Below are 70421 nucleotides of genomic sequence, written 5' to 3'. Positions count from 1 at the left end.
GTCTTTGTCGTTTGGTTTTAAGCAACTTCTGCCTTCTCTTCCTCAGCTTTCTTCCTTCACAAGTAATCCATGGAAGTGCCGCAGGCAATAGAGTTGAGAGTGGCTGGTCCTTATTCTTGATTTGAGCGAGCAATGTTTCCAGCTGCAGCAACCTAAACCATTGCTTATACGCAAAAAGTTGCGATGCCTGCTTAAAAATGAGTCTGACAACTTGCTCTTTCTCAGCATATGCTTGTTTTGCCGCGCCTTCTGCTTCTCTCGCTCGTGTTTGAGAATGGCACAATGCTTCCATTAGTTGAGCTTTGCCCGGATCCCCCTCAAAAGCTTGTTGCTCCTCTGTGGTATCCTTATGCACGGTCGTGTAACTGTTACGAAGTTGCAAGTCCAAACATGGTAATATTAGCATCCATGAAAACCTGGAAAATGCCTAAGTTGGACCCTACTAACAGAAAGACTTGTACTAGAAAATAATAATGCATTTGTTTTTTTACAGATTTTGGCAAGTGAATTCAGACTACTTAAAACTCAAAAGGCAAGGCAAAATTCCAGTATTTACAGCCAGATAATATTCTTTTACCTGGAAGGATTTTCAGATGCACAACGTGAGAACTTCTCATCAGCTGACGCGCCTTGTTTTCCATGCACCAGTCGTGAATCCAAACTCTCTTGAGCATGAGTAGTCAAGTTGGACAGGCCACAGGACTTTGTCTCCCAGTTAACACATGATGTCCTTGTTTTTTCATCACCAATGCTATCACATGGATGTCTTCTTACATACTTCCTCCGAGGTGGAGGAAGATCACAATTTTCTATATTGTCGAGTGATCTCATCAAAACAAAGGAAGCTAACTCATCTCTATCTGTAGTTTGCCACCATGGCTCAGCCTTATCACCTTCAGTCCAAGAGCTATCCAAATTGAACTCATCCATTTGCTTGGAAACTGAGCAACCAACACTATCAATCTCCATTGCCTCATGTTTTCCTGTCATATCCATAAGTTGCACAAATGGCTGAGATTTTTCACCAGATCCCTCTAGCATTTCATCCTTGGTAGCTTTCTTCATCATATCAACCCGTGAATCATAGTCCACATGATAAAATGAATCATACTCCTCATCACCAAAGCAACTAAAATCTTCGCATATTTCATCTTCATCACTGGTTTTCAACATCTCTGGTTCATCATCTAGTGCACTTGATTGCTGATGCAATGTGCTCTTTTGATGCCCATAGTTAGTTTGCATCTGCAACCACCATCTCGAATCAGGAGATTGATGAGAAAATGAAGATTTCCGGTTAAAAGGCATGACATTAACAGCAGCATTGGCTGAGTCATCTGCTACATTAGCTGGTTCTGCATCAGCCAATTTAGATGATGCACATGAAGGTTGGCAACATGCTAATTTGGGAGCTCTTTTTGCGTCTTCTTGGACAAAACAACGATTAGCAGTTCTCTGCCACACAGCCCTGACCTCTGCTGCTGCCATCACTTGCCTAAGATTTCTTCATAATGACTACCTTGAATGGGAAAAGATGTTAAGAGTTAAACAACTTCAGAACTCAGGAGAGATATTTACTCCACACAGCAACACATAAACCATGAAATGATGAAATCACTTAAAATGGATGAAACTGGTTCACAATTAGATGGTCTTGTACCAACATAGTCAAAACAGATCAATAACACAAGGATGATTGTGTTCCAGCAGCAGCAAGAACGATCCCCCTCTCTTCAAAGAAAGATAAGGTGAATGCTTGCACCACAACTACTAGAAACAACCATTCCAACGTGCTTCAGCAAATAATACTGTATTCTGCCTCGAGTTTATCATCAAAGGGAGGATAACAATTAGATTCCATGGTAGTAATTTAGTAACAGTGAGGTCTCAAAACAATCTTCAGCTGCAAGATTGTGGAGGAGCAGTTGCCAATTATAATCTAAAAAGTTAAAAATAAGGGAGTATTAGATGCAAATAATTGTTTTGGTACCTAACTATTATTAAATTGGATTTTAGGATCTAACTGTGATCCCTCCAGTCCCCACCAAAAAAAAAAAAAAACAAAGGAAAATGGAGGAGGAGATCATCTGAAACTGCAATGGTCGAGTCCACTGCAAAACAAGGCCTCAATTTTCATGATAGTTATTATGGAGTCAAATTTTAAATTCCTCATGTACTCCACTGATAATGGCACTGAGAACGTATGACCAAGAAATTGGGTATATCTGGTCGAAGTGAGCAACAGAACCATGGACAAGAAAATGCACAAACCAGATAAAATAGCACACAGTTGCATTAAAGATAACATATTATTCATTCGACATATATATTTGCAATCAGTTAAAGAAGCCCAAAACGTCCAACATACACTGAATAGTATGACAAGGATGAAACATGCCTATACTGCAAGGAAAAGACAGAAAACAGAGGACCACAGAGAAGGATCGAGAGGACGTACCCAGAGCGCAATATGCAGACAGTGGAAGAAAACTAAAGGAAGGCAGCGAACTGGGGAAGACTAATATAGATGCGAAAGATGAGAATCGAATAGGGATCCAAATGAATCATCACAGTGAAAGAAAGAAGATGAAGATGACGAAGATGACGCTCATCAGAAGAGGCCAAGAATTGTGTGCTTTTTTCTGTGTTCTCGTTATCATTCTTTGGCGTCGGTTTTCAGAGGCTTTTTTTCTGCTTTTGCGTCGTCGAAGGGACAAGACCGCTCAAGTTGATGAACGACACGACGTCGTTTATATGCCGTCCTCATCATCTCTCCGTCAAAAAAGTTAGGCACTTCACAGGGACCCACAAGTTTGATGAGATCTCCAAAGTGTGACGCGTGGCAATTGCATGGAAATCTGACGGCTGTCCACTGATTCTCTAAAGATAAGAACTTTATCACTACAGTATGAAAAAAAATCCAATATCCCCAACGACACGCCATCGCCCTAGGACAATACGAGAGAGGATCGATCAGCCACTGATTTTATAATTCTAGTCATGTCTTTTTTTTGGCCGGAGTCATATTTTTATATTAATAAAATAAAATTTACTTCTATAATAATACCTCCGGTCTTTAATATAAAATACTGTTTGACTTTTATTTTGGTGCTAAATATAAGACCATAATCTATTTTGTCTCTTATATTTATATATATTTTTTTCAAAATAGTCCTTCTAACAATGATAATTCTGGTTATTATATTTGATTAGCGAGGATATTTTAAAAAAGACAACACCTATTTAGAACAAATAATTAATTCAATTTATTTTTTTAATTTTTTCAAATTAGTCAACTGGCTCTTATAATTAAAATTAGAAGTAATAGTATTTCAGAAACGATTCATTCTCTAACAGCTAACTTAATAAGTTGGAATTCGTACATGGGATGGGATAGGTTGACAAGCAATAAAAGTGGAATAAAATCTTCTATAATCATATAGTCAAAAACTCTGGGGAGTGGAAATAATGCGAGGTATAAAAAACTATTTGATTTTGTCTATTTTTCCTATTTTTTAAGTGTGTCGATAATATACAATAAAACATGAGATGAAAAATAAAATAATAAAATTAAGAAGAGGCTAAAGTGAGTGAAAACGTGAGCTCGAGAGTTTGATAACCAGGGTGTGCCCATGGTTTTTATGTTGGTGGGTCACAAATCATAATGACTCGACTTGGCAAAAAGAGTAGGGAAAGGGGCACGTTTCATGGTTTTGGTTGGTAAGTAGACTTGAATTTGCAATTAAAAGCTTTAATTTCTTGGGGAAGCAAGTAAAATTATAGAGTAAAAGAGAGACTTCTACAACTTTAGGTGTAATAGTATAATAATAATAATGGTTGTTACTTGCTCCCCATGATTTCCCGTTAATCTGTGGGGCTCCTAAATCCACATGGGAATCATTTTAGATTTTCCTTTGAAGCAGCTATAACTCATCAACGGGTTATTAGCCTTGTTTTAATTATTTTTATTTATGTCTTGGTTTCTAAAATTTACCCACGTATTTTGGGCTCTAAACGAAAAATTTTGAGACCCCAATAATTAAAACCAGCCTTGTTTGATTTCATAATTACTTTTTTTTAAAAAAAAATCTTTTATGTTGTATAAGACAAAATTTTTTTATATCCTCATGTGAAATTACTTAAAATAAATTAATTCAACACGCTGAGAGAAAAATTAGAGCAAATGTTAAGGAACTAGTTTCAGTACTCATTACTTTTATAAGCACTTTAAGTTCATCAGATCTGAATCATCTAGATCTCATTTAAACAGTTTATATTTTAAAATTTTAAATTAATTATTTTTAAATAAAAAATTATTTTTTGAAAAAATGATAATTAACATATTATCTTTATTTTATATTTTATACACATTAAAATAATTATTTTAAATAAGTAAAAAATAAAATCTGGTCCATCTAAATAAAATCTAAATGATTTAAATATAATGAATTTAGGACACGCTTCGGCGATATTAAGTTCCGGATCTCTCTCATTCATTCCCACGTATTAGCTGGGCTTGGGCTTAAACTACTTGGCCCAATAATAATTCGACAAATAACAACTTCACGAACACTACATATCAATAGATATTCGCCGCAGACTGTTATAATGACCAATAAAAAATGTTAAAAAAAATTAATTTTATAATTTATTAGTCTCTCCCCTCCTAATATGAGATTCACTTTATTTTACAGAACAAATTTTATATTTAGAACATGCCGAGTATTATATATATTCTTCTGATTCTTAATATATGATCTAATTATTAAATTAATTTTGATTCTAAATATAATATTTATTTTTTATATAAGACCTATTAATACTTTCTCAACTATAATTAAATAAGTGAGTGAGAAAAAATATTAAAAAAAGATGATTATGTTATTTTAAGAAAAATATGTTATATTTATTATAATTAACTAACTTATCTAATTTTTTTTAATCTAATCAAATTTATTAAATAAGTTTTATATTAAGAAAAAAAAGTATATCTATGTGTGTATGTATGTATATGGTGATTGATAGTAACAGTCGGTGATGGGGTCGGAGGTTCTTTCTTTGCTGTGTGATTCCCACACAATCTGTCTTGAATTAATTAATTAATTAATTGCCACCGACTTCACGTGGCTTCATGCTTCTGGTGAAGGAAAAAACAACGTGGCTTCACGCTGGCTGACCCCCCTGATATTGCTGACTCAGCTCCAACGGTCATTTAGAGAACGGAGATTTTTTCCTTTTGACGCGCAAGGAAGAGGCTCAGTTCCGCCTCCAACGGTCACTTTGATTGGAGAATGAAGGTAATGAAAAATGGTTTTATACAGCTAAGTCGGTTTTACTCCTTCCCATATTTCTCCATCAATATTAGCCTACTCCTTTCATCTTTTCCCGTTCCCAAATAACGCCGATCCGGTGCTGTTTCCTTTTCGATCGCTTCTTCTTTGATTCCTTCGTTCCAAATCCAAATTCATTCAATCAATACTTTTCCGAACCCATCACCTTTCTCTCGATCCCCACATGGACAACAACGGTGGCTCTACCATAGCTTGCGACAAACTGGATCGAGTGGCTTCCTGGTTCGGCAGCAACGTGGCTTCCGCCTTCTTCGCCTCCTTGGAGCGATGCTCCTGCATCAACCTCAGCACCACCGACAACGATGAAGACGAGGATGCCCACGACCGCCCTCTTACCTTCTCCAAGTCGGTTCTCCATATTGGATCAGAGATCGATGCCAAACCTTTCATAGATTCCTCCAAGCTTCCTTGATTATAATGCACGGACTTCTTCTACATGTTTATAATCTTCTGGGGGTTTGTCAAAGTTTTCTGCCCCCCCCCTCAACAAACAACTCGATAATTTTTTTTTGTATAGCTTGTGTTTTTTTTTTTTTAACGCTGTTTATGATTTTCACCATGTTAACTTGTTGAATATGTGATGAAATATAAATGATTTTGTTGTTTGCATCGACATTGTACAATAGACTAGTTTTGCCATTCTTTCTCTTGTGTCTGGCAGTAGGGGGAGATAGAGGCTGATTACCTATTGTGCTACGTTTCAGATTTTGTGAAATCATGCTGGTTGTACACTGTTTGGAATTTAAATGATTCTGCCTTGTCTTCTTATGCATAATTTTTACTGCTAGTTTTATCTCGCTGCTCCCCATGGGCGTTTCTCTCATCTTCCTTCTATGGAGAATAGAGATATATTAATCCGCAGCTGAGGAAGGGGAGGATTGTGGCATTAGAGTTTTTAAACATTTTGCTAGAGAACGCTGGGGCAGTATTCAGGACTATTGAAAGGTCTCATTTATTTTTTGACAAGTCGGAACAACAGTGAAGGGTTTCAATGTTTCATTACTTTCTAGTCTTGTTACTTTCTTTTGTTTTGCTTGACGAGAATTTTCCTGGGAAAGCTTTTAATGTGACTGTTTTTATTATGTGGGAAAAGAATGTACCTTGGTCTAATTTTGTTGATACGCTCCATGTAGTTCTGCATTTAACTTAATTTTGAATGTGTTAAACATCACTTCGTTGTCTGGAAGTTCTGCTGAATAGATGTTACTTCCATAGGTGTATTAAACAATTTGAAATGGTATCATGATCGAATTGTGGATGGTCATTGGAAAAGAGTATGATTCTACATTTGTACTAGGCGTCTTCTTTATTAAACTCCAACTTTCTATGCATAATTAAGTAAATGTCATATGCTGGTAGCAATAGTTTGTTAATCTAAAGAGAAGCGCGGGAATTTAAATCTAAAACCTTGTAGTTCAGTTTTCTTTGATTAGACTTTATTTGGTCTGAGGGTATTCTGCTCTGCAGATTCTCTGTGGCCTAAGGATTTTCATTTGAGCATTCAAATAGAAATAATCTCCGTCCAGAGTTGTTTTTAAACTACAACCATACATTTGAAGCCACTCAACTATGGTGGAGTGGTGGTCGCCAATGTCTAATATAATATTTGAAGCCTTAAAGTAGCTTGGTGCAAGTATTTCCATTGTGTTTTTGTTGACATGTGGATCCTAGTCTCACATTCTCTCCTTTTTATAGAGCTTGCGATAGAGATCTAAATGCGAGCGACATATTATCTTTGACATCCTGAATTTTTTAATAGATATTTATGCAGTTTTCCACTGCCAATATGGGTAATCACCCGCGACACTCTGATCAGAAAATTGGGGATTTTGTTTGGCTCTTCTATAATTCCAAATTTATGGACTTCCAGAGTTCAGGTGTCAGCAACACTGTTCATGATCCTGCTTCTTTCCCTTTCTGGAATAAGCAATCTTGACTTGTTAGAGGCTGTTGGAATGCTGTGACAAGACGGTAAATTTACGTCTGCTTTCCTTAAAAATTTAATAATCTTTATTTCATTTACAAGGTGCAACTTGAAAGCTGCCTTTGTCCTCCTTATGTCGTTTCTTCAGCGTCTAGTTGATCATAAAAGTTTGAGCCTGCCCGGGCCTGTTTTAGGCAGGCCTAAAACAGGCAAATTTCCAGCAGTCTTGGGCTGGCCCACTGGGTTGCGGCTCACTTGCTTACCCTACTTATCACTGTTCTTTGAATAGCATAGAGCTTCCGTGTGGAAATAACTTTTTCTGGGCATCTCCGTTGCTCCCTTCCAGCCAGTTTCCCGACATTCAAAGGGATCGCTTGCCTTTTCTTTCTCAATATTCAATGTATATCTTTTGGGATCAGTGTGCTTTGACCCATGATTTCCTACTGATTTGTCTTTATTATTTATTAGGAGAGTGATGAATGTGTTTGCATCATTTATATCGGTTCAGGGCTTCAAATAATTTATGCCCTTGATCGCCTTCTCACACGATCCAAGTTGGTTCCCCATGTTAGATCAGAGAACGATGGTAAACTTAGATTCGCTAGGCTTCCCTGATGTTGATGATGCATAAACATTTTCATGATTATCATCATCTGGGGGTTTGTCAAGTTTTTTCTTGTTTCTTTATTCGATAAATTTCTTTTGTACAGTGTCCATTTTATATTATGTTTTTCCCTCCTGTTTATGATTTTCACTCTATTTATGGTTGTTATTGACAATCACAAATGCATCATGTTTTATTTTTTGATTCGTCAGAGTAGTTGCATTAGTGAGAGAAAAGAACTTGCACATTCTTTTCCCGCCTCTGCCCTTATGAACATCATGGAGGTAGATATATTGCAAGAAAAAGATCATTCTTTTCTTGGATTGTCTTGAGTGAATAGTAGTATAAGTGGAGGAAGAGAACTTGCACATTCTCTGCTGCCTTTGCCCTTGTGAAAATTATTGAACTTAAATAAATTCAATTAGGTTTTCTCTTTCTTGCAAGAAAAAGGTTATTCTTTCTCTGGATTGTGTTGAGTGAAATTGTTTGGGATTTCTAGTTCCAATTAATCCTTTTATTGTTGGTTACTTTTCCCAACAGTCTATAGATCCATAATTGTTATTACGTTATGAAACAGATTATTGACCGATGAAACATTCTTAAAGGTTTAAAGAAATAGAGTTACGCTTGAACTAATAATTATAATTTTTGACCTAGTGGTTGCTTACTCTATCCCAAAAACTAGTATGGGATTTTGCATCCCATACTACCCAAGTCCTCATCCTACTGGTCAAAACCCTCTATGGGAGTCCATCTCAAAGCTGCCAACAACCTGACTCTAATACCCAATTGATAGATACCTAAATGAGATGGGAAGCCTTATCCCAAAAGTTAGCCGTTGGGATGGGAGAATCAATCTATTTAAATATCTTATTGAGCATCCCATTCTACTCAATGTGGAACTTAGCCCATAGTACCAAGTCCCTGTCAAAATCCTATAAAATGTCCTAAAAATTTGTTTACGCTTACATTCTATCAATCTCTCCTGAGTCAATGGGTTTAACATCCCATCTTATGGTACCAGTAATTGGGGGAGATTGCTGAAAAAAGTTTGGTTAATGACTGTGATCAATATTGAATGTATTAATTAAATCTCATAAATATAATCAAATAAGTTTAGATAAAAGTGGGTGTATGACTGTATGATGACTGGATGAGAGACCTATTTGGTGTTTGTGGTATGTTTAATACGGGGGCTAGTTTATGTAATTAATAATGAACTCAAACTTTTTGTAGATAGAATTTGTTAGGATGTGAAGTGTAAGCATGTAATGAGAGAACTGGGAGCCTAGGACTTTAAGTCAATAGGTGCGAGATGACTTGATCTAAAAAGTAATATTTTTTTAAAAAAATAAGCCAGTAATTAAACATAATTATACTAGGCCTAAAAGGATAATAACACAAGAAGAATGAACGCCTTTTTAATTTTGGAAAATTATGTACGCAAATTGTAAAGATAAATAAGAATTCAAAGGATCTAAACCTATGTTGGCAAAAAGAAAATCAAAACTTATTTTTATACTTCAAAGTTTAAACCTAGTACTTTAATATCATTAAAAAATATCAAATATTGCATGCACACTGAAACAACACGATAGCAATGTATTTATTTTATTGTGAACGTGGTAAGAATTCTTCTTCTTTTTTCCCCAACCGCAGTAAGAATTCTTTTACGTGATCATTTCATAAGAATCAGTCAACAACGAACTAATCTGATGGTCTATCCCATGAGACAATCCTATACATTAGAATGACCAAGTCATCAGAATCCTAAAGCCCTGTTCCCATTTTAATTAATTTCTTGGCCCCTGGTTTGGCTTTTATGTACATTCAAATTCAAGTTTTCTTTTCTGGGGAATATATAATTACGATGGAGAATGGGTTTGATAAAATAATTGTGATTTCTGACTTAGTAGGATTCTTTTTTCTTTTTTCTGCCACTGACTTGGTGGGATTCACATGGCACACCGCACGGTGGCTATAATTACATTGTTGTTTTCTGCAGCGGGGAAGTATACTTTGAAATTTGAATCAAAGTTTATTCGTACATTGGAATTTTTTTTTTTTACCAGCTTCGTACCTTGGCATTGGATCCAAGAAACGAAGGCAATGGTTATGTTTTGCGGGTCATCTGTCTTTTGCATGTGATTACCATCTCTCACCATTAGCATCTTTTAAGAAATGGCAAGAATAGTTAAAATTCACAAGGGAAAAAAACTTAAAATATATAATGATTAATGCTCCAAATAATAAACTGTATTGAAAAATGTTCCAAATAATATAGTATATCCTACTTATAAACTTAATAAACGTGCAATTTTTTTTTTTGGGAAAAAAGGATAATATGCAAAATTTATATAAGAAAATGTGCCACCATTTCATTTGTCCATTTACACACAATACGCACACTCTTATAATTTATCATCAGCAAAAATAAATGTTAATGAAGTAACTTTCTCCCCTCTATAAATTTATTCCTCGGGAAATCTTGTCTCGTTTGCCTATCTGTCTTAGACATTCCTTATTGATTTTAATTTCAATTAAATAATATACGTAAATTATAAGTTAACGATTTCACCTTCAAATTAACAAAGTAGGATATAATTAAGTCAAACATTTGAGTCATCGATCTGGACTAGCAAGCTGGTCAAGTACACCTCTTAGTCAAGAGTAATTAACGAGTAAGGAAAAAAAACTAGAAAATCTTCTTGGCTATTATATGTTTTCATACTTTCGTATTTATACTTGAATATGGATTTGAAAATATCAATAAAAAATAATCGTAAAGTATTACTCTAATATTTTATTTATGTAAGTTATTAAAATAATTTAACATTTTATAATATGATAATATGTAACACATATAGCACAACTGATCTCACACATTTCATGGTTCAATTTTCCATAGTATGTTCTTATATGTATATCCAAATATTGTACTCCTCCAGTCCTAATTATAAGACCCAATTGACTTATTTGAGGAGATTAAAGAAGTAAGTTAAGTTGGTTATTTATAATAAATAAGTGTTGTTATTCCTAAAATATCCTTGCTAATTAAGTATATTGGCTAAAACTATCATTATTAGAAGGATTATCTTGGAAAAAAATGTAAATATAAGAGAGAAAATGGATTGGGTCTTATAATTAGGACCAAATAAAAAGTCAAATTGGGTCTTATAATAAGGACCGGAGGAGTATTCAATATGAGACTCAATAACGCAATTAATTCATTTGCTTAGGCGACAAATAACATATATAGAGTTATTAATTCTTGGACATATATAGTTTGTGCTTAAATAATTTATAAATATAAATAGAACTAAGTGCTTGTAATCACAACCTTATAAAGATCTGAAGAGTCATGTATAAACAACGGGAGAGCGACACTCAGGTATAACAATGATATTTACATTAATTATGTTGTAATTAAAGATAATTATTTGTTGATGAGGGATAAAAATATTGACTAATGTACATGATGGCACGAAACTCATAAGTCATATCATATATATACGCATATTTGGGTCGGTGAGGAAGAAATATCCAACTCATTTTGACTCTCTTGTTTCTTCCTTTAGTTGCTTTCAATTTTGGATCTTTCTCTCATCTTAGATAATATAATTCATTAATAAAGTAAATCATGATTCACTATTATAGTAAATACTTTTTATACCAATTAACAAAGGCTTTTCAATTTAGTTTTAAAATCGGGGTATAGTACTTTCTACACGGTTCAGCAGATGTAGAAAGTTAAAAAATATATATATAAAAAAAAGAAAGTTAAATAAAAATTTCATAAAAAAAGAAAGTTGAAAAAAAAAGATGCAATTTTACTTCTAATCTTATTTCTTATATTTACTAAAAGAACAAGATTAAAATTGCACCCAAAAAAATCAGCAGAAAAATTACACCTGAAAAATAAAATCATAAATAAAATTGCACATTTATCTTTAAAAGAATTGAAAAAAAGCTAATTGTTAATTTAGTCGGTTTAGAAAATAATATTATAGTGGCCATAATTCGTTATCATATTTTCATGACAATATAGGTTTGGGGGTTTGGTATGAATATATTATTAATATAAATGTAATTAATTAATTATAGACAATGTGTGATTGATTATTTAATTTATACCACACAAAGTTGTTTACGTAATTAAGACAACCACAAAAGGAAGTTACAGTTGGCATAATATGATATGCTAATTGCTTCATTTTTTGCTGGATTATTCAATTGCTTCCAAACAAAACCAAGGTGTGTGAAATTTGCCGAACTTAATTATAAACAAGAATCTGAAAAAAATTAGGAACCCAAAGTTGTTGAGGGAAAAGGAAAACTCTCTAGCAGTCAACCAAAATTTAGTACTTAGAATTAATTTTATCATAAAAATAAACTTGTTTTTGAATTTAAAGTAATCATCATTCAAATGAAAAAAAAAAACAATCTATCAGACGTCGCAAGCATGACGATATAATTATGAAATGGAACACAATATTATTTAACTATATATATTCATTGTAATGATGTTTTTGAATTTTGACTATATTTAGTGCGTAGAAGTTTCTGACACGTGAGCCACATTTACCATCTATACTTTTTTGGTTAGAAAACTTAGCTTTTGAAAATTTGAACTCTCCGTTGTTATATAGTACACCTCCGGTTCTTATTATAAGATTCTATTTGACTTTTTATTTGGTCCTAATTATAAAACCCCAATCCATTTTGTCTCTTATATTTATGTATTTTTTTTCCAAGATAATCTTTCTAATAATGATAGTTTTAGCCAATATACTTAATTAGCAAGGATATTTTAGGAATGACAACACTTATTTATTATAAATAACCAACTTAACTTACTTCCTTAATCTCCTCAAATAAGTCAACTGGGTCTTATAATTAGGACCGAAGGAGTACCTCTTATCTTAATTATAAGAACTAGTTGGCTAATTTATAATATTGTATAATATTATAAAACACTACTACCTCTGGTCCTTAATATAAGACCTTGTTTGACTTCTATTTTGGTCCTAAATATAAGATCCCAATCCACTTTGTTTCTCATATTTATACATTTTTTTCAAAGTAGCCCTTCTAATAATGATAGTTCTAGTCAATACACTTAATTAGTAAGGATATTTTAAGAAAGACAACACCTATTTAGGACAAATAACTAACTCAACTTACTTTTTTAATCTCCTTAAATTAGTCAACTGGCTCTTATAATAAGGACCGGAGGTAGTATATAAATTATGAAAATATTTATAACAATAAAATTCAACTTCTTGCCAGACAAGTTATTATACGTTTCTAACGTTTTTTTGTGTGTGTATAACATCAGTAGTTAATCGTCTTGTCCTTCTTATTTGAAATTATCTACTATAATCAATCAGCAAATTTACGTGAATTAATTTTTTGGGTTATACAAGTTAGAAGATCAATACGTACGGAACAAAAATTGGACAACCATATGTCTAGCAAAGGTGGTAAATTCTCACAATGTGACGATTTAGTATTCAAATTCCTACTATAAGAGGTATCTATGTTTAATACCTAGCTGTATTTTAAATATTATCATCTCAAACAGAACGATACCCATGCTTAGGAAAGAAAATCGATTATGTACTATCATCAAATTAAAGTCACAATTTTAGTTATTTTTAACGTAAAATAAAGATATTTTTAATGGATAATTAATTACTTTCCTATGTCACTAGTCGAGTGTAATTGTTTTTATATACCATTTTGTTCCTTAATTTGAGATATCTTCCGAAAGGAGTTCTTAATTTTAGTTGTTAGTCACCTTACATATTTGTGGGACATTAACTATTTTTCTTTCACATAATATGCACTTTGTGTGCAAATTATAAAGAAATGTCCGCCTATTAAATTTCATGATGGAGTTAATAAGAGTAATTTCAAAATTTAATTATTTTTTTTGGAAGCTTTAATAACTTGACTGATTTTAAAATTTGTTTTATACATGCGAGATAATTATAAATAGGTTATATTAAGGAATAAAGTATTTTGCAGATTGAGACAAGTAGCATTGGCGTAAGTTAAAAGCTCATCACTGTCAGAGAGTACGGGAACTTAATTTCTTAACTATTTAAAATAATCAAGTGATAATATAATTAATTAAGTAATTAATTAATTAACTAACCAATAATTAGATGAAATGACAAAGAAATGAAAAGTGATTTAAAACTTATCATTCATTGCGGATTTTTAATATCGCACATATTGTTTATTGCTAATCACACATGCCCCCCAGTCATTATCATTTGTGTAAATGACAAGAATTTTGATGGTATTGTTGAAATTATGTATGATTTAAATTTATATGAACTTAATTTTATATAAACAAAAATATTATATAGTTTGGCATAAATATTACTAAATTTATGCAGTCATATCTTTTTTCAAAGCCCATCACACAATTTTTCAAACAAATAAGAGTAAATTATATAGGCTTTCCCTAATTTTTTAAAATTTTGTTATCTTCTTTTTAGGAATTTGTATAATTCAAAATAATACAAATTATAGAAATTTATCAAATTTTATCTTAATTGCCTTTTTCCCATTTGCCTTTCTCCTTCACCTTCATTTATTCTTGTTTTGTCCCTTCAATCGAATAAAGGGAAATAATTCCAAAAATGTAAGTTAACTCTTAAAAAAAGTAAGTTGCAACTATTGTTATTATCTTTTTGCATCACGTAAACAATTAATTATTAATTTCTTTACTAATTAATTTATACGAAAACAGGCTGCCATGCCAAATTATTAATTTCTTTACAATTGTTCAGTGTTTGAGGTATTGATTAATTGGATTGATTTAATTCCATAGAAACAAATGTAAATTTTTTTAAAAAAATTATGGTATACATGTTTTTAAAATTCTGGTTTTATTTACTTGAAATGTCAAGTTGCATAAATATATTAAAGAGTGGTTGGGAAATTATGACAATCGCTTTTCCAACGCTTGTTTTTTTGTGTATAAGAAAGGTAGGTAGGTAATAGCTCACTAGCGTTGACATCAAACTTCCTATTAACAATATACTTAATTTAAAAATATACCAAACTATTAATAAATACACAAGTAATTGTGTCGATAAACTAATAAATGAGAATTAAGTATCCTATTCGCTTATGATTAACCAAATAATTGGAGAATGTTTATTAAATCGAAAGATAAACTTATCCAAAATATATAGCAACTAATTAAAGTCAAGAAGAGTGTGTATTGCTACGAAGAAGGAGATAAGTTTAACGCTTAGTAGTTGATAAGCATCGATTAGTTTGAAATGAAGTAGAGCACATTTTCTCCCTTAATTAAGAGGGAAGTTAGGAGTTGTTTGTACCTGTCAATGAGATTTTATTTTTATTATTTGTGAACTCCAAACATCCACCATATTTTTTCCCCAACAAAATAATATCTTCCCTTCTTTTTGTATGTAAAATACCTGAAATGGGAGTGTAGAAGTCAATGGTCTTGTTACTGTAGTAACTTAGCAGAGACTATGCAGGTTCGATTGTACTTATAATTCCCAGTTGATGTTATATATGAAAGTAAAAATCTCTCTCATACTACTAAGACTTAGCTTTATTGTTGAGAAGACGAGTAAAATCTTTGAAAATTTTTTGAAGTTAATTGCCATTTCGTATTACATGGAATTGATGGTCCCGTGTGCTTCCTAAAAGGAACTAATGATCTCATATTATATAGATCACTTGGTAAGTTATTGACTTTTTTTTTGATATTACCCCTACTACAATTTACTGAGAGGAGATTTAAAACAATCTGATGTAACATTTCTCTCTCTTTATATGTTTTTTTTTAGTGGGCAAAGTTGAATTTTTTAACAAAACTGTGGTGAGATGTTTCTCCAGTCTTTAATATAAAACCTAATTATTGAGTTAATCTTGATACTAAATATAAAACTTATTTTTATATTTATCAATTTTTTTAATTTATCTCATTGATACTCCCTAAATCAAAATCAAATAGAAGGAGGAAGAATATTAAGAAAAATGATTATGATATTTTAGAAAAAACGTGTCATATGTCTTATAATTAACTAACTTACCTAATTTTTTTAATTTAATAAAATTAATTAAATAGATCTTATATTTAGGATTGAAGGAGTAATAAAGAAGACAGGAGAGGCAATGTATAGTTAGAGAAATAGGGGGAAAGCTAGAGAGAGTAAACAAAACTATATATGACCAAAACACGCGTCGTTTTCAGTTAAGCCCACAAAAGATGTGTTAATCAATAGATGGCAAAAGAGAGATGTGATCAATATTTACACGCAAATTAAAGAGCTAGGTCAAAAATTCTTATTCCTAATAATATAATCTTGTATTCTAAACACGTATATTAACAAAATAATCTTCATTATTATTATCAGACAAACAAAGATTGAGCAAAAGAATCCAATTCCCCTTGCTTTTCGTCACTAATATCATCCTTTAAGAGCTGCAAATACTCCTCGTACAGCCTCTCCAGTGACTCGCATTCCATTTCATTATTATTAATATTTTCTTCTGATATTGAGCCGTTGACTCTCTCAATATTTTGACCTTCCTCCGCAAAGAAACCAAACACGTCATTTTCACCCCATGGCTCATAACTCATCACATCCATCATATCTTGCTTCTGCACTAGTTCTTGGCTTGAAGATCCACTTCCTGAAGTACAAGAACCGTTCTTGGAATCTTCGTCGTTCCTGCTTATACGCAGAGCCCTAACCCTAATTGGTTTCGGAAGATATATCTTTGTCTTCTTCTCTTCCTCCTCCTCATTATTGTCACTGTTGGATTTGTCCTTACTGTTATTTTTCGCGGGCTTCTTCTTTTTCTTCTTTTTCGTCTTGTCGGCGTTGTCTCTGGGTTGATGATCAGGTCCTAACTGCTGCGCTTTGACTCTTTTGCTGAGATGAGTGTTCCAGTAGTTCTTGATTTCGTTATCTGTTCGTCCTGGTAACCGGCCGGCGATGAGAGACCACCGGTTTCCGATCAGAGAATGCATTCTGATGATGAGGTCATCTTCCTCCGGACTTATGTTTCCTCTCTTTATGTCTGGTCTCAGATAGTTCATCCATCTCAGCCTGCAACTTTTCCCGCATCTCAAAAGCCCTGTAACATAAGAAACATTCCCAGAAAATTTCAAAATTACAGGAAATTGATCGAGGAGAGAGAAGATTATTCAAGCAGACACATGATGGATCCATAAAGTGGCTAATTGAGTCAAACATGTACTACACATAAATATAATACTAATTCTTTTAGCGAGATCTTTAAAATATTAATGCGTTCACTTTCATTATTGATTTGGCCGCTTGTAAATAAGATATGTTAGAATCAATCCTGGCAACAATGATCCCGTAAACTAAAGTCCGAAGTCATCATACATGTCTATAAAATAGAAGCACGTTCAAGCGTTTTTAACGGAAACCAAAATGAAGGAAACTTTCAAGCGAAGAAAATAAAGAAACTGAGAGAGATTCTCCTGGACAGAAAATGCAGAATTGATAACGAGAGAGAGAATGAAAGAAACATTGAAAACAAGTGAATTGAAACCTAACATGGATGGATGATGGATCATCTACAAACTGGAAATCCAAAATCTGCAGGGAAAATTATTAAAGCAGAAGATGAATATACCAGCTTTTTTAGGAAGAGATTTCCATTGACCCTCGCCATGAGCTTGAATATACTTAGTGAGCAATGCATCTTCTTTAGGAGTCCATGGACCTTTGTGTAACCCTACTTTTGCACAACATGGAGCTCTTCCCATCTTTCCTTTCTCTCTTATTTTCTATCACTCTTCAGTCTGATCTGCTGCCGATCTCTTTCACCGCTTTGTTCTGATAATTAATTTAGACTTTTGAGTTTGAGAGAGAGAGAGAGAGAGAGATTACTGGTTCTTAAGAAGAAGAGAGCACTAGGAATGATACATCCCCTCAACGCCTCTCGCCCTTTTAAATCCCTCAATTGGCATGACTTTTTTTTTTGGTCATGAAATTGGACAAAAACTGTTGGTTGTTGAACTTGACGACCCCTCTGGCTGGCATTCTTTATTCATTCTAACTTATTTTTTTTATATTTATTCTCTCTCAATTTGTCTCTACCTGTATTTCTAATATTATATATACTTTCTCTGGTATTCCATATGTAGTTTATACTGTTTTTATTATCATTGTTATTATTATTAGTTTAATCAAATGTTAATATTATTGTCAACATATATTAATTATTGTATCTCACGCATCATCTATCTTAATAAGCATAATTTCAAATGAAGTATGCCGCAAGCTAATTTATACTGAGTCTTTTACATATTGATATATTGATTTTGGGTGTAAATATGTTATGGTGCTCCTTATAAATATCGTAGTTTTCTTGTTGTTTTTATATTATATACTAATATTTAAAAATAATTAATTTAATTTGCTGTAAATACTAATATTTTGGCGATATGTCATCATACATAGCTTTTTGCTTTAACTAATAACTAGACATATGCGAAGGAAAGGTGTAGGCATCTGTGAGGAGAAATTAAGTATGATATAATTAGTTTTATGTATCTTTAATTTTTATGTCGCCTAGTTGCTTAGTTTTATTTAATTTTATGCTTTAATTTAAATATTTAATAATTTAATTTGTTTTAATGTGAACATCGATTAATATTATACCTAAAAGTTTGGGAGGATATTTTTTTTTCGTACGCGAAAACTCAACAACCTTTCTTATACATATCTGTTCTTCAGTATATGGCTTGTTGGTTGTTTTGTGCATATTTGTGAACGTGTACAATGTACACACACACAAGTTCTAAGTAAATGGGTCCCTTTTCATTTATTGTTGTGAGTTAACTAACTTGAAAAACATGGTCATATTATTTATAATTTATAAACTACAAGTTTATATATGTTATATATATTAATGTTAATATTAATTATAATTAATATAATCTCCATATTTGAAGAATTTAAAGACCGGGGAGGGCATAGCAAAGTAGAAATTTTCAATCAATATAATATCTATAAACATCCAAAAGTAAAAATAGTTATATAAACGGAAGAGTTATTGAATTTGAAATAAATTAAATCTCTCACCATGATGCCAAACTTTTTTTTTTACATTAATTAAACACACTTACTCAGTCACATTAATATATATATATATATATATATATATATATATTATATAGTCAGTGGGGATGCCAATGGGCATATTAAAAAAGTTTGATCTTATCATAATTTCTGCATTTGCCTATTGACACATCAAATAAAATAAAACGAGAAAAAGAAAGTTGGTGGTTCTGGTCTAACTTCTAATTAGTCAAAGGTTATTTTTTTTATTATTAATGTTTAAGATTATGCCCCACATCTATATGTAATAAACAATTAATTAATTTAATTATATACCTGATTTGCAGATTCGGGCCATAACTTTGAGATAACAATCCAACAACTAAGGACAGATAAGAAACTTTGCCTTGAACGTTGAACCAGTTATTCCCAGTCATTTAATTACATACTTGGACATGGTCTGTTTTGTTTTAGTTAAATCATATGTGATATGTCTTGTCTAATTAATTAATTAATTACCAATATTTCAGGAAAGTAATTATAAATATATTTTTTATTTTTAATTATTTTCTGGCTGCTTGGAAGGATTCACTTTGCAAATCTTTACGGAGTTCAGTTTTGAAAGGGTCTTTATATAAAACCGTGTTCGTGTAAGCACATTCTCTTTTCGGAGGAATTAAAATGGTATTATATATTAATCATGAACAAAAAGAAATCAAAGATAGTACAAAGAAAAAAATAATAATTTACATCTGTTCCTAATCAAAATTTTCCACTAAGACAAAATCAATTATAGTAAGATTATGCATTGAACACAAAGTTATTTAATATTTTTGCAGTTTAGTGGAAAGCTTTATTGTTGATATATATATATATATATATAATATGTACTCCCCTTAATATAGGATTTAAGTAATTAATTTAAAAATATTTAAAAAATTAATTAAATTAGTTACTTGTAACAATTATATATTAATTTTTTAAAATTATTCTGTTTAATTATGTGCATTTAAATTGCCTTAGTATGAAGCCTTTACAATTATAATAGGGATATTTTTTAGAAAAAATTATAAATTTAGAAAAAAATTGAATTGAGATCTTATATTTAAAAATAAATTTAACCCTCGTCTAATTTTTGTATTAATGAGCCGATCTAGTACTTTATGAACTGATGCAGTGATTTAATTTCAATCCATTTTATGGATGGGCATATAACAATAGAAAATTTTAGTAAATAAATTGTTTTGTGTGATTCTTCCTCTCTTACAAACAGCCAAATAAATAATTTGATAATTCTGTTCTGTGGAAAAAAAATAAATTAAGTGGCTTTTTTTGGGACTGAAAATTAAGCGGCTTTAAATTTGACTGCACACCTACCTGCTTGCCAAAAAATTCGGTTTTCCTGTGGGCATGCATGCCCCACCACTGTCCGGAATTTTTAAGGAAATATTACGTAAAATTACATTTCTGGACCCAAACAATATCAGTATTATCAATATCAGTTAAGTGATAATATTATCAACATTAACAGTATAAAATTTATAACAAATCACAATATAAAAATTTTAAAAAATGAACAGTATAATATTTTTGGTGAAATGAATACCATGATTTATTATAAAACTGCCTGTAGTGTAAAAAAGGCCCTACTAATTTTAAAAATTTAAACTTGTAGATATTAAACTTGAAATAAATCTCATTATTCATAGATAATTTTTACGGTCATTTTTCGTAAATCATTAACAGTGCTGCTCCTTTTTTATATTTCGGGTAATACATGGAACTTAGTATCGACTCTATATATTTAAGAAAGAAGTTATTAATTAAATTAAAAATATGCACGTACGTTTTAATTATATTATTACTAAAACGATCTTCGAATGTCATTATAAAAAATTTCTTAAGCTTAGTAGCTTACAACTTTTTTACTTTGGTAATAGTATCTTCCCTAAACTCGTAATAAACCTCATAAAACTTAGCAAAGAGTTCGATCTTTTTAAAAATAATTGTAATTAATGCACTGTTTTACCTTAATTATAATTATAAAATCTTCAAATGTATAGTAACATTAAAAAATTAGAAAAATTTTACGCAACTGGTAAACAACAATAGATAAGTAAATTTCGCGGAAGGTGTGTGAGTAAACACGATCAAGTCAAACACACTATTGAGGTCCGAGCTTTGAAGGGCCTGCAATATAATGTTAATTAGTTGCTAATTATTTCTAAATTTAGACAAAAAAAATCATTTTTTAATATTCTTCTGGTCCTTAATATAAGATCTATTTAACTAATTTGATTAGATTAAGAAAGTTAGGTAAGTTAGTTAATTTTAAGAAATATGATATGTTTTTCTTAAAATACCATAATTATTTTTCTTAATATCCTCTTTCCCTCTTCTATTTGATTATGGTTAAGGGAGTATCTATAAAGGTAATTTAGAAAAAAATTGATAAATATAAAAAATATGTCCTATATTTAGGATCAAAATCAACTCAATAATTAGGTCTTATATTAAGAATTGGAGTAGTATTAATTAATAATTAGTTCATCCCTTCTCATTAGTTGACTGAGTAAACCACCTCATACTCAACGATACTCGACAATTGAACTGAGTCAGGCACCAAGGGTTTTCTCTTTAATTAATCATATAACTAATATAATTAATAGGCAAAAAATGATCAACTTTATTGACTCAGTAGTTAGTATATAATCTATTTTTATTTATTTTATATTTAATTAACTGGACAAAAGGGAACACAAACGAGCAAAATCAAAAAATGACACTAAACATTCCGTGGTGGCCAGGGAATGTTTCAACTTTCCACAAATTAAGATTAATTGCAAGTTGTCATTAGTGAAAACGAAAAAGAAAAATATGGTCATTACTTGTACTGTACGGATATTACTCTTTCTCGACATGATATCAACTTGTAACAATTTTGAAAGTATCATGTCGAGAATTAACATCTAGCGTACAATTTTTTTTCTTTATAAGCTAGTATAAAGAGATAGTTTTGTTTGAGACATTTAAAATATTAAATGTGGATACCCTGGATTTTAAAAATTATTTTAATTTGAAATAAATTTAATAAGTTAAATGCTCTTTCTTAATTCTAGCGAAGTGATTAAAAATAATATGATTTTAGAATGAGTTCTATTTTTGGTCAGATGTCTAGGGAGGCTAAAAAGTCACTAGCTTACCCATTTTATTAGGCGTTTAATACCGTTCATCGCCAACTTTGACTATTTGCATTGCATGTAATTCCTTAGTTGGGATATTTTTGTAAGTCAAATAAGGCAGATCTTATAGATTTAAAAAAGTGTAATGTAAAATAATATTATCACAGGCAAAATTACACTTTTGTCCTTTTAACTTTATAAAAAATTTCAATTTAAGCTTTTAAATTTAGAAAGTATTTTTTTCAATCCTATAATCCTAACATCACTAGTCTAAAGTGATATTTTTCTAATTTGCATTATTCATTGTTATTTTTAAAAAGAATTTTTTGTTAGTATTTAAAATTTTAATATTTTTGTTAACTTTTTTAAGATTAGATGTAGGGCTGCACATGGGCAGGACCTTTACCCGATGCCCAGCCTGAAGAATGAACGGACAGGAAAATGCAACCCGTTGCTCAGCCTGCCCATGAAAAGTCCTAATAAGTTTGGGTTGGGCAAATACAGACTGGGCAAAGCGGGCTTCTATACCCAACAAGTCAATATACTATATTAATTAACTAATTATCTATATCCCTCTAAATAATCTAATGTAACTCTATATTAAAATTTAAACTCGGCCTTGATTTTGTTATTACTAATTAATATACTATGAAACTACTTTTTGTGGTAGCTAAGAGGAGTGGACTATGACAAAAAATATTGTTAGTATATTTTATTAAATTTAATTGTTTTTCTAGTTTCTAACTCTCAAAATCATTCAAAAATAAATAAGTATAATGAATATTGAATATTAATACAACAATGTGTTTGATTTAGAAAATAAATATGAAGTAAATAAAATATATATACATAAGATTATATATATTTTTGCGGGCAGGGCAGCATACCGTGTCCGATGCCTAGCCCTGCCCAACAGTTTGCCCAGCCCGAATATACTCAATAGTTCTTTCGGGCCATTTTTTTTAAGGACGGGTTGGGTATTTTTTTATGGGCTTGGGCGGACATAGCGGGCAACTGGACTTCATGAACACCCCTAATTAGATGACTAAAAATATACTTCATAAAATTAGGAGATCAAAATGACATGTTGTGTAAAATTAAAGAATTTAAAGCTGCATTTTTTCTTATTATTGTGGGCAAGACATAGATTTTACTTTTATATTATTATTAATTTTCTTTGTATCATTCTTTAAGTAAAAATCCTATACATATATTTATGGGAAAATAACAAAAAAGACCACGAACATTACAAGATCTCAAATTAAATATTTTTATAAAAATGTGTTATTATTTGTAACTTAATAAAATATAATAACGAATGCTGATTTAAGATTTAGTAGTTTTTAAGGTTTTTATTTGTTATTCTCTTTATATTTATTTTTGTGAAGAAAGAATCCAGACATTATACGAAAGACCGACATTAAGACGATGTTTTTGGTTTTAGCCAAACACATGCGGACGCAAAGCTTGAACTTGAAACGAAGTACAGTGTTTTGGTGTCAGATACAAAGCATTTCAAAGGCGTAGAAAAAGTTACTATTTGGTTGGTAGCAACCAATATGGATTATTTGAACTGATATTGATATTTCTTATAATAAATTACGCAAGCTTTACTTGAATTTTGGTTTAAATTATGTATATAATATTCTTTACATTTTAAACGCTATATCTGACTCCCATGATATTTTGGTATGTATTTTCAAGAGGATATTATAGCTTGAGTTAAACTTGGATTTATAAAAAAATGACTTATCGGAATTTATTTTGGTAACTATCTCAAATTTTGTGTCATATATATGAAAAATATCTAAATTTTGAAAGTGAAAACGTCTATCTAGTTTTGACTGGCAAGTCTAGGATGAACTTTTGACTCTGACCTTTATAAAGCTGTCTCGTGAATTGTGATATTGACTGCCCCAATAAAACAATAATTCATTTTGAAAAGCTGAATTTTGGGCGTCATAAATAAAATCAAATTCTATGTAATATTTTAGATATTTTCTTGTCGAAAATTATATAGCCTTGTTCTCACTAATTCACTAATTGGCTCGGTTACAAGGGAGAGAAGAACTTCCACCCACCCAAAACATGCCATTTTCAGTAACATGTACTCCTCAATTTTTAATCAAATACGTATTTAACTAATTAATTTGAATAAATTAAGGAGGTCAATTTTAACAAATTTGACATGATTTTTCTAAAATACCTCTTTATATATATAAGGTTAGATTAGATATCGATTTTTAAGTTAAATAAATAAATTAATTTTTTTAGCCAAAAAATAAATTAATGAGTTGAGAAAAATTATAAATATGATAAATAAAATAAATTAAAATTTAATATTTTTTCCGTAGAATACAGGGCAAAACGCCCCCATCAAATCATCTCATTACAGCAGTGGCCTCAGCTCAATAGGTGGCTCACCAAAAAACGGTGGCCAACCTTTCAAGCCTAAAACTGAAATTGGCTAAAAAATCTACAAAAGTATTAGCCTCTCTATAAACATGATAAACTAAAACACTATCAAAGAACAAAACATCTCTATAAATCAGTTTCAGATACTAGATTTTGCTTCTTTACTGTCAATTACTTCCTTAAGCATACAAACAGTAGCAGTAGAGTCACTTTTAACAGCAAGTTTCCTGACGTTAAGAGCCTCTGCCAACTGCAACCTTGTAAGAATGTCCCGTAGTTCTACCTTAATGGCAAGTGGCAACGCACACTCCAAGTCACCTTGCAAATCCCTTTACCCAACTACCTGTACAGTCTCTAGGAAGCCTTCCACAGCCCGCCAAGGCCCTATTCCCTTTAGAGGCTCCATCCACATTAAGTTTAACCCGCCTTACCTCTGGGGCCTTCCATCCCACGTTTTCCACCTTCTTCCTTGAACCAATGCTTGTAAACAGCCCATCACACATGCATATATCACACACATATTTATTTATTAACAGAATAGGATATGTGGGAAAGGAAAAATCAGCTTCGAAGGTATTTTTATTTCTCCCCATCCACAAATACCAACAGGTGATACCAAAAATTAGACTCTAGTCTTCCTTACAGTCCATCAGATTCCATTTAAACCACTTAAGGTTATTTCGCAACACAAAATTCGCCTCCTGCGCCTTCCCACCCAGCATCTCGGAACCACTTTAGCTCTGTCACGATTGCTTAACACATGCATCAAGTCTTCAGTAACTTGACTGCATGTGTGACAATTACCATCAGCTCTTAAAATGCGATTTCTTCTTTCCCCTGTGAGCAATCTGTTATGAGAAGCAAGCCAAAGGAAGACCTGTATTCTTCTTGGCCCTTTCCACTTCCATAAACTCCTCCAATAACTATTAACAAGACTAGATTCATTCTCAAGTTGTTTATACATATCAGACACCACATAGTCTCCTGGCCAAGAATCCCCCCATCTTATCACATCTGGCCCATTCTGAGCATCAGGGGGCATAGCAGCAACAATTTTCTTAAGATCTTCTTCAGGCAGCAGCCTCTCTAAATGTTGAGGGTCCCGTTCGCCATCTGGGTAATAAAATCTCTTACTGGTTTCTCAGCTTCAAATTCATTAACAGCATTAACACTAATGTCAATCAATTTCCTTCCTTTATCCAGCCAAACATCTCTCCAAAATCTCACAATACTTCCATATTCCCTACTTCCAGCTGACATTCCATCCCCTTCTTTATCTATACTTAGGATTAAGTTTTTATGTTTAAAACTAAAACCAACTTCTTAACTAGTTTTTATATTTAGAACCAAAATAGTACTCCTCTGATTCTTAATATAAAACCTATTTAACTAATTTGATTAGATTAAGGAAGTTAGGTGTGTTAGTTAATTATAAGAAATATGAAATTTTTTTTCTAAAACACTATAATCATCTTCCTTAATATCCTTATTCCCTTTTTTATTTGATTATAGTTGAAAGAGTATCTATAGAGATAATTTAGAAAAAATTGATAAATATGAGAAAGAGGTCTTATATTTAGAACTAAAATTAAATCAATAATTAAGTCTTATATTAAAGACTGGAGGAGTATAATATTTGCATCCCACAATTTTTAAATCAAATCACTATTTAAATCATCAAAAAAAGATTAATAGACTAAAAATCTAGACGACAATAATGAATATAATATGTTTGTGAATATAATGTGTTAGTATTTTTTTTATATAACTCATGCACTCATTATTTTCTTTATTGATAATTCAAACTCACAATCTCATATTTAATAAAGCCTTAAGAGAGATATTTAGTGTCATTTGAACTACAAGGTCCTGATTCTATATATTTTATACTTTCGTATTTAGAGATATATTTACACGAAATAATATTCTGATTGGCCGTGAGGTCTACATCTTATTTTACTAATTTTTTTCATCCCTCTAAATGGAATATCATTGTTGGATTTTGAATTTGGAATATAATCAATTGCTATTAAGGTGTACTAAACAAAACTAATTTGAAATTTTGAACTCAAACGACAATTTCTTCTTCTTCAGATTTTGATTCTGGTTTTACTGATGTAAATATGGTGCTAGTTTTCCATAACGCAGGCCCTGAGACTGCTTGGAAAGCAGTTCTCTTGCATTTAAAAAAAAAAAAACACTTTAAATTTAAGTAAATAAATTTTTATAACGGTTTTCATTAAAAAAATCATCAAGTGAAGGCATGATTATTTATTACGAAAATTAGAATCTCATTATTTGACCTTTTTTTCACTATAATCGTGAAATAAATCATTCCCTATTTAATGGTTAAAATCATCAAAACATAATTACGTATAATTATTAATCATTAAATAAGATAAGAAAATAATCGGGGATATAGTATTTGTCCCCAACTAAGTCTCCTTTATTATACACAGCATCCCCCATGCTATGAATGATCTGCTTCCATTTATATGCCGACTGTTCATGGTGGCTACTTATAGGCTGCTCATATTCGGAATAATTAGGAATGCCTGTTTATAGAATTAATTAAATAGGCTGTTTATAGAATTAATTAAATAGGCATATATAACATAATGTACCGTACTTATTCTTTAGTCAATATGCTTAGCTTAATTAGTAAGTATGGAGAATAATATGATTTATCGTTTTTTATACTCCATATTATATATATGTATATTTGAAATTGAAACTAGACTATTAGTTGACCACAAAACAAATTTGAAGCTTATTAAGAAAGTATTTTGATGTGTGGGATGAAACATGAACATAGTTAGGTTTTATTTCCAAGATTTTGTAGATGTGAATGGGATTTTCAAAATCATAAAGATTTGGACATAAAACCTAACAAAAAAAAACAATAATTACCTGACCCTACCTTACATTAACTTATCATCGCTTCATTTAATTTGATTTTGAGCACGTTTCGTTACCCGTATATTGACATATTGTAGTGGGTTTGTCCTCCATCACAATAATTTTATTGCTTCAAAATAAAAAATTGCTCCATCATTAATTTTATTTCAAGGTCTCTCTCTCTCCTAATCGTTTCCTTCAATATTACATTTGAAAAAAACAAGTGAAAAGATGCTGGCCACAGTTTCCTTAACACAAGAAAAACATTAAGATTATGTTTGGTACAGAGTATTAAAAATGAGAGATAATGATTATGATTGGAGTTGAAAATATAACATATGGTGGTTGGCATTATTCAAATATTCTCTCTCTTTCTCTCTCCCTATATAAAGAGAGATAACGAGATTTAAATCATTTTAGTTTTATCAGTTTCATTAGATTTTAATTTCTTTTATCGGACATTTAAGAGTTTGTCTTATTTCTGCATTATTGTTTACTTAAAATAAAAATGATCATAATAATTAAAAATTTACTAGAATTTCCATTGTTTAAAACCAAATCAAACGAATTAAATGTATTTTTTTCAGAACATAACAGGCTATGATTATATGTATTTGGAGGTGCCACGTGTCTTTAATACTCAAGTATTTTTAACTGATCATGTGACTAAATTGATTATTTTATTTTTTAATTTTTTGGGCTGGATTAGTCATGAAATGTCTCAAGTTTTTTGGCCCAACTTCGTGCTCGAAATCTTCCTCCATTGAAGTTAAAGTCCATATACCTCTGAATGTCGCCACCCCATAACACAACCTTCCATTGGCTGTCCTGAAGCTATCTGTGTGAAGGTGAAGAACACACAAGACACTGCTAACATGGCACGCCCATGAGCCAACTTTTAATTTTTGAGCTTGATTTTTAATATTTTTAAAATTAATTCTATATGTTATTTCCACACAATTTTGCATGTAAAAACCATTTCCAAACTCAAAATAATCAGTATCCAACTTCTTCCCTACAAACAAGAATTCAAGTATATTTTAAATTATAGCAACGTTTTCATAATTAAAACACATACGTTATTCTAAGGCAGAAAGCACTTGATTATATGAATGTTCTACATGTGTGGAGTTTGTGTGGTTGTCTATTTTTAATAGTTAGTTTCTTGACTGAAATTTTAGTATTTTTCAGATGCTAAACCCGAATAGGGATCTAATTATAAATTTGAAAAGTTTTGTGTTGAAAAAGGTAGTGATACAAAATAAGTCCAAAAATTTTGGAATATTCTAGAAAAATGAAAAATGTGTGTGTTTATAATTTTCTTTTCAAGCAAATAATTATCGATATAGGTCATGGTAATTTCTTCGGGCCAATGGTAATGATAATTTTGACAAGTTTGAATGGGCCTATTCTTAGTAGGCCTAAAGTTAGTGAGGCCCAAATCCTGAAGAAATCACGCCTTTCAATTCAATCTCCTCCGCATCTTCAAACAGAAGAGCTCTGCAATTTTTTTTTTCCGAATTTAATTTCTTAGTACCCCTTCGGTTCTTAATATAAGATATATTTAACTAATTTAATTAGATTAAAAAAGTTACTAAGTTAGTTAATTATAAAAAATATGACATATTTTTTTTCTAAAACACCATAATTATCTTCCTTAATTTCTTTCTCCCTCTTCTACTTGATTATGGTTGAGGAAGTATCCATAAGGGTAATTTAAGAAAAATTAATAAATATGAAAAATAGATATTATATTTAGAACCAAAATCAACTCAATAATTAAATCTTATATTAAGAACTAGAGGAGTATTATTATCAGCATCTGTTCACTTAACAAAACAAAACATTCGAAAAGTTGCAACGACAAAAATAATTAAAATTAATCTATATAATTGTATAATACATAACTTTTGGAAAGACCATTTATTTTACACTTCTTTTGATAAGAGGGAGATAGAGGAAAAATTTTAACGAACTTATTTTAAAAAATTAGAGAAGTAGAATTTTAAAATTTTAATAAAGAAAAGATATAAGATAAAATAGTAATAAAAATTAATTGAAAGCTTTTAATCTTTTTTTTTTAATTTTTGAAATCAAGCACCTTAAAATTTTCTTCCTCGTACGAAACTGAACATTCAATAAATTAAATCCCCAGTTAAACCTTCACTCAAATGATGATTAGTTAAGTTACCACAAAATATCTTCAATATAAGAACATGAATATGTTGGCCAAGAACAAATACATAGTTGTACAAAGGTAGTGCCGTTATGCTTCTTTAATTTTTTCCTACTTCGAATATTTAATTTTATAAGTAGTAATATTAATTAATTAACCTCCACTTACAATAAGTAAGTATTATTAAGGTCCTACAGTACAATAAATGTGCGTGTCACTCTAATTAGCTACAAATATCAAATACATAAAAAGGTTAATAGTGAAATAATTAGAATCTCCGATGTGTACATGATTACAGAAGCTTATCTAGCTTGCCACCTGAAAAGAACCAAATTATATGTAAGATTTGAACTTTTTACACTTGCCTCCTTGTATGTATATATATTCTCTGTCTAGCCCCAACGGGTAATCTCTGTCGATATTTCCCGACTTTTTATATGGAAGATTTGAACTTTTTATACATTTGAAAGTTATGAAATAATTGAAGAAAAATCCCGATTAAATTAAGGCATAAAAATTATGCATGGCATTTTCTTCGTTCTATCATAAAATTAATGACCGAATAAGGTAATGATTGCTTCTGCAATCACGCTCGCAGTAATTTCCCGACTAATGATTTAGTTTGACACGAGATTAAACTAATATAAACTGAGTTTCAAGCTTCCAAGATGCAAGAAAAAACAATCTTAATTACAGGGACGACAATAGAACAAAGCAAGTTTCACGGTACTTTTCTTTTTAGATATATGTTCCCTTTCATTTCGGTTTTATTTCTAGCCTATAATTTTGTATATATTTTCTTCCTCTTTATCTCATGTGTCCAAACAGCATAAATATTTTAAAAAAAAAACGGCATGAATATTATAGTTTCCCAGACTTGTCCTCTCCCACATTAAACAAGGTCTGGCTTTGGTTTTTTTTTTTTTTTGCTCTGAGTATCCTCTCATCCAAATGGTAAGAGACTAATCTCTCCGGATATTACCATACTGTTTGTTAGGTGCCGTAGCGGAAATATCTCTCAACAGTGTTTGTTCTATACATACTGTCCCAAAAATTGAACCTAAGTCCCTTCCACTTGAAATTGGACTAACGTTTGTTAGCACTAGCTGTGGTACTTCAAGCAATGTCTACTAGCTTGGTAGGGTTGCTACTGGTTTGAGATGAGATCCAAGTTTTGATGGGTCCTCAAGATACCGACCGTCTTTTGGGTTTACTAGTTGTCTTTTATTGTTTTGGATATTTCAGTCTTTTTTTCTTGTTTTCTTTGGGCTCTGTTCAAATTAACCGCATGTGACTGGTTGGTTTTTTCTTTGTAATTGTTTTATTTTGTTTAAATAAAATTGACTTTTGCTCCCCAAAAAAAAGAACCATGAATCTTCTAGTTTCTCATCCTTGTCCTCTCCCACATTAAAAGAACAAGAAAAAAAGTCATAAAGATTAAATAATATTTTATAAACTACTTAAATCCATCATTATTAAATTATATTAAAAAATTACTGAATTTAAGTGAAGATAACTATCAAACTAATTTTTTTATTCTCGAGTATCGACCCTACACTTTTAGTTAAGGAGTATTACATTATTTGACCCAACTATCAAATATTTAACTTTTTTTAACTCGAATACTTGTTAAGTTAGAAAAAATTAACATTTAGTCTCCGCCTTTTTTCTCAATTTTTTTTTAATTTTTTAATTTTGATTCACAGCAACTTAATTCTTGTATAGAGTTTGTTGAGTTAAAGAATGATGGGAATCGTGTTAGCTATTTCGAATAAAAATTTTATAAAGGCTACTTTGTTTTGACTTAAGAAATTACAAGGATCGAATTAATTTGTCAAAACAAAGTAGCCTTTATACAAGAGTACTGCCGATTTAATTTTATAATAAGGAATGGAGGTAGTATCTTCTAAAAGAGAATTGAGGTTAATTAAAAGGCGAAGAGCCAACGATATCTAAATCAGAGCGTCACTGAGATTCTGAGTGTCATTGGTTGATGTTCTTTTCACATCCCCACCCTCCCAATAACCCCATAAATCCAAACACTACAAGACACCCCGCGCTCTTTCTTCCTCACCTTCCTTCCCCACAATTTTCATCTTCTGTTTTTCTTCAAAATAGGGTTTTTCATAATACTCCATATAAATTGGAGTATTGTTTTCAGAGAATTACTATGATGTTTTAAAAAAAAAAAGACTGTAATCACCGAAAATTTCACAACAAGCAGGTAATACATGGAGTAATGATAATTTTTGAAATAAAAAATAACAACAGATACATGCAACTCATTGTTGAGATTTTTTTAGTATGGTCACATTCACCCCATACTAATTTTTTTGTATTGCTTATCATTTGTAAAAACATATAGATGTATAGTTATATTTAGCTGGTTTAAACTCACAACCTTCTGCTTCTAGAAATAATATAAAACCATTGAATCAAAATTCAAATACTTCATCCGGTCCTAATTATAAGAGCTAGTTGACTAATTTGAAGAGATTAAGGAAATAAGTTAAGTTAGTTATTTGTAATAAATAAGTGTTGTCTTTCCTAAAATATTCTTGCTAATCAAGTGTATTAGTTAGAACTACCATTATTAAAAGGACTACCTTGAGAAAAAATATATAAATATGGAAAATAAAATAGATTGGGATTTTATATTTAAGATCAAAATAAAAATCAAATAAGATTTTATATTAAAGATCAGAGGTAATAAGTGTTTTATTTAGAAATAGCTCTTGTTTGTTTCTTTCTTTTTCTTCCATCCCCTAACCCATTATATTAGGACCCCACCTCAATTACTTTTGTCGTTTCTTGTCGGCAACTAATATTTGCTTCAATCTTTCTCGCCCTTCTCTCCCACTTCCTCTGGAATACATATATTTATATTTCGAATTCACGCTTTGTAATAATTTAATTTCTAGGGATTGGGAATACGGACATCATTATGGCACATAAAGCAACGTTGTAGCTGATTTTAGGGTGCATATACACTTAAAGAAGCTTTCTTAGGAAAAGGCATGTTCTTCAAGGAATGCTTGCTCCTCATCATATCCCATACGTTCATTATGAAAATCGAATAAAAAATCTTCAACATGATCATTCCCAACACTATTCCTCATAATCCAATATAATTTAATTAATTCACTGATTATTCATATGGCCACCTTGGTGGCTAATTGTAAATATATAATTGAGCAATTAAAAGTAGGTTTCACCTAAAGCTTTCTGGTGCTTGCCAGGTCTCCCAAGCAATCTTGTTGGTCACCATCGAAGCATTTGACGGATTCTCCACATGAAAATTTAGGTTGGCCTTACCTGTTAAATGTGATTCACAGTTTTTTCTCATGAACTTTTTGATTAGAGATGATGGATCCATGTTTGGAAAAAATAAAACCCATAGGTAGTGAAATGAATGTGCTTGATTACGTTGTAAGCAAACCCTAGACGGGATTTAACTGGTAAATCCATTCTTCTAGTCTTATTATAACTAATTAAAAAGAGTGTGTTTTTTGTCATATTTATAGGTTACGTCAATTTCTTTTATATGAATACAATATAATTGTATCCTTCATATAATTAATTATTCATGAAAACCAGTCATTAAAATATGTATTAAATAATATTGAAAAATTATGAAATAACATTAAGATAATATGAAAAAATATGTTTAAAGTAGTTTATAAATAAGATTATTAGAGAAGCAAGGACATTACAATAGAGATCCGAGAAGGGCTTTTGAGAATGGAAGTAAAGTATGAAGCAATCAAATCCAATGCTTCTGTTTAATGAGCCTCATGTTTTATTTTCACTGCTCGTGAATGGTGCTTTAATTGATAGATCATAGAAAAAGATAGTTTGACGATTGAACACAGCCCCAGTACACACTCATTATTCCACCACTAATAAATTATTAATAAAAAGAAAAGAAAAGGAGACCTAGTAAGAGAATTGCATTTAATTAATTAAAAACAGAAAAGACAGTAAAGAGCAGCCCACATAGAAATAAATAAAGCAATAAAGCTTAAGGACTGAAACAGCGATTAATAAAGAGGCATTATTGCAAGTATAGTCAAAACGAACACATTTCTTCGCTTTCTCTTTCTCTTCCTCTTTTTCTCTCTTTTCCATAGCATCATTCATAAAGTAAAGCCAACACATAAAGCCAGCCCACAAACGAACTAAAACATTCTTTCTTGCCACAAAGCTGAGCTTCAGACAAACAGGTGAACTCTCTCTCTCTCTCTCTGTGTGTGAAGTCATCCCTTTGCTTTTCTCTTCCTTTTCTGCTCTGAATTCATATCTATGAGTTGCTCAGTACAGCCACAGGTGGGTGGATTTTAATTTTTCAGGTCTTTTCCTTCTATGCACTACCAGTTCTTCTGAGCTATATATGTTTATTCTAGATTCTAGGGTTTGTTCAAAAGCTGACACAAAAGAGAACATAAAATCGGTTTCCGCTAAGTTTTAGAGATCCTCTTGTATCTTTGATATTTTCTAGTTTCCATATCTTCAATCTGGTCCCAACCCAAATACAAAGGCACTGCCTTTTCTTTTCCTCCTCTTTAATCACCTTTTCGCCCATCAGATAAAGAGAAAATAAGGTTCTCAAAAATTTGTTATTCTATTGATCTAATTCCTTCCACAACATGATAGTATAAATATCTTTTTTAATTTGCATTTTCGATCGACTATCTTCTCAGTCTTCTATACTATGACCTCACCATGAAACTGTAATAGCAGTTCTTAAATCTGTCACATATGTATCGACTGTCGTTAATTCTTGTCATATATGTATAATCATAGCTTTTGTTTCTTTTTTTAATTTTCGCCATCCTCTCTTCTTTTTTGGTTTTTTTTTTCTCTTTTGAATTTTTCAGGAGGAAAAATATTGGTTTGAGGTGTGAAAGCAAGGGAGCAAGGAGATGGAAAGGAATATAGAACCAAACAATAATAATTCATGCGCAAAAGAAGTAGGGTTAGAGAAGAAGGTAAGACCACAAGAACAACTGAATTGTCCAAGGTGCAATTCTACAAACACCAAGTTCTGCTACTACAACAACTATAGCCTCACACAACCCAGATACTTCTGCAAAACTTGCAGAAGGTATTGGACTGAGGGTGGGTCCCTCAGAAATGTCCCTGTTGGAGGAGGTTCCAGAAAGAACAAGAAGCTCATTACTAATAATCCTTCATCTTCATCATCAAAGGTTCTTCCTGACTTGAATCCACCAACAACTACTGTTGTTCCTTCTTCTTCTTCTACTTCTTCTCAGAATCCTAAAATATTAATGCAAGGAGGCCGGGATCTTAATCTGTCTTTCCCACCTGTCATGGAGAATTATGACCACCACCACCACCACCACCACCATCATGGCCTTAGTTATCAAAGCTCTTCTTCTTCTTCTTCAACAACTTCTTCTTCTTCTACTTCTGCTTTGGAGCTACTAAGAGCAGGCATGGCTTCTAGGGGTTTGAATAATCACCCTTTCGCTCATAATCCGATATTGATGCCAAACTCTAATAATAATGCGCTTTTCCCTTCTGGGTTTAGTCCCATGCATGAGGTTAAGCCAAGCCTTGGATTTTCAGTGGATGATCATCAAGGACTTCGAAGCAGATATGGTGTTCAAGAGAATAATATGAATGCTAGCACTGGAGGCAGATTATTGTTTCCTTTTGGAGATGTCAAGCCGATTCCAGGAGCTCATGAAGTGGAAGAAAATAAAGAACACGCTGGTGGGAATTCATCTTCTGGGTATTGGACTGGTATGATTGGTGAAGGATCCTGGTAATTACGAAGAACAAGAGATCAGAAAACAGAACTTGGAACATAGTTTCTTTGGTGATTGTTCTCATCAGCCTCTTTAATTTAAACATGACAAGCTGAATAATAATCTGTCGGGAAAAACATGCCATGTCTTTATTACAGAATCTGCTGACGATATAAATACCAAGATAATGGCCTAAGTTTTATCAGAAGAAATGAGAGGAGAAGGGAGAAGAAGAGGCTGCATTTTTCTTCTTTGTTTTCATTTTCTACATCGCTCTCTTTGTTTGGAGTTGCTCATCGGAACTAACAGAACCAATAGGATACATTTGGCTACTTTTTTTTTCTTTTAAATTTTCAAACACTACCTTTATGCAATGTGAGAGGATATATTTAATTACTACAGCTCTTAGCTTGTGATCGATCTCTCTTGGGGTGTAATTTTATGATGATGATTAGAGATAGAAGAAAAGATGAATATAGGGCCTCTTTTTGTCTAGGGCTTTTATATGCCATATTCACCTGTATTCATGAATTCTTCAGTACTGATGATCATAATTGTAGAGATGAACAACTTTATTTAATGGCGTGCTTTTTGCTAATACTTGGTCCAAATTAGTGACCTTTTTATTTTGTTTTGGTCACTGGGGAAATCTAAAAATCAGATATTAATTCTTAATATTGTATGACCGGCCAAGACTTATCAACTTGAGATTTGCAGTACTAATTCGGATTCTTTTCTATTTATAAGAATAGCTGCATATAGTACATTCAAAAAGAAATAAAGGAATAATTAAGTGAATCCGATGCCACAAAGAACACTCTTTCACACCACTTTTTTTTAAAATTAATTAAATAATTATGAAAGATTTAATCTTATTATTCAAATGGGATAATACTTTATGCCTTTTTCTCTACGCCCACTTGGTCTATTTTTGTGAGTGCAAACATTAGTGGGTTGTCAGCCTTTGAAATCAAAATTATGACGTAGGAGATTCTTCCAACTATGAAAGCACTTGATGGCAATATTGGAAAGAATATAGCATTATAATAAAAATAATTATATCACAAGAAAATAAAAGAACTGGAAAAGGAGAAACAAAGAAGTGTCCTATGATCTTCATCTTTTAGCTATAAGGAATGATACACCCAATTCTGGTGGTGACTTAATGCAAGCTTGCATTATAATTATTTACATATATTAAACGCATCTATTATACTAAAAGAAAATCATACCTTGTTGATGAAGGAAGATTTTATTTTTTTAAGACCTCCAACAATTTTCATGTTTTTAAAAAATGAATCAAACTGATTTCATTAAGAAAATACAGTTTGAAAACTAAACTAAAGGTTTGGAAAAACCATCAAATTAAGAGGGAAGCCTTATAGGAATTCTCATAGAAAGAGAATTTATTGTTTTTTCAACAAATGCCAAAGTAAAGCCTTAATTTTAATTGTTACAAATTATATTAAAATTATTCATAAACAATCATTATTTAAGTTTAATTTTTTGGTTAAACGAGTCTTGATGTTAAGTTTTTGCGTGAGGTACAATCAAACCTAAGTTTTGTACAAAGAGGAAGCATGTTAAAAATTATATATTACTTGTGCACAATCCAAAATTCAACCATGTGGGGATAGATTTTGACTCGAATTCTAATCAACAGGAAATATCTGATATTAAAAAAGTGTACGGGATTTCATAACAAAACTAAATTATGACATTTTTTTAATAATATAAATCATGAAATTGAACAAGTAATGTTTAGAATAATTTAAAGAAAGAAAGAGAAGAAAAACATGGATTAGGATGAGAAGAGAGGAGAGAATGAAGAGCGTTATTAATAGCAAATCGTGCAAACCTTGAAAACTGGATTACCTGCCCCAACCAAACGTTTAACCTAAAGCATTTGTCACCCACTTTCGCGTTTTAAATATTATAATTATAATTATAAATTATAATATTCTTCTATCCTATCTCATCTCTCTATACAACATTATCCTTCATTCCTTCAATCATCATTACTTCCCATGTCATTCATCTACCTGCCTTTGAAATATACGTAGAAAACTACACTATCGAGATAATTACATCCAAGCATCTAAGCTTCACAAAAATTACATTAAGAAACTGTTACTCCCTCCGTTTCTTAATATAAAAGATAGATAATTAATTTATCTATATTAAAAAAATTAATTATTTATAATAAATATATATTAATTTTTTAAAAAATATTCTTTCTCATCATTTGCATTATAACTATACCTTGATGAAAATTTTCTCAATATATGTAATCAATATGTATAGTTTGAAAAAAAAATTAGACAAAATGAATTGAGAAGTCTTATATTTAGGAATAAAGTAAACTACTTACATATTTCCTATGTTTAGAATGGAATGTAGTATAAATTGTAATGTGGTCATTTTGTAGAAGCAAATATTATCATCAAGTTATAGAGATTTATTTTAAGATCTTGTATCATTGGCTGTTAAGAAAGTTATGTGAAACCTATTGTGATTTTGTTCTTGGAAAATTTTAACACAAGTTTTTGTTGAATTTAGGCTCTCTGAAGGAATTTTTCCTTTATAATGTGTGTCCTCCTTCTTTTAACTTTGGCATTCAAGTGGGGACCCCAAACATTCCATCGGGCAGAGAGGAAATTATTTGCTGCATCTGGCTCAGTCACTAAATAATATATCATGTTCATGTTTTGTGCTTTTTTTTCCTTTGAATCGAATGACTTCAATTTGGAGACTCCTTCCTTTTTTATTTGAAAAAAAATTCTTCCATTAAAAATTTATCCGTAAGAAGATTTAAATTAATGCTTTGTGCGTATAAAATTCAGAGCATCGGTACTTTCTGTGTTGCCATAAAAAAAGTTGATAATTTTTGTGTAAAAAATTTTCAAGTCCTTCTCACCACTAAAATTTTTAATGGGACACTTTTTTCTTCTTCCAATTTTCATTTCTTTTTATTTCCCTGCTTTTAAAATCGGAAATGGAGACTGACTTTCTTCTTGCGCCTCAGACTTATTTCCATTTTCTTCAGTTACTTTTCATGAGATAACCAGGCCCACAATTAATGCGTTTAGAAACATAATTTACTGAAAAAGTATTATTCCCTTAACCTCATATATAATTCTCTTTTTTTGAGGGGCCATTCCACACTACTCACTCCGTATTGCTAAAGCTTTTTCCTCTGTCCTTCAATGAATGAAGAGTGGTCCATCCTTTCCCTAAGCCACAACTAGGGAGTAGTCACATATCGGAATCTCATATAGCAATTAATTTCTCTTATGTGAGTACGAATCATCATCATCTTCTTTGAAGAAAACGCCTCCTTTCGTGTATAACGACATTGCATGATACATAAGATGTTTCAGCAAGGAGATTAATCTTTGCTGTTGTAGAAGATACTCCTGATCTCACCAATGATCTATTCCACTGATGTGAGGAAAGGAACAATATGGAGTTCCGCACAGACTCATATTCCAGTTCTAAGGCTGCAAATGTCAAACGGATTGAAAGCAAAAGAAAGGTAGATTTTCAACTTTCAAGTCAGTTATAAGCACTAAAGGAACGTTATAACCTCAGACACATTACTGTACAATAACAACTCGAGATATTTATTATTTTTATAATCAGAGAAGCAGCCTGAAAAAGCAGTGGGCACAAAGCATCACATAGTTGAGTATCCTTCCAGTTCTGACTTCTATACAAAGATACAACTTTTTTCCAGAACAAGTGAAGGATCATGGAGGCTCACAGTAGGTAAACCAAGTCCCTTTGACTTAAACAGTGTTGTCACATATCGGCATTAATTCCAAAGATTCGAACCTTGTGCATGTTGGGGAACTTGGCAACAACTAGCACGATCACTGCAAGGGTGTTGAAGAAGAGCATTGGGTGTTGATAGTCAGTCGTGTGTGAGGCTATCAAGTACCTGACAACATAGTAATAAGGGTGAATATCTAATTTTAAAGAAAGACCCTTCTCAAGAACAAGAAAACAGTAATATAAAAAGATATGCTAAGTCGTTTCGGCCAAATCAAGCATCACTTTCCAGTTAATGTTAGAGGGCACTACTCAATCGATGAAGGATTTTGATGGAATCATGAGAGATCCAACCTTAAATGCCCTTAAAGTATATCCCAGACTACCGCTCAATGTGGAACTTAGACATTCCATTCTACCCTGGTCTCTCATATTCAATTGACTACCACGCTATAATGGAATCATTAAGTAATTTTCAATAAGCAATCATGCTCAGATCTAGTGAACTCCACTCAAACAGTCTATCCTTTTTTATTTGGGTCTACACCCAATATAGACAGAACTAGTCCAGAATCAACTATCCTGGAGCTTTAACTTCAATGGACAAAATGTTCAGTGCAGCAAGATAACTCTAGCGGTTAATATCATCTACCATCTTTAAAATCCACACCTTCCAGATCAAGTTGCCATGCGTCAACAAATCAACTGCTTCACCTCGGAAATTTTTTTAAAACTATGCTCTCTAGAAATGCTCCTTCCTCAAGAAGGAAACATTTAAATATTAGAGACACTTACTGGGGTGCGATAATATTGCTTGGACAGACAAGAAGTTGTAATTGCATCATGTGAATGTGTTCATCAAGACACGTTTACTTCCATCTACCATGTTACACTTCAAAACCATACTCAGGTCCCAAGCTAAAGAGTGATATAGTACATGACAAAAGAGGAAGCCACATAACACAAAATTGAGGAGCCTTTGAATACATAGGTTTAACAAGAAATAAAAGGTAACAGATCAAGTCAAACTGCAAGAAAAAATGAAAGAAGAAATCCTCCTAATGTGAGTTAACACCACTCAAGAATGCAAGTTACCTTTTGGAATACATGAACTACATACACATACCACCATCCAACTAGAAAAGCACAAAGCCACAGAACACTTGCACATCTTACATTCCATTTCATAGGCAACATTAAAAAGCAATTCAGACGGAAGAGTTATATGTACATATATTTGCAAAGATGAGGTTGACACGAATTCTACCATAGCAAACATAGAAGTGTACCCTTTAGCAAGGCCATAAGCCATCACTAGGATCAAACTTTGATAATTGGAACAATGAGACGATTATAGACAACCAAATTAATGATTGATTTCTTTAATATAGATTTTCCAGGTATTATTATGACACAATTTCAAATACCCAATCACCAATGCCATAACATGGAAAATGTCCTATATTACATAAAACTTTGCCATCCCTTTCTCATATTACATCGCTTCATATAGTTGTTCTGCCTCAAAAAAGGCGCTATATAGACATGGTCTACAAGTCAAAACAGCACTAATGCTACGGCCATTAATTATCAGGGGAATCTTTGCATAAAACCCCTAAGCTACCAATTAAATGTCATGTCAAAACCAATGTGATTGCCATGTGATATTATATGTCTTCATCTTCAAGACCCCTACCCCCACACTCCTGGCTTAAGCTATCGCATGGCCTTTTAGATGTTAATTTTGTTTTTAACATGTAAAGTGCCAAATAACTAAAAAGAAGATAATGCTTTAAGTTATATGTATAATATTGTAAAATCCCATTACAATGAATATGTCATGACTTCTTATATTAACACTTTAATATAAACATTATCAAATTAACTGTAGGTTCCCCACCACAAGAAATTCTCAAGACCAAAGTTATGAATGCATATCTGTTAAGAGTTGTGGAAGAGGGCTGCATATAAAAGCTCCTACTCACATACTGATCCAAATATATTCAATGTCCAATGTAACCCGTTTTGGCTAAAACAGAGAAAAACTTACAGCACCACAGGGACAACTGTAAGAAATTTCCTGTTACGAGTGAGCTGCTTTCCATTATCTACCTGCTCCCACCATGTCAATCCATTGTATATTCCCTGATCTTCCGCAAAAGGGGTTCCTTTCTTCCAGTGGAAAAAGTGATATGTTATCTGATGGAAATAACATAAGCAAAACATTAAGAGAGGTCATATTTCATATGTGAAAAATTATATAACTTAAACCAGTCATGCAATTTTAAAGGATGAAAAATTGTTATCTTGCCCATGGACTCATTAGGTGTATGAATCCCCAGTTTGAGTGTGACACAGCAACCAAAAACAACCAAAAAGGAACTTTGTTACAAGTCTCAAGTCAAAGTTACGAATTAAAGGATGTCACATGACATGTTAGGGCCATATCATCTTAGAATTTGTATTATATTCTATATGGCATGCCATGTTAAAAGAACGACCGTGAAATGTGAAATCAAAATACAAAACTTTTCCACAAATCTGTACCAGCAAGGGGACAAGCTCCAATAAGACCATCGGGCTGGTAAGACAAAATATTGATTTAACAAGAAAAAAGGAGATAAAAGATAGCAAAATCATATGTTCCTCATTTCTTTATCCTCATCATATCTTCATAGAGCGATTTTCATTTGTTTATAAGAAGCCACTCACTGTCTACTATCAATTTCTTATCCTTTACAGGATCCTTCAAATATAGCTTTATTGTTAACTTGTTATTATGAGTGTCATAATGTTTTAATAGTTCTCTATCCCATATGCCCCCTAAAAGATTCCTTCTTTTACTGAAGAGGAGAAGAATTGATGTAAAAAGGAAAATAAACAGATACAAATTTATGTGGATATACAAGAATAATTTGGAAAATGACTTAAAAGCATGTTACGTAATAATTTTTAGTCTTCAAGTACAGAATACCAGTTCATCACATTATTTGAAAAAACAAAAAAATTGTGTTCCACACTATCTCCACCAACGGTTTAGATGTTTTCTCCTCGCTCTGTTGGTTCAGACAAATCCTAACTTCATGGGATAAAAATCCTTTTATTGCTCACTAGCAATAGTGATCCAAGAGAAGAATTAAAAAATGAAAAGACGATAATGAAGATGGATGTCTTTATTAACAATAGAGGTAAACTAAGAAATAGAAATCCCAAAGGAAATTGTTAGAAAAGGTTGCTTCTTCTATCCTCAGATTGTAATTATGCATCAACAAGACAAGTCAATGACCTAGTTATCATCATCGCACAGAGTCATATCTAATCTGTTTGTTGAAGGAAATCTATGTCAAGAATGACTGAAAAATTGAATCCTGACTTTTAACCATCCAAGCTTCAAGATGTAGCAACTAGCAACTACTTCACTAATGACCCAGTACCTCTTTTAGAGCTAATGACGTAATTCCGACCACAAACAGAGAGATCAATCTTTTATCAGCAAAAGTAATAGCTCACAATTTAAACCTCACTTTTGGAGCTAGATGATTACCATCAGTAAATTCCAAAGGCCTTTAATATGAACCAATAACCAATCAGGAGTCCCTAGCTGGAGCCCAAAATACAATCGAAGTAAAAGTGTAACCCCTAAATCAAAATAATGACACATTTAACCTCAAAAATATAAATGGCAGAACAAAAACACATAAAAAGCATTAACGACTCGTGAAAAATTGTGAAAATCAAGTATAAGATGCTAAATTGGGAGTCTTCATAGCCAGAAAGAAGCAAGAAATGATCTCGAATCATCAAGTAAAACTACCACAGTATAGACCCGCAAACCAAACCCAAGCAAGTATTAATCGATTTAATAGCAATAAACCACCGCATTCAATCGCTAAAATTACAAAACCTGGAAGCAAGTAAGCGAACAAGGATTAAAAAAAAATAGAAAGAGAACGAACATACCGCGAAGTGGGCGAGATTAACGATGGTCCAAGCCATGCCAGGAGAGCAGCCAAAGATGGAGAGGACAAGAAGCCATGAGAAGAAGAGGATAAGGATGTAGGTGGTCCAGACACCCGGATAGGTGAACCACTCGGTGTTTCTATTCAGATCGGCCGGTGGCACGGCCTTGACATAAAGATTCGCCATTGAATTTCAGAACCTAGATTTTACCGAGGGCTCTATGGATTGAAAACACGAAAAGGCAAGATTTTGGCAATAAGAAGCTCAAATGGTGTCGGATTGGCGTGCTGACGATTGTGGGTGTGTCGGAGGTTCAGACCTGCAACCTAGGAACAGCTGTGTTTTCTCTCTCCTCGCTCGGCAATGCCTGATCAGAACGATCAATAAGGGGTAGCCGACTGAGATTGAAGGCTAAATTTGATTAATCGGCGACATTAATGATGACGTTGATAACTAGAAAAGAAAAAGAAAACGCAAAAAAAAAAAAAAAAAAATCTGAGGCTGCGCTTCGAACAACAAATTTCACTTCGACAGTAACATAAACATTCAATGAAAAAGCAGACGACGCCGTTTTCGGTTCTTCGACTTTTTTTTCCTAATGCATTAGCATAGGCATCTCTGCTAGAATCATATTCAAAGTATTGTCGGGTACTAAATAACACCTTTTCAATAGAAATTCGAATCTTAATTGGTTATGATGTGAGGGACTAATCTTTTTTGTTACATCCAATCCCTATTGGTTGGTTCTTTAATTTTATTATTGGATAACAAGTCTGGATTTGGATCGACAAAAAAAAAACACTTGGATTTGATCTTTTTGAAACAGAAATGAGGTGGCTTGGATCTTCTAAACACGCTTATTTAGTTGTCAGACAGTATTAAAGCAAAAAGAAGGAAAATGACATTTAACGGCCTGCTAACATTATTCATCGCATGGCAATTAATAATCTTAGAATTTTGAAATTCTAAAAAAGAAAATCTTGATTTTCGGCGATAACTTTTTCAGTAATCTTCCTTATCATCAGTGCCCATCTTCAGCGCTTTTTATAATCAATTTTTAATTTTTTTTTGGTAGTTGTTTCAGATATTTACAATACTTTTCTTTCATATCTTTAATATTACCTCTGATTCATTGATTACTATAAAAAAAAATCCCAGGTAAAGTAATTATTGAGAAAAAAATTGAATTGAGTACTAAAAATATTGAAGATGTGTATTAGAAACATGGAAGATGAGAGTAGTGAAAAAATTTAACTCAAAAAAAAAAATCCCGACCAAAGTCCAAAGATCATGATTTTTTTTATTTGAAAATTTTTAACTGTCAGTAATGTTCTTAAAGGATCCTTGAATGTCAGCTTTTCGAAAAAGAGTCTTGCCTAAAACAATATATTACCTCAAAACTTAAATATAAAAACTAGTTGACTAATTTGAATAGATTAAAGAAAAAAATTAAATTAGTTATTTCTAATAAATATGTGTTGTCTTTCCTAAAATGTCCTTGCTAATCAAGTGTATCGGTTAGAATTTAGAACTATCATTATTATGAGGACTAGCTTGAAAAAAAAACATAAATATGACTATATGAGAGACAAAGTGGATTTGGGTCTTATATTTAAAACTAAAATAAAAATCAAACAAGATCTTATATTAAGGACCGGTAATATAAAAGAAAAGAAAAGACAAAAGTAAAATAAAAGATGTTACAAGATATGAGACTAATTTTTTTTGTTGGCAAAAATTATATTTATATTGATAAATAATGTAGGGTTAAAATACATTTAGCACCATGAAGTATTTTCTTAGATGCATCTAACACCCTAAAGTATTTTGTGACCTATCCAACATCCTGAAATAATTTTTTAGGTGCGTCTGTAAAGTATTTTTTGATATATTCAGCACAATAAAATATTTTTTCTTTTAGGTGCGTCCAACGCCTAAAAATATATGGAAGCGCTGGATGCATCACAAAATACTCTCGGGGTTTGGATGAATGCATTGTGCTATGAAGTCATAAAAAGCCAGCACTGAAGCTCCAAGCCTTCCAAAAAACACACTTCATCAAGTTGTGCAGATGTCAAAAGGACAAAGGTGGAAAGAAATTCAGATGATTTGCAAGAGAACTTGAATTTGATCCCCCAAGCCTTCCAGAAAAACAAACAGAACTTTTTGGGGGGAAAAGACCAATGCTACTTTATTAATCACAAAATTAACTGTACTTCATTCCATGCACAACCTGAATAATAACTAGACAACAATAATTTCTAAGATAGTTGTCCAGAATAAAATGAACAGGAAGGCAAGCAATATATCTAGTTACTATTGAATACATAACAGTTACCACATTGCTGCAATTTCATGTGCACTTGAGCAGAACAAGGAAAAAGTAAGATCATCTGGCAGTCTGTCAGCTTGAAGTTTCATTTTCAGCTATGTCTTCATTAGAATTTGTCCATCCCAGGTTCACAGCTAAGTCCTCCACTGCCACCTTGATCACATCGCTTCTAACACCGATATCAGTGGCATACCGGCTCATACAATACATTCCAGCTGTTACAGTAGCCACACCAACAGGACTTGGCATCAACAAATTGAGGGGGGAAGAAAGTACAGCAGCCAAAGGAGCTCCAATGACGGAAGAAGCCTGACCACTTCTTCCCACCCCTTGCTTGTCCATTATCAGAAGACCGGTTTTGCAATACATGGCAAAATCCTCACAGTTGTTCTGAAACACATCATAACTGCCAAAGCCGTTTTGGAGAAGATACATTGCTCTGTGGATAACACTCTCCGGAGGATCAGATGGTGCGGTAGTGCATGTGCCACCCCGTATTTTGGCCATAAAAACTGATGGAGAAACGCCATACTCAAAATAGTAAAGGGATCCGTTTCGAAGGAAGCAGTCCAGACAAGAGAGAACTACACCGCTGTTTGGCTGCCTGAATCCACAGTCGGGAAAGGTTGGACATGGGCTTGAGGTATCATCATCATCATCCATGTTGGAAGATGCCTCCGCGATTGACTTTAAGTTCCGCTCAGGTCTAAAATGAACCACCTTGCTTCCACCAACAAAAATACCTGCGAGGTATCAGAGTCAATGTGATTCAGAAACAAATTTGGTCTGAATTATGAAATTTCATTATGGATTTAGAGATGATTTAGACTCAAAGTCCGGAGATATGACCTTGAGTTTGCAAATTTTGCAATCAAATATCAGATCCTGATGAAAAAGCAGAAGGCAGATATAGGGTTCACAGATCAGAAGGAAATGGCTTAAAAACTAACCGAAATCAAACAAAAAATGCCTGACATATTTGCATTCTTCATAGGGTGGTAAGGATAGTCATAGGTCAGTTTTAAGGCTATGGAAAGCAAATGTATAAGGTTGCGTAAGCCCAGATTGAATCAATGAATGACAGTTTCAAAACATGCACAGCAATATGTAGAATTACTCACAAGGCAAACTAGCGATTAGATCAGAAGCAAGAAAATGCTATCTTGCTTTAAACCAGTAAATAATCCATTCATTGTATCTGATCATATAAGTAAAATGCGAAGAAAGAAAAATCCAACCTAGCACCAGGGTAATGAGTGGATTATTTATAAAATTGGCACAGTGCCTAGTAGCATTTTACTGCATAAGGTTTCCTCAAAAGAGATAACATTGAAAATCATCTTGAGCTTCAAATCCACAGAAGATCTCACCTTAGTTTTGCAGATATACAAACTAAATAAGCTAGAAATATGTACTACAAACTCTTCAGCAGGGTAACATGACAAAATTATTAAAGGTATAAAACCAGGAACTTGATTTGTAGCTAGAACCTTTCCCAATGACAAATGCACGGATTCACATCCAAATTACCTCACAATTTTTCGCATGCTATATCTGTGCCTTTATGATCTAAGGATTTTCCTACATACATTGCTAAAGTAAGGTATTACTTAACTGCAAAATTTAGATGTTAATCAAACAAAAAACCCACACTGATGAACATGTTTAACCTGCCAATAGTGTGAAGAGTGAAGACACTAATGAAGACAATATCACAACAGAAGGCACACAATTATGATACCGTCAAGTAACACCTGAACCAATTATTAGTCATTTAGTTACAATTAAGAGTTAGACACTAGTTTCATTCTTCAAACACTAAGCAGTTTGCACTGTGGATACAATTCTGTCCTCCCAAAGTATGAAGACAGTATCTCAATGACTGATACTGTGACCACGAAACCACTTCCTGAATTCAAAGAACCAAGGAGCAGAGGTGGAAGCTCAAAAACAGGAAGATGGAAATATGACAGAATAATAACTTGTGCTTATGCTTCGATCACCACATATCTCCCAATTCAAAGCACTTTGTCTTCATTGGATCATGTTTACGTATGTATATTGTGAGGATGATTCAGCACATTTGCGCTACTTTAATAGCCCTGGACAGTACCTTCTTTCCATCATAACAAATAGGTCCCTTTTCAATGGTAGTAAGCTAATGCAAGAGGGATTGGAATGATGACTTACTATTTCCCAACATTCTACCTACAATTAACCAGGCAGAGCAAGACAACTATGTAAATCTACCTATAAAACGAAAAACCAAATCGATTGAGTTAGAGTCTAAAAAAAGTTACGCATTGGACTGATTCCTTAAAATCCCAAATATATACTGCCACAGATAATTCATTTTACACCATTTGCTTTGTTACTTTGTGCCACAGGTAATTCAAGAACTTCGTCGACTTTGGACAATAAGAGCAAGGACAACGATATACATTGAATGATTGAAAGAAGAAGAGGGGGGAAAACCCCAAATGCACAAACGTGAAAGTTAAGCAAACTGCAATAATAATTGGAAACAAAAATCAAACGACGCGAACAACAAGCTAAACAGGAGAAATTAAAGCCTCACGGAAGCGAATTATCTTGCGAATTAAGTTAAAAAGACTACCTATCCAAGCTCAAATCAAGTTAAAAAGAACCAAATTTTCTTGCGAATTACGAAATCCAAATTTGAATAGACAAACCAAATACTTTCCTCGTCGCAGGAAGCGAGGATCCTTGAGCAACTAGGACTTCATGAACCCACTTTGCATAATGCTATCAAAATATACATAAATCAAAGAAAATGAAAAGAAAAACCAAGAAAATTATAGACAAAAGGAAGAGTCCAGCAGAATAACGATGAAGAAAGCCCAAATTGCCAAGTCGATTTCAAACAGAAAACCCACATTGCAAAGCTTCCGAAAAACAATCTGCAAATCTGCATTGAGAAGGAAAAAGAAATAAAAGTAGCACGAGCACTGAAAAAGGGAGAGAAAGAGACCATGATGAGAATAGGTGAAGATAGCTCTGTATGTATAGATATGATCGCCTGGCTTGATCTCATTCCGCTCCACTCTGTGGCTGAGCAAACCCATCGCTGCCTGCGGGTCTCTGTCTGTCGCTCTCTGTAGTCTGTACCGTAACACCGCTTTCTTCCTTCTTCCTAGTGCGCCTTTGACGATGCCCCTTGAATCAAGTCTAAAACTTTTTGTGAAATTGAAATCGGGCCCACGTACATCATAATTGAAGAATTTTTTTATCCCATGAAAACCAAACTATGGGAGGACGAAAAATTAATAAATAAATGGTTCGCTAACAAAATATGATCAACAACTCTTACCTATCTGCGGTGTTGGGTTTATTTAATAGGAAGAAATGACAAATTAAAGTTTAAATTTTTATTAAGAAATGTCCTCATATACAATTCATGTAGTTTAATTTGCACAACAAAAAATATTATTTTAAGGCTGAAAATAGTATGAAATTAATGGCAACTCGAAAATAATTATTTGATTTATAGGATGTCTATGCTCATGTAAAACAAACAACTCTGACCAAATGAATGAATGATAAAGCTTTAAAGTATTAAAGTTTTGGTTTTTATGATGTCAATTGATTGATTGATAATCGATGATATTGATTGGTGATGATGCCCCATTGACCCTTTTATTTTCCTTCGGCTCTTTCTTCCCCAATTGACCCTCAGAGCAGAAGAATAGGGAGAGGCACTTACAGGTCATAAATATGACTATTTTTCAAGTGAAGTTATTTACTTAATATTTGCCTTAATAGTAATGATGATAATGGTAAGAACAATCTTTCTTATCCTTGATAAAGGACCTATTCAATGCAGATGGAGTTAAGAAATCAAAATTAATTAGCAACATTATTTTTTTTTTTAAAGAATGACAATGTTTTTTTAAAAAAAATCTTATCTTTATTAAATATTGTGTGGACTCCATCTTTCAAGGCACCTTGAGACAAATTTAATAAAAATATTTTTGGTAATGTATCATCAAAGTTTAAGGTCATATGTACTAAGGAGATATGATGGGCCCCATAGCCAATTTGGCATAAGGATGAAGCTTCCATCCACTTTGGAGCTTTGGATTCCTTGCCACATTGAGAAGCGATTCTCACAGGTGCCTCTTTTTCACCCATTTTCTTCTTAGCTGGTAACCTTGTCATTTTCGTTACTACTTTTATAAAGAAACGCGCGCGCGCGCGCGCACACCATTGTTATAGATATTAGGCTCCATGTGTAAGTTAAGGCGCTGTTTGTTGCCAATCTAAGCCACATTGAATTAGCTAATGATGATATCGATGAGAAATGGGGTATTATTGGACACCAATAGCTGATTTCTATTCGCATCTAATACTCAATATTTTTGCTTTAGGACATTATCATAAAATAAAGCATAATTATGACAAATAATTATATTTTTTCATACTTCCGGAATACCGCCTTTTTTGGTCATGATTATAATAACAAAGAAAAAGAGATGCACCCAGATTTAACAGGATATAGACAAAGAATGGAATACTTTAATAGTACATCTAATTTTTAATATAAAAATTAATTAAGTTAATTATTTATAATAAATGGATGGTCTCTCTCAAAATATCATGTACATTTAAACTACTTTTAATAGAAACCTCTTAACATGTCTAACCATCACAATGATTACTTAGTGGTCAAATAGATTAATATGTGAAACAAAGTAAATTTAAGTTCTATATTTAAAATTAACTTAAATCTACAACTAGCTCTTATATTAAAGACCAGACAGAAGGTAATATATAATTTTATTTACAGTGAACTTCATATGCATAATAGTACTACAGAATCTGGCAAGAACATATCACCGATAATGTAATCAATACATATTTATCAATGACCCTTAAATATACAAAGAAGAGTATAAGAATCTGCCTAAATAATCATCACATAAACCCTAAATTCTGATCCAAGTGTCACAGAAAAATTTTCCAGTCATAGATTTTCACATCAAACTGTTTCTCAGTTTGGAGCCTGTGCCTGAGTTGTTTGGCAGCCTCAGCATGTTTGGCCAGTAAGAGAGCAAAGCCCCCACCACCAGCTCCGACCAGCTTGTACCCACAGCAATAGGGAGCAGCAAAGGAGAAGAGCCTGTCAACTGACTCATTGCTACAAAATGGGTCAAGTTCTTGATGCAGTCTCCAAGCTTCCAACATTATCTCACCAAGCTCATCTGCATCACAGTTCATTAAAGCTTCTCTCCCAATCTTTGCCAGTTCAACAAGGCGCTTGATGCTCGACACAAGAAGATTATCACGACGAAGATATCTAGTTACCACGTTTTGCAGCACCTTCTTCGCAAGTCGAACCTAAAGAATGATGAGGAACAAGTGAAAAAAAAGTTTTTTGAAAAAAAATAATAATTACAAAGAAAAATAATTCCACGGGAATTCGGACTTCAAACTTAAGCTTTCCATTTCTTCTTCTTCTTTTTTTTTTCGTTTTTGTTTTTGGAGTCAAACATACGTCTGCTCTTATGCTTTGTGCATTAGCTTTCGCAAGAACAGCAAAAATAACAAGGAAAAACTTTCCCGGGCGGGTATAAACATCCGAAGCTCTTTAGAATATCATTCATCTCTGGACATTACTTATCAGTAATCCACAGAAAGAACACAAAAGTAGAGCCAACCCTATATCCAGATTCCTATCGCTCGGAAAAATGAGATGTGTATATGCCTTCTAATCAGTTTCTCATGCTTTCATGTAGGTAAATCTGATACAATCCAAAAATGTACGTGCACAATTCCTTATACCAATAACTAGCAATGACTCCCCGTGCGATGCACGGGAAGAATTTATTTCAATGCAATTCATTATTCCCTCTAGTCTTATACATAAGTTTTATTTTTAGAAAAATGTTTGATCTAAAATATAAGCTTGATTTTTTAGTTTATCTGAACATTTATTACTTCTTCTTTTTCTTTTTTTTTTTCCTATTTTGCATACTCCCTTCCTCTCATTTATTCCTTATACCAAAATATTAATTTTCTACTGTACAGTTACTAAACAATAAAATTGGAAACTTCACCCAAACAGAATATAATAAATTAAAGACCAACATGTTACTTGCTGTTTCGAAGCTTAAGAAGACAAATAACCCTACCATATGAATCTATAAAGAAAATTCTTGATATATTTATGAAGTAACAAACATAAAATGCAGATCAGTACCATAAATTAATACTTACCTGACCAGTAAATACTACAAGCAGCCGTTGCTGCAACTCCGAAATCAACTGAGGTGAAGCTAACAGGGGAATGACTTGAAGCCTCAATGGAATTCCAGGAAAGCTTGAAGTGCACTTAATCCCCGGGTACAAACCCCCAATTTGATCTTGCCAGCCGCCTCCAGTCCCCATGAGTTGCTCCAACACCAAAACAAGTCTAGCAACATTCTCAGTGCTCCCATCCCCATCAATTATCTGAAGAAGACCTTTCACAACTGCAGCAGCTAAGATACTTGAAGTACCCAATCCACTACCACGGGGAACATTGGCCCATGTCTTGATTCGCAAGCCCATATCAGCAAGAATCTTATCATGAACAATGCCAGTTACTAGTAATGCAGATTTCACTAGCCGAAATGAATCATCTTTGTCGAATGGTGCAGAAATAGATGTAAAATCTTCAATATATAACTGGTTCTCAGCATCATCAGCAATTAATACTCCTGTTGTTTCAGTTGTTTCTATGGTAGTGCCAATTGGAAGAGAACCTTCCAAGCTTATTGCCATGTTCAGGACACATCCAGCACGCTCTATGCTCCAAGGTGGGGTATCACTCCAACCACCAACAAAGTCTACCCGAACTGGTAACTCTACTTGTACTCTTCTAGGATGGAAAAACTTACGGGCATCATGATTGTTATTCTGGTATTCCTGACAGGAGATGGCGCCAGAAGACTCTGACAAATGTTCTACAGTAAAAGAAGCTTATAAACTTATGAACATCTGGAGATCAAGAAGTTCTAAAGACAACAGAGAATGGGGAATAGAAGTACCAATTATTACTGTGTAACAAAATAAATATTTTCCTATGAAGCCTAAAATTTAGAGGGGAAACAGCATGGGAACACAATTCATTGTTAGAGAAGAAAAATCATCTTGTTGCCACCGCTGACAAAAGCTGTCCTATAGCAAGTTCTACTACTGGTAATTAAACTTGTGCAAGTATTACGTGACCTGAAATGACAGCAATCGATTATAGTTTAACTTTTTCCAGACACTAAAACCCCAACTTTTTCCTGAACCATTATAATTATTCAATTACAATGCAATCTTAAATGTTATCATCTAAGTGTCAACACCTCACTAGTTTCACCTCAAAACATAATTAGATTTTAGGTTTAGATTGTTCAAGCCTTTGTTATGATAAAGGCTTCTCAAAATAACCACCCTGTTATATATTTCATTCCAATATTTGATGCCAAAGGTAACAATAAATTATAATCATACTAGCAATGCTTAATAACACATAACCAGCAACAACAACCAAGTCTTATCCTACTAGGTAGAGTCGGCTACATGAATCACACAATACTATTGAGCTCTATCCAAGGCCAAATCTTTGGATTTATTGTTAATTGAAAGATCCCACTCAATAACTTCACAAAGTGTCCCTTTGGCCTTCCTCTACCCTTTTTTAGAAGTCTACCCCTTAATAACACAATACCATAAAACTAAAAATCCATTACTCATTAAGACCCACAATTTAAAAGTAGTTTGCCTAAACTTCCACATATAATCCTAAATTGATGCATGTATGCTTTCTCTGCTCTGCTTTTATCCTATAGAGGAAGCATAGAGAATTCATTCAAAAGTCAAAATTTAGAATGCGTATTCATCATCCAATTGTATCAAAATATCCCCACCAAAAATGCATGCTTCACTTCAAAGTATAAACTATTTTTCAATTCATTATGTGAATATGAAATCTTTAGCCGAGATAAAAGTATGTGCTCTGTATGTAAACCATAGGGGGAAAAAAACCAAAGAAAGAAAGAAAGAAAGAAAAAGTACTCCGCACCTTTAAATCCATATCTTACAGCTGAAGCAGTTTCATCAGCCACCGCTGCCCAAACGTTGTGCTCCAACTTGCATGCTGTCATTCCATCATTGCAAGCTCTAAGAAGATCAACTTGAACCTGGTAAGCCCGGCTTTTGGGAAGCACATTAAAGTTCTGCTCCTGAACCTTTGGACACATGGCTAGGAAATCCTTGCATATTTCGATGCCCGATTCCTCCTTTTGAAGAACTTCATCACATAATTGAGACAAATTACGGCCAAGCATTCCATAACTAATGCAAGCTTTTGCAATTCCTGCAGCCAGATCAGCTTGGTGATTACTAGAACCAGTGCACATCCTTGAGAAATCAATTGATCTATGCAATTCCTCCAGACTGATGCGACAGGATGATTTCCATAAAGAAAACATTTGCTCAGTTTTTTGGTTAACTAGACCCATTAACCACATTGCAACCTTGAGCATCTCAGGATAGGGAAGTATAGGGAATATTTTTGAGTTCCATAAACAGTTATCCTCAGTTCTTGAGGAGGTCCATAAATCACTTTCTTTAATACCTAAATCTTGTAAAACCTTCTTCCAAGGTTTCCCACAAAAAGTACCATCTCTAGAAAGTAAACTTTTGGGGTTATCATGAAGGCCACAATATACCAGGACTCTTTCACCACTTCCAACCAGGGGAACCTCCCAGAGACAATGCCGATCTGGAAGCATAAATTTAAATGAATCTTCTACTTTAGTGTAGTCATCAAGTGAGATATTGACTCCAACAACAATACAAAGGGAACCAATTTGAATTCCACCAGCAATGGATGAATCATAAACCAGAGAATCTTCTCCAATTGAGATGCCAGGCGCAATTTTACTAGAAAGAATAATAGCTGATGCTGTAATGTCACATGCTGTGGTTGCTGGAATAGAACACAAGTGTCTGTGACCGACAAGTTCTGAACTAACCCCACTTAGATGATCTAAGACTTCACTTGAGGTCCCAAAATGCAAAAACAACAAGTCATCTGCAGTGGATAAATATGACAATTACAATGTGAAAAAAAGGAATTATATACAGATAGAAAGGAGGAACTAAACAGATGAGGTTTGTTATACAGGCACAATAGCTGAACATCTTTTGCTTTCCCAACTTGCCAACTAATTCTTCTCCAAGGGGACGCTTCCTCAACCACTCATGCTTTGCGGGTACCCATGCAGCAACCAGGTCTTCATATAAACTCATCTGCACAAAAGTGCACACGCACAAGTCTTTATACAGTGAAAAAGTCTTTATAGCGTTTCACTAAATATAACTTCTGCCAATAGATTAGCAAAACATAAGAATGACACTATAACATAAAAAAGAGATCCTCATGTATCAGTAATAATCAATTAAAAGTACATATTTAAAACTGAACTCTGGCAGCATACCTCCTTTTTGCTCTTCAGAAGCTCTTTAATCATCTCTGGACAGGAACATGCAAGTGTAACAAGCTCCAACCATGCCTTGCCTTTAACTGCTATTATTCCAGTATCAAGAAGTGTTCTACCATCACCTAGAATTGCTTTACTTTTAGCTAGCTCCTCTATGGTAGGTTTCTGAAGGAGATTATCAACCAAACTGACTGCATAGCTTTGAGCTGGAATTTCAGTTTGAGCGGCAACAACTACACCATGGTTTGAAGCAACATCAAGGGTAATTGGAACAGTGACAATGCAAGAACTGTCCTCAGGAAGTGTCAACATGGATGCATCAAAACATGGAAGGACATCACCAGTCATGGTCAACATTCCACCTGTAAAGATCAAAAGAATTACATAAGCAAACATTAGCCCATCATTAATGCTAGAAAGTCAGCAAAGCACTTCCTGACAGACAAAGATGCTATAATCATTATAATTTAAGATTAATTTACTACCAATGAAAAATTAAGAAGAACTAACAAAAAATAAACACCTTAGGCAAGTATGCAAGAACACAAAAATTGGGTGATTCCACAAATGTAATAAACACTTCTATGTCAGATATTTCATCAGACACTGGAAGGACTAACAAGATAAGTCAAAGATCATTCTTTCAAAATAAAGCCAAGTCAGTAGAATGAACCGATGGACAGAAAACCTTCATTTCCAAAAGATTGCCTTGCACAAGAAGCAATGGCAAGTATATGGTCAAAAAGCAATGGAACTGGCCCATCTGGATCATCTGCTGCCAAATACGGAAGAGGCAAGAAAACTTTTCCCATTGGGTTTGCCCATGGCACCCTTTTAGAATCACCTCCAGCATGAAGCAATAGTACGTGCCTTTTGGCTATGAAATTGGCTATTTGCTTAAGAGAATTCCCATGCAGCTCAACAGATCCAGCATCATTATTATTCATATTTGACACCTGTTAATCATAGATCACTCATCAAACCTCACAATCGAGAATTAGATGCTTAAGAGCACACAATACATAGCATGTGACTCTGGAGCAAAGAAAATGTGAACAGAATACCAAGCAGGTTGACATAAACAATTGCTACGTGCAGGCAGATCATGTTAGAGCCACATGTGGGATTCTCCTTAACAGTTTTACGGCCACAAGGTTCTTTAATCAGCGACAAGGCCAAGTTCCCTGACTGCTGAATGATGCAAAGCCATCAAGCTTGAGTCTGACCAATGGATTAAATTAAGTTTGATAAATATGATAAATTTTGCTTATATCTTGATACTATCAGTCCCATGTCTGATCAGATTCAAGCCGAACGTGAGTGGCATCAATGCATCAGAAAACTACCTATTGAACCACTTAATTTGGAAATAAAATATTCAAAACATTCAATTCAACTGGCAAAGCAATGGAATACAATTAGCTGCTCAATAGGCCAACAATTCAGAAAGTGATTCATTAACATCTCCCAATGCCATTATAAAATAGGTGCTTTAATAAAGTTTTTAGGTGTTTGGTATTAGGTTGTCACAATCCGCACCACATTAAAAATTCAGTTTGGCGTCTTAAACATGTTCCATATCCATATGCCGTTTGTTTAGAGAATCTGATTGCAAAATTTACTGAAGGAATTTACCTAAGTCTAGTCCTTTGCCATTTCACCTCCACAAAACGAATTTCCGGGCAGATGATTAGTTTGTTCTTCAACCATTGAATAGGTGAAGTGTGCCATAATACTATTTCAATAGTTCCAAACTATAAGAATAGCACGAATCTTTAGTTTCTCTACCTCTGTGCTAAGATCCCCCCCAAGGTTCTGGTAATGCTTGAGGAGGGCATAAATGGCATTAAGGGTCGCGGCTCCAGACCCTATCCGCCGCCCATCCGGGTCAGGCACCGCGAGAGTGATTGTGGACTCCGCAATCCGACCCATCCGCTTTGCCCAGTTGAGCTGCCAATTGTACAGCTCGGCTTGCTCGGGACTAGCCGCGGTGAGCACAATGGCATCCCAGGTCGGAACCCTGGATGGGTCTCTGACGGACAACCTTAAATGGTACCATGATTTCCTAAGAACTGATACCAAGTCAGCCTTCTGCTTGGTCGTCGTAGATCTGGTGCCTCTACTCGTCTCCATATCGAAGTTCCTCGAGAAAGCGTTGGGAGATTTAGGAAAGGTTTTGTTTTTCCCCTACGGGATCGGCAGAGAGCGAAGCAAAACCAGTAGGAACAATAAGAGTAAGACCTGAAAGAAAGAGAAGGGGACCAATAACACCATTAACCAACGATTCTCGTTTTCCTGTTCTATGACTGTCACATGTTAGAACTTTTTATTTTCGCAATGAATAACTGCCAGCCTATCTGCAATCTGCGTGTGGGTTCCCGGATGAAGCGGGCCAAAATGATAAAAAGGATGGCGTCGCCCGGACTCGAACCGGAGACCTTCAGTGTGTTAGACTGACGTGATAACCAACTACACCACGACACCGAGTTGAAACGATGGCAAGAAATACATTATATATTTAAAGTTGTTTACAACACCTCCCCCCAAGTCGCATCCTCGCTTCCTCAAGTCCTTCGTTTCTGTATACATGTGCGGTCGACGCTATGTTTAATACATTTTGCATTTTCATCCCTACCCATTAATCTTCTCCATTCTCCCTTCTAATTTCTTTCATTCCTCAATTTATGATCTCTTTCTGGCTAACAGTTAAAATATACCCACACAACAAATTTTTGAGTGGCTGGCAAGGAAGTGCCAGATTTCTATTTGAAAAAATTACTTACAGAATATATTAGTGGAACAATTAGACATATTCTTTTACAGAAAGATACTAACTAATTAAGTTGCTATTATTATATTTTCTTATGTAGGTTGAGCATAAATTTAAATCATTCCTAAAAGCATCAAAGTTATTGGCCCCCTTTAATATAAAAGATAGCCTTAGTATCAAAAAGTGTAATAATCTATCATGGCAAGTACTAAAGCTTTTTTGAGAAGTATATGATACAAGAGAATTAGTCACTACTATCAGTGGTAGATATCCTAGACTCAATTAAAAAAAAAGTGCAATAATGTATGAAATAAGGCAATTATTACAAAGTTTGTTTGAGACCATGCTCATCCTATCTTTAGATAAAATTGATAGATGGAGAGCTTGTTTGGAATAACGATTAGAATCTTTAAAAGTGATTGTGATTTATAGAATATGAAGTATGAATATGAAAGAAATTTTGTTTTGACTTATATCAAAGTATTAGTTAAATAAAAGTACATATACAAACAAGTCAGAGTGTAATTATAAAAGGGAAAAAATTGTGGACGATTTGCACTGTTGGATGTTATTAGGAAAAAAAAATAATAAGGTAGGAGCTGCAATTTTGCTCCTGGTTATGACAACATGGTCTAGATATTTTTATTATAAGGCATAATCATGAAATGTGATTCTAAAACTCTGCTTCGGTGGTAATGAAACTTACTACTCATTAAAATTAGAGAAAACCATATTGGAGGTATTTATACTTTTTTTTAATTTTCAATTTGGTACCTATGTGTTTTTTGTTCTTAACTAAATCTTTATTTTTCCTCTATTAACATCATTAATCCTTATGTAGAGACTAAAAATATCAATAGAACAAAGTTATAAGAGTTAATGTTGCTAAAAATATAAAATTAAATGTTTAATTAAAGGAAAAAAACATATAGGTACCAAATTAAAAATTGAGAGAAAGTATAGGTACCTTCAATATGGTTTTCCCTTTAAAATTATATAAAAGAAAGTAAACTGCTCCTCTGGTCTTTAATATAGGATCTAATTATTGAGTTGATCTTGGTCCTAAATATAAGACCCATTTCTCATATTTATCAATTTTCTCTAAATTACCCCTATATATGCTTCTTCAGCCATAATTAAGTAAAGGAGGAAGATGAGGTATTAAGAAAGATGGTTGTGGTATTTTAGGAAAAATATATCACATTTCTTATAATTAACTAACTTACCTAACTTTTTTAATCTAATCAAATTAGTTAAATAAGTCTTATATTAATTACAAGAGGAGTAATTACTAAAGGACAGACTGGAGTATATAACATTATTGAGGTTATTAACATTTTACCCAAAATATATTACTCCTCCGGTCCTAATTATAAGACCCAATTGACTTATTTGAGGAGATTAAGGAAGTAAGTTAAGTTGGTTATTTATAATAAATAAGTGTTGTCATTCCTAAAATATCCTTGCTAATTAAGTATATTGGCTAAAACTATCATTATTAGAAGGATTATCTTGGAAAAAATGCATAAATATAAGAGACAAAATGGATTGGGGTCTTATAATTAGGACCAAATAAAAAATTAAATGGGATCTTATAATAAGGACCGGAGGAGTATCAAGGTTTTGAACATTTTCCCCGCTTTTTCTTGGCCAAATATTGCACCGAACTTTTTTCAACTTGTTCTATTTGAACTGTTATTTGTCAGTTCCGGATTTCCGAAGGAGGACATGACCTCAACGGTCAGAACCAACGTTTTCTTCTTGCCACACCGAAGGCTACAAATATTTGGATTCTCCAGGAAGCTTCTTCCAGCATGACCGTACAAGTGTTTGTTTCGTCCTGCTCTCTCGCATCCTACCTAGAATCAGTTCCGATTTCTCTCCTTCTCACCTTCTTCTTTCTCTCTCTTTCTTTCACCCCATCATCACACTTTCCTACCAAAAGCTTTCTTTTTTTTTTTTCTTTTAACTTTTTCCTTTTCCCTTAGAGATGTTGTAATCGAAACCCCCTAGGTAAAGTTCTATTCTTTGTGCGAGGTTTCCCTGGGACGTGGAGCTGGTGATGTTGAATATGGATTTCGATAGGAAGGTAGTGTTGGGTTTTGTTTGAGGATGAGTTTTTGCTATGATATGGATGGTAGGGTTTTGGATTCAGGTTCACTGCCTCCTACCATTCTGTTCGAATGTCGATCCCTTCGGCATTCGATTTCTCTAGCATCATCTCCCCAGATTTCTTCGGGGGTCGTTGTTCTTTCGTTCGGATTGGGGTTGATCGGCGACGTTTGTGATCGATTCGAACAAAAATAACAATAAAAGAACAAAAGTAAAGAGATCTTCTTGCAATTGAGTTCTGAGAGCAGAATGGATTCTGGGGTTGAATCGCCAGAAAACGATGGAACAGGGACAAAGGAGCCTGCTCAGTTCGAGGAGGATTTTGCAGAGAAAGACCCAACTGGTCGATATATACGGGTATGAAGGCTATGAATATTCTCCATTATCTGTTTTGCAATTCAATTTTGCTCTTCGGTGCTATAACTTTTGGGGATGTTCCTGGTAAGTGCTTGATAAGATTCAATTGTGGGTGATGATTATGTTTTGTTTGAGTCTAGGAAGCAAGGAAATGGATAAAAAAACAACAGCTTTATGTTACCCCAAAAAAAAGCCCCAAGGCTTTTAGGAATTTTGGATGGCGCTTCGTCGGACACAACACGACTACGTCTTTAAAATATTGATGCCTTGGAACAATAACTGAACATTATGGTAAATATGAGTAACTTGAGCTATAGGGGTCGACACATATCTATGATAATTGTCTGGATTACTACGAGAGGGAAGTTTTCTATACTTGATTTGTTAGCATGTTCACCCAAGCTAGCATTCCGACAGAGATCTTGCAAGGGAAATAAGCTGAGCTTGGTTTAAATAACTGCGTTATCCATATGATACGCCTGAATGCATATTTTCCATCATTCTAAAATTAGGGCAGCTAATATAGGGCTTGGCATTATTTTGCTGAAAGTAAGATTTAATTAAATGTTTTCTTGTTTAAACTTGAAAGATAAATTATCAATTATGTTCAATTGGTACCTTTATGAGCTACACATTTTATTGAGTGTGTCAGCCCCAATGAAATTTCAAATTGAAGGTTGCGTCCAGTATTCAAAATGTATAGATAAACCTTGATGAAGTGGCTTCAAGTAATGCCTTTGCCTCAAGCAAAGCTGCGGTTGATGACAATTTTCTCACTCCATTGCAGGGAATTTTTGTAGTTCTATAATTTGCCTAGTCTTTATCTATTATTTTATTTTAATTTTTCTCTTTTTCTTTTTCACAGTACAATGAAATCTTAGGCAAGGGTGCTTTCAAAACTGTGTATGATTCTGATACTTTATCTCTTATTATTGTTGAATTACTATTGTTGCTTTATGTTAATCTATTTTGCTCTCTCACTGGCAGTTATAGGGCCTTTGATGAAGTCGATGGAATCGAAGTTGCATGGAACCAAGTTAGGATTGATGACCTTTTGCAGTCAGAAGTAGATCTAGCAAAACTGTACTCTGAAGTTCACATACTGAAGTCTTTGAAACATGAAAATATTATGAAGTTCTATCATTCTTGGGTTGATGATAAAAACAAAACTGTTAACATGATCACTGAGCTATTCACGTCTGGAACTTTAAGACAGTATGTTGTTGTGGCAGATTTTCTTCCTTCCCTCTAGGTTGTTCTGCTGTTATTTTTGCATCTGGAATAATATTACACATTTTGGCAAACAGATACCGTAGGAAGCATAAAAATGTTGACATGAAGGCCATCAAAGGTTGGGCTAGGCAGATTCTCCACGGTTTAGCCTACATCCATAGTCAAAAGCCTCCTATTATTCACAGAGACCTGAAATGTGACAACATCTTTGTGAATGGAAACCATGGAGAAATTAAGATAGGAGACCTAGGGTTGGCAACTGTGATGCAGCAACCAGTTGCTCGAAGTGTCATTGGTATGATATTACTCTCTTTAAATGTGAGATTTTCATCATACTAAATCTTCTAGTTGCACTCAATCTGTTGTTCTGTACTTTTAATTATTAAGGGACTCCTGAATTTATGGCTCCTGAGCTTTATGAAGAGGAATACAATGAGCTTGTTGACATCTATTCTTTTGGGATGTGCATATTGGAGATGGTTACTTTTGAGTATCCCTATAGTGAATGCAAAAATCCAGCTCAAATCTATAAGAAAGTTACCTCTGTGAGTATATTAAACACCAGTAATGCCTTATGCTATTGATTACATTTAGATGCTTACTATTTGAACCACTTCTTTAACATCCACCGTTCTGATGCCTTACTGCAGGGTATCAAGCCAGCTTCTCTTAAGAAGGTGAATGAACCCCAAATTAGAGGGTTTATTGAAAAATGCTTGGTTCCAGCATCTCAGAGATTGTCTGCAGAGGAGCTTCTCAAAGACCCATTTCTGCAAGTTGAGAATCCAAAGAATCCAGCCCGAGATCCCTTACAGTTGCCTCCTCAAACTCCAAGATCTATAGATTGGTCCAGATCTGGTCCTTTATCTATGGACATAGATGCTGACTATAAACAGATTTCTATGAGTACCTGTACTGAAAGCAACTGTGGGAGTCCTCAGTCTCCAGTTCTAGAATTCCAGAGGACATCTAAGGAGAATGAATTTAGGTTGAGAGGGACAAAAAATGATGACAGATCAGTATCACTGACCTTACGTATTGCGGATTCCTCTGGTTAGTATATGGTCCCTACCCCTCCAAAAAAAAAAAAAATCTATCTATCTATGGGGCTGAGGGGGGATTGAACAATGCATGAAACTAGTGTTAAGGTTATGCTACATTTTTCATCATCTATATGCCAATGACATGACATTCTTATACTTGCAGGTCGAGTTAGGAATATACATTTTCTCTTTTATCTTGATTCAGACACTGCAGTATCAGTGGCCTCAGAGATGGTTGAACAACTGGAGTTAGCAGAACATGATGTGACCTTCATTGCAGAGCTTATTGATCATTTGATGACAAAACTTCTACCTGGCTGGAAACCTTCATCTGATTATTCCTCAAGTGAAGGAATAAGCCTCAATGGCGGATCCTCAACACTGGTAGATGTCCAGACTCAAACAAGTCTATGGGATTCCATCCTAACCATTGATTCTGCTGGACTAATTATTTACCAAGATGATGTGTTAGGGCCGATTACTGGTGATCAAAAAGGTGAGGTTACACTTGAGGAAGGCTGCTTGCTGGGTGGCACTTTAATTAATGCTACTCTGCATGGTGAGTGTAATTCTTCTCCCACTTTGGCTGACTTGGAATATCAATATTCCCAAGGATTCACAACCTCTGGGCTAGTTGCTAAAGATTCAGCTACAAAAATTGACAAGTTTCTCGATTTCAATGGGAGCTCTAGATCCTTGAGCTGGTCTATCTCTGAACTGGATCTTGGGGATACATATCTTGACGCTTGCAAATTGCAGAGAACAACAGATAACGGTGTGGGGGAAGGCATTGTGATAAACAACTTTACGAAGAATGAAACGATTCCACCATTTAATGGAACATGCAATGCTTTTAGCTTGACAAGCAGCTGTTCTTCTTTGTCTTTAGCAGAGGAGAATGCAGATTCTGAGCTAAAGTTGGAAATTGATGCAATTGAGGCTTTCTATCGTGAACAGTTACAAGAACTCTCTAGAAGGAAGTTGGTGCATTTGGATCTCATCAGAAAGAGATGGATGGCTAAGAAAAAATTGGCTGTTCATTGATCCTGCAGTGGTTGATGAACCCGTTTTATGTCCCTTGCTGAGGCTATTTTGTTGTTATGAAGTTCGTTGTATTTGCTGAACTCTGCATATCGAATGTTGCTTGGATTTGGATTCTGTCAATTAATCAAGGATGAAGTGAAAGAAACAAGAGACAGGGATGATAACTATCTCCATAGGGGTCCCACCCACATTCTCTTCTTTCTTCTCACACAATTCTTTCAATTAATTTAAGGGATCTAACTCCAGTTTGATGTGGCTCTTTTTTCTTTCTTTCTTTCTTTCTTTGAGCTGGTATCCTTGTTCTCCGAAGTTTAAAATTATTTCCTAACTTTGGAGAAATTTTCTTATGAGTTGTACGTACAGGACTATGTTTGCAATTTGTCTCTATATTCTGAACCTTGGAGATGATTCGTTATTAGTTAAAAATGCATGTACATTCTTTTAGCTCTCTGTCGACATTGTAATGCAATGCAATTATCCAAGGGAATTCATTTGGTATCAGAAACTTGCTTCAAGTCTCACTTTCCTCATATCTCATCTTTCTCCTCACTCCTTCCATCACTTATCACATTGACCTCCTCTCTCTATGAGCAGGAAAACTATACTAACAACTTGAGACTTCTTGTTGTAGGTTTCCCTAAATGTGCAAAGGGAGTATTGGTGAGAAACAGAAATCACCTACTAGTAGAGAGGATTAGATTACCTTTTTGTTATAGAAATACTTGAAACAGAACCAAATTGATGAACTGATTGGAACTCAATCAAATACATACGTACCAAATAAAATTTTTTTTTAAAAAATGAAAATTAACTTCCTCTCTTTTTCACATTAGAAAAGCATAAAGTAAACTAAATCCAACCAAACCATCCAAAATTCATTTAGCCAAAATGAACAAGTCTTTCTTTTTGCAAAACCAATTTAATAATTCGATTTGGTTTTGTCCATGGCCGAATCGAATCAATCCCATCGATGTCCTTGTCTGTGAGGTTTATGATTTCTACATATGCTGCAACTGAGAAACTGCTGAGAATAATACAGGTCAAGAAAGGCTCGTATGTCTAAGGAATAGATTATACTAATCGCAAGGAATGAATATTCAAATGTGCAACATAGGATAGAAAAACAAAAGAATAGTAAAAATTCTCATCGATGAGTAAGAATGGTAAGAATCAGCCATCACGCCATTGGTTTCTGCACTTCCCATTCAAACACATGTAGAATATGGTTGCTGGCTCATCAGCTGATCGAGTCTGAAATTCTGTGTAAGCAGCTTTGTCATGATTGCACTTTGGACATGGGACTGCCAAAAAAGGGTAGTAGTGAGAAAAGAACATGAAGATTTTTTTTTTTTGGGGGGGGGGGGGGAGAAGAACCTAGAATTCATAGCATCACCTCTTAGAAACACTCAATTGAAAAATCAGGGTGAATAAAAACAATAATTTACACCCTCTTAGTTTGTCCAAAATGATCGGTGAAATCAATCATTGCAACTCCTCTCACATCTATTCAGTTTTCAACAACAGGACACCCTTCAAAAACAATTTCAAATTTAAACAATATAATATATTATGGTCTAATCCGCAACTTTGATTTGTTTACCTCCACTTCCTGTTCTTGTTGGTCTACATTAATCCAGGAAACCAACCACATAAATGTAAATGGGGTGATTAGAACACCATTGAACAATATTTTTTGTTTGAGCCTTATCACACACACACGCAGCTTTTCAGAAGGCAAAATACTTAGGAAGAGGATTCAGAATAAACGTAGGATCACTTCTGATGAACGTGGCAAGAAAAATCCACTGAAAGTTATTAGCAATGGATTCATACTAACACAACTGAACATAATCCGCACGTCAAGTTGACTTAAGGAATCAAAGAATTATTTCCGATCACTTCTGTTCATGCTTCAGTATGAAAAGCGTAGTTCTCAGAAGTATTTTACATATAAGTTCAATTAAGAGAAGCATCAAGGCTATAAAGTTCACATCTAAAGGACCTCTTAAGTCATGGTATCAGACAAGGCACTGGACTCACCCCACAAGAAGGTCCATCAAGAGTAAATTCCCACAATGTATATATCTCCAAAGATCAAATATATAAAGCATTAGATTTAGATGAAGTTTCTTATATCTTTACTTTCAAGCATTCAATTTAAAATATAAAAAGTGCATGCTTTTTTTTAATAGTAACATATTATAAACTTGTCATATTGATATTAGAAAGATCACAAACTTATCACGTTTTAACTGGAGAAACTGATAGCGATAATATAAACATCAGCATTAAAGCTTTTTCCTTGTACAATTGGCGTCAGAATAAGATAGAAGAGTTTCATCCCAAAAAGGGGAATTAAAAGCAGTATAGCTTGCACTGATCAGCAAACTGGTATGACTACAAACAAACATTTATCGAAAAAAATCATCAGCAGAAACTAATGATTATCCAACTAACCAAAGCAAAAAAGAGCTGAAGGAAAAGTAATTCCTAGCAGTAGGGGGACAAGATGAAGTGGGAATATGTGTACCTTCAGCTGTGGGTGCATTCTTCATGTCATCTTGGGAGATAACAGGTTCTATTTCTTTTCTGACTAAACGCTGCTTTCTCTTTATCTTTACCTGCAAAGTACAGAGATGAAGCGAGAAAATGAACACACACACACGCACACACAACACTGCACTATAAAAAACAAAACAAAAAGAGGATAAAAAGGGAAAATTTTCCTCGGGGACATAGCTCTTGAACCTATACCTTATTCTCCATGTAGCAAACATATGGGCAAGTAGGACAAAAGAATCTTGAAGGGCGACCCATATAGGGCAATTCGTATTGCAACAGGGTGCCACAAGTCGGACAAAACTCCATCTTCTGTGTAAGCCTCTTGCAGAAAGCCAGAAACACTCCCACTGCAACGGTTTTATCAATTAAAAATTAGAATAATAGTCATGACAACGAAAAAAGCAAGAGAGGGAAATTGCTAGCGCATCGATAAATAGATTGCTAATCAGAATAATGCACAAGCAGAGGCAGAAGATGATTTTTGAGGCAAGAAAACTTTTCTTACCCCGAAGCAGTGACCTGCACCGAAGCCTTGGTGTGAGAAAATGAGTTGGCCGACAGATATAAAGGACTTCGTGCCTTCCCCGCTGCCCCGATCCAGCGTCGCCGCCGTCACATGCACCAGAGACTGGGGCTACCCATTCATCGGAACGATCCCGTCACCTATTTCACATACACACGTGATTATAATAATAATAACCATAATAATACATAAGAGTTTAATACATTTTGTATCTTAAATTTCTAATGCTCCTTTTGATATTAAGAAAACTTCCAATCAAAAAATAGTTTCAATACATTTTTTATTAAAAATGTTAGTTTAAGAAAAAGAAAAAAAAATATCTAATTTCTATATTAATAATAATTTTTTAACAAAAAAATTAAAATTTAATAACTTTTAATTCTATTCTTATTTAATATATATTTGTTTAAAAAAATATACAAACAATAAATTAGGAAATAAAATTATCCATTCATAAAATTTACATGAAAATTTCAGCAATGGGCATTAAAAAAAAGAAGGAATTTTTAATAACATTTGGCATGCCTTTTCCTATGACGAATTTAGTGACGCGTCCTTCTACATTTTTTTTTGGGGGGGGGGGGGGGATACAAATAAAGAAAGAAAGTGATGCGCTTATGTCATTAGTTGAATGTCTCGACAATGGGCTAATATAATGCACAAATATAATACTTGAAACCAACTTTAACTCTATCTTTAAAAACAAAAATCAATGAATAAATATACTTTAACAAGTCATGTCATTCATTATTAATAATGAAAATCATTTATAAGCATGGTATGACTTGCTTTTATATTTTACATTATCTCAAGCTTTCGAATTTTATAATTTTTTTCATACAATATAAAAACATTTAGATTATAATTGATCTCAAGCAAGTCACAAGGAGAAACATAGTGAATTTTATCGTTAAAAAATTATTTCACCATATTAAAAAAGAATGAGTTATACTTTTATGATTTTATTTTATTTGAATCTAACCTTAATAAATTATAAAATTATAGTCGAAACAGTTTAACAAAATATTTCCATATCATTAATCACAAAAATATGCAACATTATTAACCAATCTAAGTAGAATTTCAAAAATATTTTTTTTAAATCGAGTCAAACTCCTCCACATATTTATTTCGTACACCGTAAAAGCAATTTTAAAACTATGGTTTTATTTGCATCCAAACATCCCTTAAATTGACTTTAACCTCAATTACTTTCTTGATTTTTTGAACAATACAAAAATTAATCATAACAAAATCATGTTTTTAATTTTATTTACTTTTAACATGCTTGCTTATCCGTTTAAAACTGATTTAATTAACATATTATTTTCATAAGAATCTACACTTGACCCTGCTATCCACTTCAGCCAAAAAAAACAGAGTCATACACACCTTTCACCAGCCACACCCTTAATCTGATTGGGTCACAAAAATAATTTTTTAATACGATCTCAAATCAATATATTATCCATATTCTATTTTTTAATACGATCTCAAATCAATATATTATCCATATTCTTGCTTATAAGCACAGCGGTAGAACCAGACTTGAAGAGAAATTCATCAATGGCATCTTGGAGGGGATCATACTGCTGCTTTAAGTGCCAGAACCATATTGCTTTCCATCATGATATTATTTCAAAAGATTTTCGGGTCAGATTTATTACTATTATTATTACTATATCTTTTTTCTTTTGATTACTTTCTTCATCACTTGTTCTAGCTTCTTAGAATGAAACGTCTCAAACTTGCTAGCCAATTTCTGAGGGATGAGGTTCCAATTTGACTCTCAAACCATTCTGATCAATTCCATCGGCCTAGACTCACATCTCTAGCTACCGGCTAGTTGCAAAATTTTATATTTATCATACCAGATTTGACTCCCATGCCAAAACCATAGAATTTAGATGCAAGTTTTATGCGGTTTTCAGACTAAATGAACTCATATTTTGGCACAAAAATGTGATCACAAAGTTTAAAGTTCTGGTTTTTTGCTGATATGAACTGATTTGGGGAAAAAACTGCATCGAAGTTTCAAATTTGATTTGTTTTTATGGATTTTCAACAAAAAAGGATCCGGTTTATGTTTGACAGGCAAGCAGTGGGAGGGCTTTTCTGTTTTCTCATGCTATTAACATTAATGAAAGTGCCAAGGAGGATAGGCAGCTCATGACTGGTCTTCACACAGTTTCTGATGTTTATTGCTCTGATTGTGGAGAAGCATTAGGATGGAAATACATCAGAGCTTATGAGGAATCCCAGAAATATAAAGAGGGAAAATTCATTCTAGAAAAGTTCAAGATCACCATCACCACTAATTAGATCCTTGTGAATTTTCTGCAGAAGTTGCAGAGTCAAAACTGAAGGGCAAAAAAAGCTCTTCATAAAACAATTAAAATGGTAATTTTTTTTTCATGTTGTACTTAGGTTCTTTGGAGCAAAATTGGTGAAGGTCATTTATTTCATTGTCAGAAAGCTGGGAACTGGCGGAGGTATATTGGTCTGCTGCAAAATCATGACATCATTCATTTGTTTCAGAAGCATGTAACATATGAATAAATGAGATTTAGGTTGTGTTAACTCCAATATGGTCTATGTATATGAATCTGTTGAAGTTCTTCACAAATCAGCAAGAGTTCATGTCAGACAATTCTACAAGAGATTGAGAATGTCATGAATTTGAAGGATCAAGTTCTTTTTGAATATACAACAAAAACAATACGTCTTGTTCCATTAAGTGGGGTCAATTACATGGATTACATAGCGTCATTAAAAATTTGACACCTCTTCAGTTTATACAGTATGTTATGAGATCATTAGATATTTTCTGGAATCTGTTTTCCGGGCATGTTCTGTTAGTTTGAGTATTTTTCAGATGATCACAAAGCAAAATTTAAATATGAATCCTGTGAAAGATTATAATAAAATTGTTCATGAATGTTCATTTAATGACTTATAGGAAGAACCTAATTTTGTCTGGTTTGGTTGGGAAAAAAATATCATGCATCAGTGTGGAAAAGAAGAGGAAGATTCATGAAAGCCTATCCAAGAAGATTACGCGTGCCTCGAATATATGCTTTCTTCCCTGCCAAAGGCAACTTCCAAGAAACCATCGCTCTATCAGGTGAGTGTCTATGGAGCCAGCAAACGAACTAAAAATTAATAGCACAAGGAAATTTTTTTAAAAAAATGTTTATCCTTCTAAACTAAAACAAAATTGATAAAATAGACGCATCAAACTAAAAAAGATTTCAAGTCCAAAGTTAAGATGAGTCAAAAAAAATTACTTGGTCTAGACTTGACCGAGAAAGCCAGTAACTTTCCCTGCATCTTTTATGAAAAACTGAGAACGCCTCCTATGGGATTTTCCTTATAGACCAGTAGAGCGATGCTATCGATGGATTTTTTTTTTTGTGGATTTCATAAGCGGTGAAAGCCTGAGAATTCAACTCTTCTGGCCATGGAGGAACCAAACAGAGAAGGCAATACTGACGGAGATGGGAAGCCATATGAGAATGAGTTTTGCAAGTTCAGGGGAATGAGTCTTCAATTCTTCACAAGGCTCACGATTGCTTAGAGTTATATTCAACATTAGAAAGCATATGCGCACAACTTTTATTTCTTTTCCTTAATGTATTAATATAATTTTTAGTTTCTCAATTTTATTTTATTTTTTTGTAAAAATTCTCATTTTTCATCCTTCAAATTTCTTTTCATTCATAATATTAGTTTTTATAATTTAATAAAAACTTAAATTATTTCACCTCTTAAAAAAACTTAAACCTATGATCTAAAATTTAAAG

General features: G+C 33.3%; 9 protein-coding genes and 1 non-coding gene across 19 annotated transcripts in view; 3 read left to right on the top strand and 7 right to left on the bottom strand.

Moving 5' to 3' along the window:
* Positions 1–2703, bottom strand: part of LOC114736227 (uncharacterized) — a 3027-nt gene extending 324 nt beyond the window's left edge. Inside the window, exons 1-4 of one of the 4 annotated variants that reach the window (XM_028924016.1) lie at positions 2459–2703; positions 1661–1939; positions 578–1519; positions 1–365 (exon numbers count right to left, since the gene is read on the bottom strand). The exon at positions 1–365 is cut by the window's left edge and continues 324 nt beyond it. In XM_028924016.1, coding sequence (XP_028779849.1) covers positions 1–365; positions 578–1488 — 1276 coding nt within the window. In that variant the 5' untranslated portion in view covers positions 1489–1519; positions 1661–1939; positions 2459–2703. The remainder of the gene's footprint in view (positions 366–577; positions 1520–1660; positions 1940–2458) is intronic. The other 3 variants (XM_028924017.1, XM_028924014.1, XM_028924015.1) reach the window with 3 other exon arrangements.
* Positions 2704–5281: 2578 nt separating this feature from the next.
* LOC114736231 (uncharacterized) lies at positions 5282–5960 on the top strand. The gene has a single exon (XM_028924022.1). It carries the CDS (start codon positions 5515–5517, stop codon positions 5761–5763), a length of 249 nt encoding a protein of 82 aa, XP_028779855.1. The 5' UTR covers positions 5282–5514; the 3' UTR covers positions 5764–5960.
* Positions 5961–16135: 10175 nt separating this feature from the next.
* Positions 16136–17818, bottom strand: LOC114736229 (transcription repressor MYB6-like). Its single transcript, XM_028924020.1, has 2 exons — positions 17543–17818; positions 16136–17014 (listed from the first exon to the last, which is right to left on the bottom strand). The coding sequence occupies exons 1-2, from the start codon at positions 17673–17675 to the stop codon at positions 16284–16286; spliced, it is 864 nt and encodes a 287-aa protein (XP_028779853.1). The 5' UTR covers positions 17676–17818; the 3' UTR covers positions 16136–16283.
* A 15926-nt stretch (positions 17819–33744) lies between these two features.
* On the top strand, positions 33745–35994 carry LOC114736228 (dof zinc finger protein DOF2.5-like). Of its 2 annotated transcripts, none has more exons than XM_028924019.1 (2): positions 33745–33866; positions 34521–35994. In XM_028924019.1, the coding sequence occupies exon 2, from the start codon at positions 34566–34568 to the stop codon at positions 35433–35435; it is 870 nt and encodes a 289-aa protein (XP_028779852.1). In that variant the 5' UTR covers positions 33745–33866; positions 34521–34565; the 3' UTR covers positions 35436–35994. The 2 variants fall into 2 exon arrangements, with proteins under 2 accessions (XP_028779852.1, XP_028779851.1); XM_028924018.1 differs by lacking the exon at positions 33745–33866 and adding an exon at positions 33878–33969.
* Positions 35995–38932: 2938 nt separating this feature from the next.
* LOC114736222 (ORM1-like protein 2) lies at positions 38933–68425 on the bottom strand. The gene is made up of 6 exons (XM_028924008.1): positions 68414–68425; positions 68108–68110; positions 66288–66293; positions 43146–43512; positions 41236–41384; positions 38933–39354 (listed from the first exon to the last, which is right to left on the bottom strand). The coding sequence occupies exons 4-6, from the start codon at positions 43329–43331 to the stop codon at positions 39216–39218; spliced, it is 474 nt and encodes a 157-aa protein (XP_028779841.1). The 5' UTR covers positions 43332–43512; positions 66288–66293; positions 68108–68110; positions 68414–68425; the 3' UTR covers positions 38933–39215.
* Positions 45314–48626, bottom strand: LOC114736221 (uncharacterized). Of its 2 annotated transcripts, none has more exons than XM_028924006.1 (2): positions 48470–48626; positions 45314–46220 (listed from the first exon to the last, which is right to left on the bottom strand). In XM_028924006.1, the coding sequence occupies exons 1-2, from the start codon at positions 48561–48563 to the stop codon at positions 45550–45552; spliced, it is 765 nt and encodes a 254-aa protein (XP_028779839.1). In that variant the 5' UTR covers positions 48564–48626; the 3' UTR covers positions 45314–45549. The 2 variants fall into 2 exon arrangements, with proteins under 2 accessions (XP_028779839.1, XP_028779840.1); XM_028924007.1 differs by lacking the exon at positions 48470–48626 and adding an exon at positions 47778–48447.
* On the bottom strand, positions 50258–57297 carry LOC114736219 (bifunctional fucokinase/fucose pyrophosphorylase). Of its 2 annotated transcripts, none has more exons than XM_028924001.1 (7): positions 56763–57297; positions 55663–55930; positions 54972–55336; positions 54657–54783; positions 53552–54565; positions 51715–52442; positions 50258–50835 (listed from the first exon to the last, which is right to left on the bottom strand). In XM_028924001.1, exons 1-7 carry the CDS (start codon positions 57105–57107, stop codon positions 50443–50445), a joined length of 3240 nt encoding a protein of 1079 aa, XP_028779834.1. In that variant the 5' UTR covers positions 57108–57297; the 3' UTR covers positions 50258–50442. The 2 variants fall into 2 exon arrangements, with proteins under 2 accessions (XP_028779834.1, XP_028779835.1); XM_028924002.1 differs by lacking the exon at positions 56763–57297 and adding an exon at positions 56610–56737.
* TRNAV-AAC (transfer RNA valine (anticodon AAC)) lies at positions 57385–57458 on the bottom strand. The gene has a single exon. It is a non-coding gene; the product is annotated as a tRNA-Val (tRNA).
* On the top strand, positions 59589–64034 carry LOC114736220 (probable serine/threonine-protein kinase WNK10). Of its 3 annotated transcripts, XM_028924004.1 has the most exons (7): positions 59591–60213; positions 61079–61116; positions 61201–61428; positions 61521–61741; positions 61834–61991; positions 62097–62499; positions 62653–64034. In XM_028924004.1, the coding sequence occupies exons 1-7, from the start codon at positions 60106–60108 to the stop codon at positions 63531–63533; spliced, it is 2037 nt and encodes a 678-aa protein (XP_028779837.1). In that variant the 5' UTR covers positions 59591–60105; the 3' UTR covers positions 63534–64034. The 3 variants fall into 3 exon arrangements, with proteins under 3 accessions (XP_028779836.1, XP_028779837.1, XP_028779838.1); XM_028924003.1 differs by having other exon boundaries at positions 59589–60213; positions 61079–61428; XM_028924005.1 differs by lacking the exon at positions 61079–61116.
* LOC114736224 (DNA-directed RNA polymerase III subunit RPC10) lies at positions 64337–66722 on the bottom strand. Of its 2 annotated transcripts, none has more exons than XM_028924009.1 (4): positions 66601–66722; positions 66288–66442; positions 66064–66154; positions 64337–64834 (listed from the first exon to the last, which is right to left on the bottom strand). In XM_028924009.1, exons 2-4 carry the CDS (start codon positions 66399–66401, stop codon positions 64704–64706), a joined length of 336 nt encoding a protein of 111 aa, XP_028779842.1. In that variant the 5' UTR covers positions 66402–66442; positions 66601–66722; the 3' UTR covers positions 64337–64703. The 2 variants fall into 2 exon arrangements, with proteins under 2 accessions (XP_028779842.1, XP_028779843.1); XM_028924010.1 differs by lacking the exon at positions 66601–66722 and adding an exon at positions 66542–66560.
* Positions 68426–70421: the final 1996 nt, after the last annotated feature.

Source organism: Neltuma alba, unplaced genomic scaffold (assembly GCF_004799145.2).
Source record: "Neltuma alba isolate B1F8T4 unplaced genomic scaffold, ASM479914v2 tig00013319_pilon, whole genome shotgun sequence".
Classification (NCBI taxonomy): domain Eukaryota; kingdom Viridiplantae; phylum Streptophyta; class Magnoliopsida; order Fabales; family Fabaceae; genus Neltuma; species Neltuma alba.
The sequence above is the reverse complement of the archived record's forward strand: the minus strand, read 5'-3'. Positions and strand labels throughout refer to the sequence as shown.

Bases quoted from the DNA above. Each gene is read 5' to 3' on its own strand.
- LOC114736231 (XM_028924022.1), top strand. From the start codon at position 5,515: ATGGACAACAACGGTGGCTCTACCATAGCTTGCGACAAACTGGATCGA.
- LOC114736219 (XM_028924001.1), bottom strand. From the start codon at position 57,107: ATGGAGACGAGTAGAGGCACCAGATCTACGACGACCAAGCAGAAGGCT. The intron at 55,931-56,762 runs GTAGAGAAACTA...TATGATTAACAG, and splicing joins GGGGGGATCTTAGCACAGAG to GTGTCAAATATGAATAATAA. The intron at 54,566-54,656 runs GTATAACAAACC...TATCCACTGCAG, and splicing joins GATGTTCAGCTATTGTGCCT to ATGACTTGTTGTTTTTGCAT.
- LOC114736229 (XM_028924020.1), bottom strand. From the start codon at position 17,675: ATGGGAAGAGCTCCATGTTGTGCAAAAGTAGGGTTACACAAAGGTCCA. The intron at 17,015-17,542 runs GTATATTCATCT...CTTATGTTACAG, and splicing joins ATCTCTTCCTAAAAAAGCTG to GGCTTTTGAGATGCGGGAAA.
- LOC114736220 (XM_028924003.1), top strand. From the start codon at position 60,106: ATGGATTCTGGGGTTGAATCGCCAGAAAACGATGGAACAGGGACAAAG. The intron at 61,429-61,520 runs GTATGTTGTTGT...TTTGGCAAACAG, and splicing joins ACGTCTGGAACTTTAAGACA to ATACCGTAGGAAGCATAAAA. The intron at 62,500-62,652 runs GTTAGTATATGG...TTATACTTGCAG, and splicing joins ACGTATTGCGGATTCCTCTG to GTCGAGTTAGGAATATACAT.
- LOC114736224 (XM_028924009.1), bottom strand. From the start codon at position 66,401: ATGGAGTTTTGTCCGACTTGTGGCACCCTGTTGCAATACGAATTGCCC. The intron at 66,155-66,287 runs GTATAGGTTCAA...TGTACTTTGCAG, and splicing joins TTTGCTACATGGAGAATAAG to GTAAAGATAAAGAGAAAGCA. The intron at 64,835-66,063 runs GTACACATATTC...CTTTTTTGGCAG, and splicing joins GAATGCACCCACAGCTGAAG to TCCCATGTCCAAAGTGCAAT.
- LOC114736221 (XM_028924006.1), bottom strand. From the start codon at position 48,563: ATGGGTTTGCTCAGCCACAGAGTGGAGCGGAATGAGATCAAGCCAGGC. The intron at 46,221-48,469 runs GTCTCTTTCTCT...GATACCTCGCAG, and splicing joins CTTCACCTATTCTCATCATG to GTATTTTTGTTGGTGGAAGC.
- LOC114736222 (XM_028924008.1), bottom strand. From the start codon at position 43,331: ATGGCGAATCTTTATGTCAAGGCCGTGCCACCGGCCGATCTGAATAGA. The intron at 41,385-43,145 runs GTATGTTCGTTC...TATTTCCATCAG, and splicing joins TTAATCTCGCCCACTTCGCG to ATAACATATCACTTTTTCCA. The intron at 39,355-41,235 runs GTAAGTTTTTCT...CTATGTTGTCAG, and splicing joins ACAGTTGTCCCTGTGGTGCT to GTACTTGATAGCCTCACACA.
- LOC114736228 (XM_028924019.1), top strand. From the start codon at position 34,566: ATGGAAAGGAATATAGAACCAAACAATAATAATTCATGCGCAAAAGAA.